Source organism: Hydra vulgaris, chromosome 06, assembly GCF_038396675.1.
Source record: "Hydra vulgaris chromosome 06, alternate assembly HydraT2T_AEP".
Lineage (NCBI taxonomy): Eukaryota > Metazoa > Cnidaria > Hydrozoa > Anthoathecata > Hydridae > Hydra > Hydra vulgaris.
In genome coordinates, this window is record NC_088925.1 from 34,795,199 (window position 1) to 34,867,287 (window position 72,089).

The following is a 72,089-nucleotide window of genomic DNA, read 5'->3' on the forward strand; positions in this document are numbered from 1 at the left end:
TTTTATTTATTTATGCAACATGTACTGTGATATAACAAAAAACATTATGTGATATATAATTATACAAGTATTACAAAATTAACAGTATCAAAGCGTCTAGTACAACAATATACATAACTGTCTGTGTCTATAGGCCTACTGTGTTTAGTACATGGGTCACATGATGCTCACGTCTCATAAAGAGTCTAGCGCTTATTACTTAGAATGAATCGAAGTTGCAGTTTGTCTTTCTTTCTGCAGGAATCATACAGGTCTTGCATCACCTTGATTGCACGTTCAGCTATCTGATTACTTCGTGGTATGTCGATGACGGATGGCTCTTTCTTCCAGTGATTTTTGAATGACTGCAATGCCTTTTTGTAAGGCTTCAATACATCAGATAAATTCTTGAAGTCATTGTCATTGTACTTTTGACTACTAAACCAATGTTCTGCCCACTCATATGAAATGAACCTGCAAACCTTCTCCAAATTCTTTCTCGCTTCAGGCATAAGAATGAACGCCAGAATGGCGAGAATGGCTCTTGAGTTCCATCTGGCATTGCTCATATTAGGAATGTTCTGAAAGTGAATCAGAGGGAAGTTTCTTTGTTCTTCATAGAACCTAAACACTCTTGTTAAATGGTACAAAAACTTCATATCGTCTCTCCACCCTGATTTATCAAGAATTTCTACAGTTCCATTCACAAACTTATCCTTCAGTTCATCATACTTATTCAACAGTTCAGACACAAATGGGTATTCAATGTTTGGAGATTTGGTATCACCCCCAAGTTCTTCGTCCATCACCAGACGGAGAATCCTGTCTAGTACGTGATGCTGACAACCGATAAATTGTGGTATTGTGACACCCTTTAATTTAAACATACGTTGCAACTTCACAACAACTCCATTTCTCTTCCCAGTATTGACGTTTGTTGTATCAGTAATGATCATCTTAATTGAATTCCACAAATTGTATTCATCAATAAGTTTGGCAATTTTTTCAGCAACAGTTTCAGCTTTGCCATCTTTTAAACGCAGTGCATCAAGTTTCACGTCAGTTCTTTCATTCTGAAGTACAACTACCTGATATTCCTTATCATCTATTCGTTTGCCGTCAAAGTGTAAGGACCACTGTTCCATTTTAAGTTGTTGTATCATTTCTTTTTTTAATTTACCTGCTTCTTTGAATATGGACTTGTAAATTGCTGATTGACTTGGAGTTGGAATATCAATACCTTGATGTGATAATACATTGCATATTTTAGCAGCTTTCTTTGTGGAAACTCCACTTGATGTAACCATACTTACAGCAAATTTACTTTTGTAGTGCTTTCTAGTTTTTTTCTGAGTGTCCTCATCATCGTCTTTATCACCGTCGTCGTCTTCATCATCTTCACTCTTACTTTTGCAGTTTTTAGATTCAGTACCACTGTCTGTGGTAGACAGGACTTGTGATGTGGAAGGTATTGCTGTTCCAGACTGGACTTTCCTTCTCTTGGAAGGGTGAATGGTTTCTTTACTTGCCACTTGTCCTGTTGAGTACCCCACCTGTCCTTTACTTTCTTTTTGTAGGTGGTATAGACGTTTATCTTCCGAGGATAACCACTGGCCATTCACTTTCGTGATGTCAAATAATGCATTGAGAACATCATATTTTCCACGCTTGACACATTCATCATAGACCTTCAGCACCTTCATAAGCTTTGCTCTTATCACTTGATCAGACACACGTGGAAAATTCAGTTTATTGTCCCACAATTTTGTAATTTCCTTAGAAATTTGGTCTATTCGTTCTTTTCTTCCTTTAACATATGCTCCGAGAAACTGGTATCTTCCTACGATCTGCAATTGAAGTGGTATTCTGGATTTTTCATCGAGTGAATGTTCTTCTACAGCCACGCTTCCTCTTCTTCTGTGTGACTCTTGAAATCTCACCAAATTTTTAGTCCAAGTCTTCTTGTTCTTTGTTACTGTGGTATGACTTTTCTTGTGAGACATCATATAATATTGTTACGACTTTACGGATAGCTGAGCGTAAATATCCGTTTAATAAAGTCGTTTAATTAATAAAATACTTTAACTGTATAGTAATCCAATTATAGTTCGATAATCCAGTCAATGTTGATAACAGTTCGATAATCCAGCCCGTATCCTAACGATAATGCTACAACTACTTATACTTCGTACACTTACAGCGTCTTTAGTTCGCTACAGTAGTTCCTTATTAGCTCAGTTACACGCAGAGTACTTCATAGAACTATTCACATTATCAACACTGAGCTCTGACAGCAGCTCGCTTATATAATTATTTAGAGCTTCCAGAATGATCTACTAAGTTCTATAATCTTCTACAGTCTGTTACAGTCGTCTATATCACCGTGGTAACACAATGACGTCATCACATAACAATTCCAAGTATTTGCCGGCACACGGCCGTTTCGTTGCCATGGTAACGTGTGGCGTTATATTTATAAATTCATAACAAAATAATGAAATAAATAGAATTAAGCTGAGAATTAAGCTTAAGATTAAAACATCGGTCAAAAATGAATGTATAAAAATGGTAAATCAAATTTTTATTTTGGGGTGACCTTTTTTTGTTGCAGAAAGCTATTTGGGCCTTTTTTCATGATTTTAGGTAAAAGTTCATCGATTTATGATACAGGAAACATTTTATTTGAAAAAAAATTAAAAAGTCATATCCCTAATATATATATATATATATATATATATATATATATATATATATATATATATATATATATAAATATATAATAGTATTATAGTCCTAGGATCCACTTAAGAAATTTGCGCTTTCTTATGATAGAAGTTTTTAAATCAATTATTTGTCTAAATCCACAGTTTATGAAGGATTTATTCAATACAAAAAAAACTTCCTTTTAAACTTCGTTGTAGCAAAAAAATGATTCTACCTTCAAATTGCTCCAAATATAAGGATACATGTTGTACTATATTTAGAGCCATCTCGTTATAGAACACTCTAGACAACAAGACCATGTCCTCTAAAAGTTCTGAGGTGTTCAAAAAACATATTAAAAATTGGTATGCAAAAAGTTGTTATTGTAAAATCTGTCGTTTTTAATTAATATTTTTATTTATCCTGACATTATAATACAATATATACTCATTTTTCTGTAATGAAACGGTTGTAATTTGAATTTGAATTTGAATATTTTTAATGTTATTTGTAATTTATATTATAATTTTGTAAATTGTAGTTTGTTTTTTGTTTTTAAATACTTTTTAAAAGATTAATCGAAAATTGCCTATATATATGTGGACATATATATAGTCAATTTATTTATTTGATTTTTTTTAGTTTATTTATTATTTATTGTTTTTAACGATTTTCATGTGAGTGTGTATTGTCTATAATTGTTAAATGTGTTGATTTTAATTAGTTTATTCTTGTTAAAACTATTGTAACCATCAACAAAAAATAAAGTTTTTAAATTAAATTAAATTATATATATATATATATATATATATATATATATATATATATATATATATATATATATATATATATATATATAAATATATATATATATATATATTTATACATATATATATATATTTATACATTTAAATATATATATATATATATATATATTTATACATATATATATATATATTTATACATATATATATATATATTTATACATTTAAATATATATATATATATATATATATATATATATATATATATATATATATATATATATATATATATATATATATATATATATACACACACACACATTTTGAGATAAAAAGTAGATATCATATTTATGAATACTAATAGTCACAAAAAGTCATAAAAGAAGATATTTAAATACAAATTTCCAATTAAATGTATAATATCATATTCAACATAATATTAAAAAGTACAAACAGTTAAAAAAGAAGATATAATGCTATATACCTTTTATAATTTTTAGCAACATGAACATTGGACTAGTCCAAATTTCCGAATGGTTTAGATTAAACAAACTATCATTAAATATAAAGATAAAAATATTAAAATATATATATATATATATATATATATGTATATATATATATATATATATATATATACATATATATATATATATATATATATATATATATATATATATATATATATATATATATATATAAGAAAAAGAAAAGATAAAATGGATGTATGCGTATCTGCCAATATATTTTGTAGGCTACGTTTGGAGATCCTTTGGTTTTTTTCGTCAGAAGCGTAAACGGCAATTTATTTATTTGGCAGTGGCTTGGCGTTTTTATTGTCAGAAGCGTAAACGGAAATTTAGTAATTTGGCATAACACGCAGCTATAAACATCGTTTGGCTATCTAGGTCCTCTTGCACAACCTTTTGAACAATCTGGAAATGTATTATATTCAGTCTGGAAATGAGGTTATATTTATAATATTCAGTGATATATAGTGAATAATATATAGCGATTAATAAGACTCAGTGATTATTTTCGACAAATTAGATTCAGTGTGCTCAAGAGATTTATCTAGAAAATTATGGACATTATAGTTCGCATGAGTCCGCTATTTGGAAGACACAGTAATTTGATTGATGTAAGCTGTAAACATCATAACAAAAGGAAAAAAACATTAAAAAAAAAAAGTTCTAATTTCTTCAATAGCGGTTTCTCTGTGACAAGACCTGATGGTCTTATTTGAGTATCCGCGTTCTTTATATTTAGTTTTATTCTTTATTTTTTAACGATATCTTCACTTGTTAACTTTTCTTTTTTTATATCATTTGTGTCTGTATCATAAATAATGTAATAAAGAACAACAAAAAAATGCTTAAAATTTTTTTTTTTTTGTAAATAAAAATTATAAATAATTATTTTTTCGAAAGATTTAAAACGTAAATTTTTGTTTGATACTAAATATATTTAATGATTTTGTCATATTTAAATCTGGCGGATTTATTCGCCGTGCAAATTTGTTTGGCAATGTAATTCGAAAGCAAATTATCAGTTGGCCTTACAATATTTTGATTTTGGAAATAATCCAACCGATAGAATTGCATATCCTTCTAGGAGTTGTCAACCATATATTGAAAATTCTTAAAACTGCTTGGATAGAAGATAGGATAGAAGAAGCGGTTAAGTGCTTGGATAGAAGTGGTTAGGTGGCTAACTTTCCTCCACATTTGATATCGTATCATGAAGAACCAGTTCTATAGAAACTAATGCCAGAAGCTTCTTAAAAATGTGGATATGCTCCAGCAATTTGCTGAAACAAACTCGGTTCCCAACATTTTTCACATAATTGAACCATTTAAAGTGCTATTTGATGGTAATGTAATGTAAAAATAGGGTTTATATAGTTATTTATTCACTTCATTTTGAAAGTATTTCTGATGACAATAAAGAAATTTTAAAAATTGAACTTATAACCAATAGTTCTTAAAACATACTTATAAGCTGCTGTTATCACCCACCATCTGCTCATATTGAAAGTTTTAATGCATTTTTGTGTAATGATATTTAAAAAAATAGTTTTTAAGGAAAAGAAACAAAATTATATAATCGGTGACGTAAATTTAATTTGTTTTGAATGTCACGTTAGTAACAACATTAAAATAATGATGACTTATTTACGATGACTTATTCGAACATGGAGCAATTCCAATAATTAACAAACGTACTAGAGTAACCTCAACTTCAGCTACCTTAATTGACAACATTATAACAACCGATATCTTTAATGAAACTCTTAAAAAAGGTGTAATAAAAAGTGAAGTTTCCGACCACTTCCGACCATTGACAACAAATTAATTCAACAACATAAAAAAGTCATTATCAAACGTTTTTTCACCGATGCAAATCTAGCATCGTTTAAGGATCAATTATCTTTAAGAAATTGGAATCATATAAACAGTTCATTTGAAGCTAATGAAGTATACGATACATTCTTTCAAACTTTCTATGAAATATATGGTGTAAATTTTCCCAAACGTGAGTTTATTATAACCAATGAAAGTTTAAAGTCACCATGGGTCAATAAAAATCTAAGGAAATCCTCAAAAATAAAGCAAAAACTGTATATCAAGTACTTAAAAAAACCAACATCAGAAAATAAAATTATTTATAAAAATTATGCTAAAATATTTCAAAGAAAAAAGTTTAAAAAAAGATATTGCAATGATTTGCAAGAAAAATATAAACATAATTCAAAATGCACATGGCAAATTATAAGTCAAATTACTGGAAATAGTAAATTAATATTATGCTCTGTGCCTAACACTATAAAAGTTGAAGGCGTATTTATATATGAACCCAAACAAATAGTAAGAGAATTAGATAAATATTTCGTGTCTGTTGGCCCTAATTTAGCTAAAAATATTCCAAATATGAATAATCCAATAAATGATTCCCAGTAGGCACAGGACGTAAAAAAGACGTCTTTTGAACGTCTTTTAAACGTTGCTGACATCTTTTGAACGTTCAAAAGACGTCTACTTTTAGTCCCGTGCCCAATGGGTTACGTGTTTCCATTAATCTCTAGTTTAGATAAATTTGAAGTATCTTCTTCAGAATTTGAAAGTGCTTTTAAAATGCTTAAAACTAATAAAGCAGTTGATCCTGATGATATAAATTGTAATATAGTCATAGGTTCACACGATACCATAAAATATATTCTTTTTAAAGTTTTTAAATGTTCAAAAATCAAGAAATTTTCCCCGATCAATTAAAAATAGCCAAAATAACGCCTATATTTAAAGGAGGTGAACCATCAAATGGCAGTAATTATCGACCAATATCTATCCTCTCTGTTTTTTCAAAAATTTTAAAAAGAATTTTGTTCAACCCAATATCTAATCATCTTGCTATTAATAACATACTTTACATAAATCAATACGGTTTTGAAAGAAATAACTCTACTGAACATGCAATAGTTTATCTTACTCGTAGTATAACTGATTCATTCGAAAAGTCAGAGTTTACTTTAGGCGTCTTTATAGACCTATCTAAGGCTTTCGACACAATTGCCCATAAAATACTGTTTAAAAAACTTGAACATTATGGTATCACCGGTAATGCTTTAAAACTACTAAAAAGCTATTTAAAACATCGCAAACAATTTGTCTATGTCGACGGATCTTCTTCACAAGATCATCAAAATATAGATTATCTAAATATAGCCTGTGGAGTTCCACAGGGATCTATACTAGGGCCCTTATTATTTCCAATTTATGTTAACGATCTCCATGAAGTCTCAAAATTAACAACTATAATGTTTGCTGATAATACAAACCTATTCCTATCTAATAATAACATCAATAAACTTTTTTATGATATGAACATTGAACTAACAAAAATATCTGACTGGTTTAAGTCAAATAAGCTTTCACTCAACATCGATAAAACTAAATGTATTTTATTTCATTTCAAAAAACATTTACTTCCAAGTAATATGCCTCTTCTTCATATTGATAATATTCAAATAAAAAGAGTAATTTTCACAAATTTTCTAGGTATCATTGTAGATGAAAATCTATCATGGAAGAATCGCATCGGATGCAACAAAATTGCAAAAAGCACTGGAGTTTTATATAAAGCAAGAGCGTTTTAAAACAAACATTCATTAACTCAACTATATTCCTCCTTTATACACTGTCATATTAAGTATGCTAATACTGCATGGGGTAGTACCCATAAAAGTAAATTAAAGCCACTTTATTGTCAGCAGAAGCATATTACACGTCTTATAAATTTCAAAAATCGTTTAACTCACTCAAGGCCACTTTATTTAACATTAATGTTATTAATATATATCAAGTAAATGTTTATAATGTTCTTTGTTTTGTGTTTAAATGTAAAACCAACTCATCTCCAGCTTCCTTTTTTGATTTATATTCTTTAAAAGAAAAAAATAAATATTTTTTAAGAAATGATAATTTTATTAAACAACCAAAATTTCAAACAAACTTTGGCAAATTTTGCATTTGTTTTCGTGGAGCTTTTTTATAGAACCAAATAATTTTAAAAAATTTTGATTTTTCTCATGAATGAATTTATTATATGTTCAAAAGAAAATTAAAAAAAGTAACTTTCTCAATTTAAAATATATTTATATACTTTTAATTATACCCAGTTTTGTCATCACTCATTTATATTTTACTTTTATATAATATTGATTTAAAGTTTATGTGAGAACTATATTTAAACACCATTATTTGAATTTTGTTAAAAGTTGCACTGACATTATTTGTACAGTAGTCATTTATTATTCACTTGTTTACTTTAATTTTTATTTTAATTCGTAATATTTTTAAATTATTTGTATTACGAACGGTATATACTTTTAATATTGAATTGAATTTTGTAATAAAAAAAATATATAAAAAGATAATAAATAAAAAAATAAAAAAATAATATAAAAAAAAAAATTGAGGTAGGGGAGAACGGGGTGAGATGGGACATGGGGTGAGATGGGACTTTGCAATATCTCGGTGAAAAATTTAATAAAGCAAAAGTTTTTTATATATGTTATAAGTTTGCAATAGCTTCTTCATACTATTGTGTTTTTTAAGTTTCAGAAGTTTTTTTTTTCGGAATATTTGCGAATATGTAAAAATCTAACAATTTTCCTGGATTTTGAAGACATCATTAGTATTAAATATTTATGTGTTGTTTGCATATATATTTTTATGTATATGGTTTTTAATTATTTACGATTGTTTTATCTAACTACTGAAGAAATATGATTAGCATATGGCTACGAGAACTATATAAAATAAAGGTTTTCTCACACCTACTAGTGATGGGGTGACTTGGGACAGGAGAATTGGGGTGAAATGGGACACTGTTCAATTTTATCATTTTTTTAATTTACTGTACTTTAACTTTTATAATTAATATTTTTGTAAAAAAACAAGTGAACAGAAAATTATGTTTATGTTTATGATAAGATTTCAATTTTTACTTTATAGTAAAGTGTTTTTTTTAATAATGGAGTAAGTAATATGAGTAATAATTTTTCAGATGCCAAGAAAGTACAAACGAGTGACAAGTCGGTTAAAGCCTGATGCTCATACAATAAAAGCTGCTGTGATGGCTGTCAAATCTAGCAGTTTATCACTACGAGCAGCTGCACAAGAGTATACTATTTCAAAATCAAGTTTACAGCGTAAAATAAAGGTTAATAAAGAAACTTCTTACAGTAACTTATACTTTGATGAACAACATAAATATATTTTTAATAAGACACAAGAAGATGAACTTTCAATATATCTTTGTCAAGCATCTAATATGCATTATGAACTTGATGTTAGAGAAACAAAGCAACTTGCATACCAATATGCAATTAAAAATGACGTTAAAATACCAGAAAACTGGAAAAAGAGTGAAACAGCTGGAACTGAATGGTTTTATTTATTCTTAAATCGTACAAAATTATCTACTCGTATGCCAGAAGCTACCAGCCTCAGTCGAACAACTAGTTTCAATCGCACAAATGTAGATACTTTCTTCAAAAACCTTGACAGTGTGCAGAAGCGCTATAACTTTTCTGCTGATTGCATTTACAATATTGATGAAACAGATCTGACAATTGTTCATAAGCCAGTGAAAGTGATAGCTGGTAAAGGAGTAAAGCAAGTAGGACAGGTAACTTCTGCTGAAAGGGGAACCCTAGTTACAATTGTGGTTTGCATTAATGCCCTTAGAAATTTTATTCCACCATTTTTGATATTTCCTCGTGTCCACTTTCGTAGCCATATGCTTAAAGGTGCACCAACAGGTACAAAAGGTGATGCTAATCCTAGTGGATGGACATTTTTTTGAAATGGTTTGATCATTTTGTGGAGTATGGACATCCTAGCAAGGATCATCCATTAATTTTAATAATGGACAACCACAAAACTCATATACTGATTGAACTGATGGATAAAGCTAAGGAAAGCAATGTTGTGCTCTTGACATTGCCACCCCATTGCAGCCACAAACTTCAACCACTTGACAGATCAGTATTTGGGCCATTAAAAATTTTTTACAATTCAGCATGTGATTCATGGTTAAAGGCACATCCAAATACTCCTATGACGATATATGACATTTCTGAAAATTTAGGAATAGCTTATACGAGAGTCTTTACTTCCCAAACATTCAAAATGGTTTTAAAGCAGCTGGCATTTTCCCGTACAATCCATATGTTTTCAGTGATGTTGACTTTTTATATTCTTATGTATCTGATCGACCGATTCCAGCAAATAACAATTCCGACGAACGAACAATCCCCACATCACTGTGTATTGTATCTGAAGTTATTAATGAAAAGAAACAGCAAATCACCATTAGAGGCAGAAGATATAAGACCATTTCCAAAAGCGGGTGAAAGGGTGGCAAAGAGAAAAAGTGCAAAAAGAAAATGTTCTAGGTTTCTGGTATTGACTGACACACCAACAAGAAATGAACTAGTTGAAAGTTTATCAAAATGTAAAAGAAAAAAAGAAGATAAAGATAAGAAAAAGAAAAAAAGTTACTCCCTCAGACATCAATGTAATTTTGACTCAATTTAAACATCAAGCAACCTGTTGAACAAAGTTACAAATGCATTTAGAATGGTATTTTATTTTTGTTAAACATAAATAAATTTTGTGTATTGTTATGTTTTATAAGGAGTAGAATAAACAATAAAATAAGACTTAAAATTATTTGTTTCTATTTTTGTCCTATTTCATCCCAACCATTGTCCCATTTCACCCCAACATGGGGTGACATGGGACAAACAGTGTCACTTTAAAAAACCAAGCCCTTGAACTTAATTTGATGGTTGAATAATGGGGTTTGCAATAATTTAAAATGATAATTCATTGGACTATAGTTTTAAACCGATTTGTATGGTTTTTGTGGAAAATTTAAAGCGCAGCACGCAAGCAAATTTTTTTTTCCAATCTCACCCCGTTCTCCCCTATGTGAATGGATGTATCTGCAATGGTATGTGAATGGATGTATCACCTAGTGCAATCATATTCTTATTATTTTCATTTATTTATTAATTAATTAACAATTAAGATTAGTGTAATTGTAAGATTCATTTGAGTAACAAGAATCAGTGATCGTATAGATGTAAGACATATTTGTTTATCAAAAATGATATTGTTTTCGCTTGAGTCATGCGGTTCAGAAGAATTGGTATTTTAATTCAAGCCATATAGACCATAACTAAAGAAAAGTTTAAAATTTGTATTTATTTATTTTTGTTTTTTCTAAAATCTAAATTAAATTCAAAGTTCTTCAACAGCGGTCCTCGGTTACAAGACCTGTATGGTCTTCTTTGAGTATCCGCGTTCTTTATCTTTATTCTTTACTTTTTTTTAACGATTTCTTTGCATGTCATTTTTCTTATTGATATATTTGTAAATATTGTATTAAATATTGTAATAAAGAATAAAAAAAAAAAAAAAGTCAATGTATATAAGAAAGTTACGAGGAACAAAAAAATTCTTTTAACAGAAACGTTTTTTTTTGTTTTATTACCTGATAGTCGTTTTGCCAGGTTTTGGAATCTTTTTAACACTTTTTTTGCATTTTGGTAGTAGTTTATAATTGGTGAAGTGTTGAAACATTTACGCTATAGATAAACCAATTTAGACCACGCTTCAAATAGCAAATCAATATTTTTGTTAAAAGAATGAAAATGTTTTATAATATAAAACATTTAAATAAAAACTGTTGATATTACATAGGAGAGCACTCATGTAACCATTATTTTGAAAATAGCGATGAATATCACAGTAATCAGTAACGTTTTGAGGTCTAAGTAGCAAAAAACTAACAAAATAATAACTATTAATATAAACTTAATCAGTAAACCAATCCGATAGATCTCGAGTTTGGTGCGGCCATATGCTAAATTTGCACCAATTTGTTATATTCCTAAAACCATACCAGCCTTTTGTGTTGATTGATTTATTTGGTTTTGTGTTGCTTGATTTATTTGGTTTGAGCTTGGTGTTTAAATGAAGTATCCGAGTATTCTTTTATTGTCATTGAGACACAATGATCTACCTTTAAACTTTAAAACTTTATACTTGTTGATGCTGAAATCACAGTCTAGACAACTCATTTAAAGAATCTATGTTAGTCTGGACATGGACGAAATCATGAACACTTTTTAATTTGGCAATTAGTTGAATATTTTCAGCAAACAATTTACAATAGTTTCATATATATATATATATATATATATATATATATATATATATATATATATATATATATATATATATATATATATATATATATATATAAATAAACACACACACACAAACACACACACACACACACACACACACACACACACACACACACATACACACACACACACACACATATATATATATATATATATATATATATATATATATGATTATATAAATATGTATGTATTTATGCGTAAGTGTGTATATATATATATACACGTAATAGGTGATTAGTGTCTGGCTATTACAAAAAGTGCAACGATTTGCGATTAAAATGAATCAATAGTGGAAAAAAAAATGTTTTTCTTATTTTTTATTAAATAAACAATCTTTCATTCCGAGAAAAGTGTTTTTTACTCATTGCTTACATCGATAAGTATAACGTAAAAAATAATGTCTATTTTTGCCAAATGTGAGTTCTTGAAATTACACAAGCAAAATGCTGTTTGTCTAACTAATCTAAAATAATCTGAAATAGAGACACTCATTATCTTATGTTTGATTTAGTAGAATTTTAATGTTAAACTTACGTCCCTAACCAATATTGAACTGTATTAATATGTTATTTTTCACCATTTAGTATCCACATAAGTTAGGTATTCTAGCTAGGTAACAGTAATAGTTACAATTAAAACTCTTAATGCTACAAAAATAAAAACAATATAAAAGAACAAATGATATTTTGCCTTATAACCGTCAATATTAAAAACCTGTTTAAAGCAATGACTTTATCGTTGTTGTCCTCAGCAACCACAACAGTATGCTCATGATATAGACTTCTCATTTATAAAAAACACAAACAAAAGTAGCACACCTAAAATTACTCAGGGGAAAAAATTTAAAGAACTAAAAATTTCTTAGACAAAAATAATTCTAGTCGTATTCAGCAAGTAATTATTAATTTATAAATTTCTTTCGCATTTTTTGTCATTTTTAATTTTTTCGAATTTATTAATAGTAAAATGTCTCAAGATTCGCATATAGCAATATTCAAGAGCTTTTTTTAAAAAATACGTATTGCATTATCAACTTTTTGGATTATTCACCAATTCAGTGGTAGCCATTATGTAAGAATATAAAAAAATCTAGGGTAAAGTAGTATAATACCGCCGGCGGCTTATACCACCATTTCTTATTTTAAAGTTGGTTTAAAGAATATTTAGTGGCGCAATTTAGGAAACATTGTAAGAACTTCTTAGATAAATCATTTTTTAGTTATAAAACATCATATTTTTTGAACTTTCGCCCATTTTATTGTGGTTTTGAGTCATTCGCAATTATTCTATACAGTGTAGAGAGCGTAATTTTAGACCATTTAATTTTAGACCATTCTTTTTTTATCATTGATCAAAAAGTATCGTTTCTATTTATATTTGCTCAAAACAATGTTTTAATGTTATTATTGTTTATTCGTGTGCCTAATACATTATTTAATTATTTGCTCAAAACAATGTTTTATTGTTATTATTGTTTATTCGTGTGCCTAATACATTATTTAATTTTTGAAAGTAAGCAATGTAAACAAAAAAAAGCTGTTTTAAATAAAACATTGATATCTGGCCAATATTGCTAGACTGGAATGGGCTAATAACGCCACATGTTTATTTTGATTTTCGATATTGAGATTTTGTGTATATGTTGTAATTGCACTTGAAGCTTGTAATTCAATGTTTTTGTTCTCAAATTTACTTTAAACTACTGTAATTTAATGTTTAAGTTTAAAAGAATTAAACAAAAAACGTAAATTTTAAAATTTTCAAAATATATTATTTTAAGCTGCTGCGCTAATTGCATCAGTTAACGCAAAAATGATTGTTTAGGGAATAACTTTTCCTTTTAAATGTAGTTTTGTTATTTTTATCTTTTCACAACCTCATTATTTTATTGTTTTTAACTTAAAGATGTTTATAAATGCTTTCTTTGTCACTTGACAAATGCAATGTTGATTTTTCGAATAATTTAAAAATTTTGTTAGAAAATTTGTCAAATATTATTTTTGTTCTTTTTAGAATGAATTAACCTAAAAAAATAACTATTAGGGCAAAATGGAAAATAGAGGATTTGAAAAAGGCACAATATTCTAATAGAGCTGGAAATCAATTTTTTTTTTTTTGTAGTTATTTTAGTTGCTTACAGAATTCCTTGCGGTCTTATCACAAAGCATCGCGGGAGAGCATTTAACAGGAAGTTCACGCCTCCTTCCGTACCGATTTCGCTTTTTGGGCTAGAGCTGGCGTTGAACCTAGGACCTCTGGATTCTGAGCCAGAACTCTAGCCACTGCGCCACGGCTGCTCAAATAGCGGCAGCATCGCGAGATTATAACATTCCTCAAAGAACTCTTAGAGGCTGGTTAACGAGAAAGGATAGATCACCAAAACGTAAACTAGGTCGAAAATGCATTATTCCCAAAACGATAGAATCAGAGTTGAAGCAAAGAGTATTTCATCTTGAAAAAATAGGATTTGGTATAACAAGAATACAACTTAGAAAATATGCATATGAAATATGTATTCAAAAAAATCTGCCACATCGTTTCAAGAATGAAATTGCTGGTACTTATTTTAAAAGTTTTTAATTTTTATTTTATATTCGAATTATAAAATATTAATCAAAATCAGTTTTGTCCATATATTTAAATAAAATATTAAAATAAAAATAACTATACTAATGAAATAAATAATTTCAGGCAAAGATTGGCTTGCAGGATTTCTCAGGCGCCATCCTGATGTTGCTCCTAGGAAATATGAAAGTTTGAATTATGGTAGGCTAATGCAATTCAATGCTGAAACTGTTCAAAACTTTTACAATCTTGTTGATAAAGTCTACGAAAAACTAAATTGGGCACACCATCTTGAATTGATTTTCAACGTCGATGAATCTGGATTGCAATTAACAATGACTGGCACTCATGTAGTAATGGCAAAAAAAGAAGCAAAGCGTGTACACACAGCTACTCATGCAGATAGAGCAGAAACTGTTACTGCAGTTGCATGTAAAAATGCTATTGAAACCAATTGGATTCAACCTATGATTTTGTATAAAAGAAAAATTCGAAACATGAGTACGGGGGTAATTTGCCACCTGGAAGTATTTTTCGCATGACTCCAAAAGGATATATTACTAAGGAAGAATTTTGTACTTTTTTGCGTCATTTTAACCAGCACCGTTTACCAGGAAAAGCTTTGTTTCGACCGTCATCGTAGTCATTTGGATATTGCTGTAATAGAGGAAGCCGAAAAGTTAAACATCCTTATGCTTTGTTTTCCAGCGCATTGCAGTCACGAACTTCAACCTCTGGACAAAAGCATTTTCAAACCATTAAAAACTTACTGGGATGTTTCCATTTATAGTTTCCAAAGAAACTTTCCTGGACGATCACTGACAAAACTGAAATTTCCACTATTATTTACTGAAGCATGGTTGCGTACGCGCGACACTGGCAAATGCCATATCAGGATTCAGATCAACAGGAATCTATCCTTTCATTTAGTACTTTGGGTCCTGGATCTTCAGACCCTGCATCTAGTATCCGTTCAATAATTCTATCACCACAAAATAACTAAAAAAGTAAAAACAAGATCATTAAATGATTTTGATTTGTAATAAAAAGTTAAACAAATATGATTTTATGAATAATCATTTATTTTTTATTCGTTTCTTTAACGTAATCTGCGTTATGAATAACGAAATATAAAAAAAGGTGTGGATGGCGATATTGGACGCATACGAGGCTTATATCGCCAATAGTACCATTAATATTTTTCTAAAATGATATTTCCTTGAAACTATTTTAGGTGTGAGCAATAAATCTATGATATTTCTAGAGCTGTATAATCATACTACCTAATCAAAGAGATTTTATCAAAAATTTAGAGTTGACATAATAATCTTGCTCTTTTTAATAATAATATTCAGGCTCGTTTTAATTTTAATTAAATAGCACGATTACTTTTCAAGCAACAGTTGTTACTCATAACTCATTTTTTGTGCACTTTTATACTGACTTGGTGAATTAAATAACTTTTGATTTTTTAAATTTTTATACTTATATAATGGTATAACTTGAAAAAAAATCAGGGATTTTAGTTTCTTTACCATTCACTACAACCGTTTCTTTTAAAACAACATAGAAAACCGGATTCACCACATAAAAAACATAGAAAACCGGATTCACCACAACCGTTTCTGTTAAAACAACATAGAAACTCCAAATTTTTGTTGAGATAGGAAATATAATTTTTAATCTAAAGATAAAAGTAATCAATAAAAGGCTAAGATATTCTTGTACTGACACAATAAAAATTTTTTATACTTTAAAATATATAAATAACAAATTTCTGAATAATTTGAACACGCTAAATTTACGTTTCACTTGAAGGTGTGAAGCTCTCAACCAGAAAAATATTTGCAATTACTTTACAGTGTTGTAATTGAAGCTATATTGAATGAAAATTGCAATCGATTCAGCACTAAAATACTAAAATTTAAATGCATTTGAATTTTCATTAGAAATTAAATTTTAAGTAAACATTTTTTTTGTCTGCTTCTGTTTTGAATCTGATCAAAATAATTTTGTAATACATGTTTAAATTTACATCATACATTCTTATTCATTCTTCTTATCTTATTCGTGTGTGTGTCTATATATATATATATATATATATATATATATATATATATATATATATATATATATATATATATATATATATATATATATATATATATATATATATATATATATATATGTATATATATATATATATATATATATATATATATATATATATTTGAACTATTATTATTAAATTGGAGCTAAGAAATCCAAACTCTATTTTAGATTATTATTTTTAACTGCAATCTTGACTAACACTTTAGAAAATGAGTAACATATATTTATATCTAAAAGCTAAAACAAACTACATTAGTTCATAAATAATAATATATATACAATTTTATTAAGTGGCATAACAATAACATAAATGTGATATAGGTTGCTCATTGATATAATCGCTGCACTTATGCTATATTTGACATTAACTGTTAGCAAACATATCAAAGAAATTTAGGGGCCCGGGATTAAAAGTTTGCGGGGAAGGAGAGAGGGTTTTTTTGTCAATAAGCTACTGACATATATGTATATACATATGTATATATATATATGCATATGTGTATATATATATATGCATATGTGTATATATATATGCATATGTGTGTATATATATATATATATATATATATATATATATATATATATATATATATATATATATATATATATATATATATATATATATATATATATATATATATATATATATATATATATATATATATATATATATATATATATGTATATATATGTATATATATATATATATATATATATATATATATATATATATATATATATATATATATATATATATATATGTATATATTTATTTCCGAAAGGTCTGGTGAGCACAAATGATATTATTATTTTTGTGAAATAAAAAACAGTTTTTAGTTTAAAATACGTGTTTCGAACTTACAAAGTTCATCATCGGTTTAAAATGACCAATCTAAAATTTTTCAATATATAGGTTACAAAGTAATTAAAAATTCATTAAAAATTGCTATTCAAAAAAAAAACTTTTTATAATACATAATTATAATAAAAAATATAATACAAAGGAAATAATAAAGATACGCTCAAATTTACAGTTAACATTTATTGCACAAAAGGTATTGTACAATAAAGTACAGGATGGTAATATAAATTAAATTAGAACAATTTAATAACTCTGTGCCTAACTTGTTTGTTTAACTCAGGGTTCTGCCATTTTATAATAAATGTATTTTAAACTAAAAAGTGTTTTTTATTTCAATAAAATAATATATATATATATATATATATATATATATATATATATATATATATATATATATATATATATATATATATATATATATATATATATATATATATATATATATAAATACATATACACATACATACATATATGCTTCCCAATGCAGACTAAATGCTTATAAAATGACATATTTTAACTCCATTATGTGTAATGGAGTTAAAATATGTCATATAATATAATTATATATATATATAAATATATATATATATATATATAAATATATATATATATATATAAATATATATATATATATATATATATATATATATATATATATATATATATACATACATACATATATACATATATGCTTCCCAATGCACACTAAACATTTATAAAATGACATATTTTAACTCCATTATGTGAAACAAAAGTCTATGTAATAAAATCTCTAATCTTTTTATTTTTTAATCTCATTGTTTTAGACTTCAATCCAATTATTATTATAAATAAAAATCTCTTCATACGGTATTAATTTCGTTTCTACCTTTGAATGTGTGTACATGTCATCAAGTTTTGCATTGTAGCAGAAGGTTAAATTCGTTAGGCAACGTTATTTCGTAAAACAAAATACTTTATTGCGGAAAGTGCTTCAATGCCGTTTCCACTTTTCCATATGATTTCAAAACATCAAACAAAATTTGCGTTGTGGCATTAGGATTCAACTCTTTCCATTCTAATAGCATAGCAAAAGCTTTTTCAGAAATGTCGTCGTAGTTATGATGATCTTTACTTATCGATTCAATTTTAGAGTTAGGTACTTTAAGTTTTCTACCAAAGTGTTTCCAATAAGTACATACATCTTTAGATAAATCTTCCAACATTTCTTCGGTAGGTCGTATTACTTGAACTTCTTCTAAACGAATTTTTTTTGGACTCATCGGGATATGTTGATTTAGAGCTAATAAAGAAAATTTTAAAAAAATAAAGTTGTATAAACTTAAGTTAGCAACAAATAAAAAAAAAATGTTAAAAAATAATATAAAGCAAATAAAATTGCAAAAAATAACAAGAATAAGTTTTTCATCTTTTTCAATAATTTGATCATTTCTGATAAGTCTGTAACGACTCATTAGTTATGAATGATCAAATTATTACAACTTCAATTTATACCAAAAATTAAATTACAGGAAGTCATAAATGTCTTACCTAGAGTAATATTTCACACATTGGTGGAATATGTTGACACTATTATAGAAAGTATTCTTTAGAACTGTTTACTTCAGCTTTATATATTTCGAAAGATTTTTTATTTAATAGACATTTCTGTTTTGCATGTGTAACTATTTCAAATTTTTCTTGTAGACATAATATGCATTTTTTTAAAAATATTAGCATATCCAGGTGCTGTTTTAATAATGGACCAATTAAATAGAAAATCATCAACTTTTTTTTTTTTTATATATGTACTTTGATAGCATAATGTCCATTGAATACTTTTTATTTTTAAACGATTTTCATCAAAGGAGCTTTGGTTTAGCCTATTATTAATTGGTATTAAGATTTGTTTTAGAATGTGGGGTGGATAATTTAAGAGTTAATATTAATATACAATAATTCATCATTTAGTCTTTGAAAAGTTTTTAATTGTGACATCAAGAAAATTCACAACTTTTAAATTTATGCTTATTTCAATAAAAAAAAATTATCCATTGTTACATCAAAGCAGTCATTTATGTTTTTCTTTTGGGGCAGTTGATTCAATTTTGCTTCCATGGTTTAATTTTTTAGGGATACTTTAAACTTTTAAATTATTATTTATCATAAGGACTAGTAATATTGTCGCATAAGAATTTTGTGTAGTTTTCTGTTGTGAGTTGGTAAATGTTATTTGCTTCATCAATGAAAACCAAAATATTAGTTTTTAACATCTAACATAAATTCTTTTTGAAATATATCAATTTTAATTATTATTTTATATAACTTTTTAAATTTAACCCTGAAAAAAAAAGCAATCCTAAATGAAAAAATTATAGAAAATTTAAAAAAAAACAAAAAAACAATTGTCCAATGTGTGGAAAATGTTTATCAAAAAACGTCAGATATAAATGTGTTGTTTCCTTTAAGAATGTACCTTATAAAAAATATATCGGCTTAACAGAGGGCGAATGGAAAAAAATGTTTTAAAATATTAAGTGTCTATACTTTAAAGATATCAAGCATTTATATTTTAAAAATATAAAGTATTCAAACGACACCATGCTGTCAAAGTGCATATTGGAATTAAAAAATGAAAAGTGATGATTTTATATTTATAAATGCAAATTCCAATTGGTAATAACTTGCAGTGTTAATTATGAAAAACATTCCAGAGCAATAAATCATAAGCAATTAAAAAGATGCTAAATTGAAATTTCATTTTTGAAAAAATTTAGTTACAAATTTACAGCATTTGTAATACCATTTAACAAGATTTTAAGAAAGGAACCATTTTATTGCAGTGATGAATTTACTCTAGAGGGTAAGAACTACTTAATTATTAAATTTTAATATTTTATAAATATTAATTTTTACATATTATTTTATACATAAGAAAAGCAATATATATTATAATATGGTTTGAAAACTGCGTAAAATCTTTTTTTGTTTTTAATTTTTCAACTTATACAACTTTTTGAATTCATATTTATCCAAGCTAACTTTTTTTTGTATCCAAGCTAACTTTTTTAACAGGGTATAGCTAAAGTGAAACGGTGTAAAATTTTTCACCACACCAATCCACAACTTTTTGTAATTTTTTCAGATTATGTGCGCTCTTTTTCAATATGGAGTTATTTAAAGATTGGTTGAAACATAACCAAGGAGAAAGAAATTCTTGTTTATTGGATTTTATTTTGCAAAGATTTTGCATTACTGATGCAACAAGAGATTCAGAAAAGTCTTTGAAATTAAAATTTTTATGTATGGCATCAAAATTCACAATAAAATGGTCTGCAGCACATATTGACGGACCATATTTCAAACAAAAATAAAAGATTAGAGGGAGCAGATGCAGAATTTGAAAAAAGTATATATCTGCAATGTCGTTTTTCATCATTTTGGAGGAATTCGAGGAAGACGAAAAAAAATATTTGAAGTCCTTTAAAACCTAAAAAAAAAAAGGTTACTTTTTACTAAATTCACAAAGTGCAACTTAGTTGACCACAGCTGCTGAAATAGTGCGTCTTTTGTTGGGGGGCACAGTTTTGGAAATTTGGAATCCTCAGAAAAATAAAATCAAAAGACTTCATTTATGGTAGAAGGCATTTGAACTGTGACAAGGCATAAGCTTGACTCTAAATGTACAAGCCATTCTTATAAACAGACATGAAAGTGGTCTTTAAAGGCAGGACATATAGTATTTCTATCTTATTATAGTCAAAAAAAGTTTTTTGTTATCGATAAGATGAACATATTTTTGTTTATGCTGAAAATAACCTACAAGCTATACTTGTATTTTGCAAAATACTATTTGGCAAAATCCGCAATTTTTATCGGTACTTTTTTGCAGATCAACTAAATTAGTTTTTTCATAAGAAACAAATCTTTTTACTACAACAGAAACTAAGCAAGTTTAAAAAAAAGTTTCAACTCATTCCAACATCTATAAGACTTATACAATTTTCAAATTGCTGTTAAACCCGACCTAATACTCTCAATGATAGATGGACAAGTTTGCTATGCCTTGACTGACACTGTGGTGCAACTCCTAAAATGATGAACAGTGAACTTAAAAACTTAGTTGTTAAATAAGAAAACTATGGTTATGGTCTGTCTACTTTGCAGGTGTGGATTTGTTTTTTTGAGTGCATGTTACACATTAGTTACTGGTTAGATAAAAAAAAAGTGGCAACTTAGAAGCAATGAAGATAAATCAAAAAATATTCAGAAGATGTATTGTATCTCTTTGCTCTTTCATAGTCCAGAATTCTTTAAGTATAAACAACGAATTTCCGAGGCAATTTTTTATTTTCAAACCCTTTTATTCTTCCCGATTTTATTCTTGTGATTGTGATTGATCAAACATTAACAAACAAAAACATAAACTTTAGCTAGTTTAGAAATTGTTCTAGATGATAATACACAAAATAAACAAAATTCTTTCACGATTACTTTGCTCTTTTGACATCATTTTTAATAACAATCTTTCAGGAAAACATTTATTTACTTTTTTTTTTTTGAAAAAGTAGTACTAAGCTTTGTTTATACTTAAAAACTTTACTTTTTCGTATCATTTATAGTTAATTTAAAGCTCTAAAAGTTCAGTCAATTTTTTTGTGGCTATACTTTAGTTAAGACAAAAGTTAATGACTTTCTATAATTTTTGTTATAAATTGAAGTTTTATTAAGATGAGCATTCTTTTCTGATGAGTCTCTATAGATAAAACACAGTAAAATGATAAAAACTTGATAAGTGATTTTTAACTTTGAATATATATATATATATACATATATATATATATATATATATATATATATATATATATATATATATATATATATATATATATATATATATATATATATATATATATATATATATATATGTAAATATAACCTTGTATGTACTCATTAATGATGTAATTTATTACTTCTTAGATTAGATGTATGAATATATAATATATAGATAAAAATGGTTCTGATTGATGTCAATAAAGCAAGAATTATTGAGAAGCCATTTATAATGACTCATATTGCAAACAAAATTGAATGTGGAAAAAGCAATATAACTAATTTTCTAAAGAAGTATAAGGACACAAGAGAAACATCTGATCAGGGGTCAGCAACTTATTTTAAGTGGAGAGCCATTTTTTCTTAAATATCTTTTAAAAAACTTACAGAGTCGCAAAAATACTAGTGTAAAAAAACTGAAGATTATCATCATTGTTATTTTATGATGTTCAATGATATTTAAATGTCTTATTTACTTATTTTTACATTGTAAAATAAAAATAAGTAATTAAACAAATTAAATAAACAAATAGAGTAATTTAATTAAATAAACAAATGAATATTTAAAGAAAAAAGAAAAAAAAAATGAACAAAAAAATTTGTGTGAATGAATTGATTCACAGATTTGATAAATGAATTGATTCATTTTCATATCAGGTTCAAAAATGGTGGTCTTTAGTTTTAAACAACTTTTAAGGCTAATATCATTGAGAGAGTTCAATATCAAGTTACTTTTAACGATGTTCATGTAGCTAAATATTTGCTCACAATAATATTAATAAACTGTCATTAGTCCAAATGCCATCAGCTCATCATCATCAGCTCAAGTTGGTTGAAACTCTAGAGAAGATTGTTCCATGTTATAAATATAATTTGATTTTTTAAGAATTTGAAAGTTCATTCCATTTATGATCTACTGCAAATTTTTCTTTTTACTTATCAACTTTTCTAGTTTTATTTGCAGTGTTTTTCTTATTTCAAATATATTAACTGAAGTTCAAATTGAGCTCTATTGACCTTTTGGAACAGTTTAATATATATTTCGTTGGTATTTACAGTAATAATGTGTCAAAAATGACAAAACAATTATTTTCTTGAACTCTGTAAAATTTCTTTGAACTTGGTAAAACGATTGGGCAAATTAAAATGAATCTTTCATTTTATCAATAGCAGCAAAAATTACTAATTAATTTTAATAACACTTGCTGTATCTCCTTTTTCAAATGGAAGAAATGAATTAAATTTTGATTACTAATATCTTTGAGTAAACACAGATTTTTGAAAAAATACAGAGATTTGACTTTTTTTTGTTGTTGTTAATTTACCTTCCTCAACTGTAGTGGCCATGAAGGCCACTACAGTCGAGAAAACTATTTTTTAATTGTGGTTACAACCCTCCTTTAACTTTATAACTACAAAACTTGAACCAACGAGGCTGCTGCACGGAGAAACAAGGTAAAGGCTTGAAGACTGAATTCAGCCATGTTAAAGAGCCACATAATTTGGATAAGAGAGCTACATTTTTTTGCATACATTCTACAGATGAGATATAGGTTTTTTTTGATGATGAAATATAAGGTTTTTTTTAGCCCTGATTGAATAATGAGTTCCTACTTTTATCTCATCTGTAGAAATGTAACAATATTTAGGGAAGCTTGAACAATGCATTTAACTTTTCTTTTGAATATGAAATTGTCAAGAAAATAAGAATAAAACAAACTTAGATTCAGTATGAAACTTATTTTTAATATAAACAATATCATAAAGGAAACTAAAATAACTAATAAATATTCAAAAAGCAGACATATAGGTTTAAATTCAGTGAAACTCTTTTAAAACCCATTAAAAGTAAAATTTCTAAAAAAAAAGTTTGGCAGGTTTTTTTGGCCCAAACTGTATTTTTTCGGTGTTACATGACTCTTATGTATATGCCAAAAAAAACAAGTTAATATAATCTGCAGTCGTGACGAACATTATACTTTTTTAAATTTGATTCAACAAAGACAAGATGATTGATTAAACAACATGATGAGGAAGAGAATTCTATATCTTAATAATTTTTTCACAGAAAAAAAGTTCTAATAATTTTGTATTTCATTATAAGATCAAACTTTATTCTATGGCACTCGAGAGGTTCAAGAATAAAGGTGTTGACACTAAAAAATTAAATGGGTCCTAAGACAGTCCCTTGAGGTATTCCACTTTTTAGACAAACACATTGAGAACCATTTGTAATCCAGTTTAGCAATTTGTACTTAATACCGTAGAAATGCAGTTTGAAGAGTAACTTAGAGTGAGTCACAGAATCAAAGGCTTTCTCTTTCTAAAGTCTACACATAAATATCAAAAATCTTTTTGTTATTGACAGCAGTGGCCTACTTGTTCGAGGTTGTCAACATCTGTGATCAGGTGGATCAACATTTTAAAAAGCCGCATTGATGAACAGAAATAAATTTAATATTTAGTAAGTAATTTGTAAGGCTTTCTGCAATGATTGACTCCATAATTTTAATCATAGAAATAGGTCTATAGTTTAAAGATCTAAAGATGGGTTTCTTTTCTTAAAGATGGGGCATATTAGCCATTTTTCAGATAGCAGGTATGACATTTTTTGAAATTGACAATTCAAACAGAATGAAATAAGGAATAGTAATGGCATTTGTGATTGTGGTTTTAAAAATATTGCTGGATATTCATCAATTGATTTGGAAAACTTTATTGGAAGCTTTTGGAGAGTTGACATAATGGAATTCTAAAAAAACATATTATTTAAAGAATTTGGGTGTGTCTGCAAATCTAAGACAGATGCAATGCTATTGTAATGTCTGTAACAAAAACAGAACCAAAGAAACTATTCAGAAGGTGTGATTTTTCACAATCATCTATATTAGGAGAAGCATCAGGTTAGAGTACCAGTATAACAGAACTCCAGCATTTGGATTTTACCTTTACGAAAATACAAAACTAAGCATTATTGGTTTTATCAACTAAATCTTTTTCTCTTTTAAATGTTTGTTTATTTCTCCATCATATAAACAAGAAAAATATTCAAGACTATATAAATATACACATATAACAAATTTTTTGAATGAACATAACTTTTTACTTCATGAATTGAATTTTGATTTAATTTGATTAAGTTTAAAAAAATCATAAATATTTTTTATTAATATAAGCTCAATGCAGTGCTGAAGATATTTGTGTCATGATTGCCAAACAACGAGCTCAGCAGATTTTTAAAACGTTCAAAAAATTTTATCAAAATTAAAAGTAATCAAACGAACTACTTTTTAACTGTTTTCTTTTATTAAGTAACAATTTTTCAAGATATGGTCCCCAAACCTATTTCTTTGCCTGTTTCAAGCCTTCCCAGAGACACAAAATAGGAAATTAAAATAAATTAAAAAAAAAAAAGTGACTTAAATAACTTGTGTTCTGTTTTTATTTTTGTTTCTTTAGGGTGGTTGTTATTAAATTTAGTATTTCAAAAGATTTATTGCAATACATATAATTGTTACATTAACATTTATTATTAATGTGGAACACATACAGCCGTAAGAGAAGAAGGAGAAAAGATTATATTAAAGTAAGAGTTAGACAGACGTCAAGTAAAAAATCACAAAATTTAAGCAAAGATTTATTATTAATAATTGTTTAAGTATATTTCACCAATAACATAGTGAGAGGGTGGGTAGAATTAGGCGCACAGAGCAGACTGTTAAAAAGCAACAGATATCCAAAATTACAAAGCGCTAAAATATTAACGATAAATAGAAAGTTGATATAAAAAAATTAAGACTATGTGAAAAATGTGTAGAAGGCATGGCATAATTGATGCATGTATGTATGTATGTGCATGCGCCTTACTTAGAAATTACACAGAGAGACTTAAATGGTATAAAAAATCTGAATGTGAAGAGATGTGTATCATTTAAAAACATACAACAGAAAGATTTTTATATAGAAAAAAGAAAAGATAAATAGTTACAAAACAGTGAGATTTAAAAGCAAAACAATGAATTGTGGTGAGAAGTAAATGCCTTATCTAAATAAGATAAACACGCGAATACTGATGATAAATATAATTATATAACTGAAAAAGTGATGTAAAAAATAATAAGTGATATAAAAAGTAAAAAGTGAGGTAAAAAGTAAAGTCTTTGAGGTATATATGTATATATGTATACATGAACAACCAACATATGAGGGTATAAACATATACGCTTGCATTACATAGACATATTCATATAAGGACAATATATACTTGTTACATTAAAATTATACAAATATATTTTACAAACAGATAGCATTTTGTATTTTTGCTTTCTTCTTTAAAAAAAAACAAATAAAATATAGGAAAATCAGTCTTTTTAATGTCGACTTTGACATTGAGCAATTAAACAATGCAATTTGAGTATATAACATACTTAATTTTAATATAAATCTAGGTATCTTTAAATCTTTTTTTATTTTATTGCATTAAAAAACTATAATAAATCAAATTTTTTTTATTTTGTCTGCCTAGGCAGTTTTAGTTGAAATTTTGTTAGTTTTTTGCTACTTATACCTCAAAAGTTATAAGCTACTGTAAAAATGCATAAAAATACTATAAAATTTTTGCCTTTTTTATTTGAGCTATTTTAATAAGCATTTATGTAAAACGCTCGTTTTGCTATTTTATTTATATCATTTTATTTAATATTAAAAACCTATTTTTTTTTTTTTTGCCATTTTTATTTTTATTTTTTTGTTTAGAATTTAAATAAAGGCAGGTGTTTTGCATTTTTTTAAATTATTTTATTTATAATTAAGAACTTTTTTTTGCTACTTTAATTTTTATCTTTTCATTTAGAAATTAAAGTTTTTATTTTTACTTTTTTGTTTAGAATTTAAATAAAAATGTATTATTTCATTTTTTGTTTAATCATTGCTATTTTTTTTGTCTTTTTTTTAAATTTAAACAGCAAATAAAAATGCATTTTTTTAAATCGCACATGCCAGCCTTATACTGACTATTCAACCAGCGGTTTTATGTGCGGTGGCAGCATTAAGTTTCCAACGAAGAAGACTAAACACTTATATATCAGTTGATGTATGAACACTAATTAATAAACATTAAATATTTTTTAACTAAAACAAATATAAAATTAAAAAAATTACACCTAAGGAGAGCAAACCTTGCCTCATGTTATGCATGTAATGCATTCATTCATCATCAGTCATATGATACATGAGAATTATCTCCAGCACTTTATCTAGTCTTTAGCACTTTAGCTAATGAGTAGAAATGTACATGTAATATAATAAACAAACTTACTTAATATATGAGCCAGAAGTACACGCTTGTTTTTTAATCAAATATCAAAACTAATTATTACTAAAGTAAAATTCACATTTTTTGTTTAACTTATATTCTTGTTTAACTTATTATACATAACAATAAAATTTCAAAACTTATACAATTTATATGTCTCAACAATATATAATTATTTATGACAATTATAATTACTCAAAATTATTGCTTTTTTTCTTGTCTTCAAATTAATTCCTTAATTTCTTACATTTAAATGTTTTCAATGCAATCAAAAACTATATGCAAAATATTTAATGCCACATTAAAAATCTGTATTCTGGAGAACAATAACAAATCATAAAATTTTCAAGTTAAAGGATTTAAACTAATTGTCTTTAAACATAAAATGAAAATATAAAGACCTCAATGGCAGCAATAGTTTTCAGACATTGTTAAAATGAATTATTAGCATATTTTAAAGTACTTGATTGTAATCAATTTTAATTTCAAACAATATTTAAAAACATTTAAACAATAAAATCTTAATTCATTATTTAAAAAAGATTATGTTTCTTTATTATTTATTTTTGAAAACAATCTTACACATAATACAATCTTTTGTTTGCTTCATTACAACTTAGTTTTTGTTTTTTTGTTTTAATCTGAGAAGGCAGATACTCTGTCAATTTTTTATCAAATATTTAATGAACTATTTTCGATAACAATTATTAGCAATATATAGACAGTTACTACCAGTTGCCAATAATTACCATAAGATATTCCTAAACATAGTTTCTTCACAATTACCATTGAATGTAAAATGTCATTAAAAGTAACTTACTTGATGAAAATGTTAAAACAACATTTTCTTTAAATCAGGGAATTTTTAGTAAAAATTAATATATTTAAGAATCACTATTAAATAGTGGTTGTTAAATATATTTCAGTTGATTATTTATATCTTTATTTTTATCAATATATTTATTTTTATTTATATCTTTATTTATATTCATATATAGGAAAACAAATAATTGTAGTTATTTATCACATACAAATTTCATTTTTTCTTCTTCCATTAGCTGATTCAGTTAATGATTTCGGATTAGTATCTGAAAAAAAAAGTACATCAGTAATAAAATTTCAAGCGTCATCACTATCATAATTTCAAGCACCACCATTATTTAAAAATAACTTACAAATTCCATGGTTTAGATGATTCAATATTTCACTGCACAATGTCCCTTTATTGTATTGCAGAGCATCACTACCTTTAGAGTGAATGGCAATTAGTTTGAGTTTTCGTAAGACAACACTACCTGATGAACCAATATCTGTGTCTGCATTGTAGTAGATAAATGGTGGGTCAACATTGATTACTTTTTCATAACTAAATTTCTTAGCCTCACCTTTAGGGTGTTGGAATATGAATATATCATCACCAATTTTAACAGTTTCTTCAGCAACAAAATCAATTGGATCAACACAAAAGCAGTTTTCAATTGTGTCATGATCACAACCAATTATTGTGTAATCTAGAACCTAACATTTAAAAATAATTTTAAAATATTGAAAAAAAAAATCTTCAAAGCATTTTATTATCTTTTATTTTGTTTTACTTCTAGTTGCTTTTGAAAGCCTTTTGTTTCTTGCTGCAACTGCATGAAATTTATTGCATTTATCATCAATTTTGTGCAATTATCTAATTTTAAATTTTTTTGCTGTTCTTTTAATGTACATGGTTAAACTGTCGAAATCATATTGTGATAAAACCTATTAATCATTACCATTAACAAATTAGCAGTAGAAAATCAAAATCCATATTGATGATCAGAAAAGAAAGTTATTAAATGCTCATAAAAAGCTTTTTATTTTTTATATCTTTTTATATTTGTTACATAATTCTTTCGTCAAAAAATGTTTAAATTAGTATCACACTCATGAAACTACTTCAACGAAGTAGATTTTTATACTTCCAAACTTCTTGTATATTGTCAGATCGCGATTTTATTTTTATTACTATTTATGTTATTAAACTATTTTTTATTAATTTACTATTTATGTTATTAAAAAATAATATCAAACAAAAACTTATTGATTGATTTCTTATTGATTTAGTATTAAAGTAAAATTTAGTGACAGTTTTGCTTCGTTGTTTTGATATATGTATTTTAAAATGTTACACTGTAAACTTAATTAACAGTTAATCGTTTGTATCTATATTATAGCTATATTCTACCAACTTTCCATTTAATAAATGTTGACATTACTTTGTTTTCTTTTCGAATGTCCTTGATGGCGAACATTCTAAACAACAGAATCATTTTAAATTTGAGTTAAAATAAATAATAGTTAATAAAAAACCTATACTATGAACAAAAACTAATTTTAAAAACTACTCTATTATTAATATTTATTTTTATTATAAACGATGTGTGGAATATTACAAACAATAAATCAAATAAATCTTACTTGATATTTTCACAAGATTAAAAATACTCATGCTCACAAGATTAAAAATACTCACATGCTTCACAAGATTAAAAATACTCATACATCACAAGATTTAAAATACTCAGTAGTTTCTATTTTCTTATAATGGCTTTCTAATTTTCCATTCTTATTTTATTTGCGCATTTTTGTATTCACATTGTGTTTCCACGTGCACATTCCGTTATTGAAATTAGTGACTATTAACGACTTCAAACTGCTCATTCATTATGTAAGTGCAAAAAAGAACGACGTAGTGCTTTTTATATTTTATGTCAGTGCTTTGATAATAGAATATCTTTAATAAAAAATATTTTTTAAATATTTTATGAAAATAAAAAAATAATCCAGAACTATTGGACGAGCGTTATTTTATACGCTCGTTATAAGCTGAACGAGCGTTGTTTATCGCGCCTAGAACGTTTGAAAATACCGTAAGACAAAACCTTTTTATAATAGTTTGGAGCAATAGTAAACAGATGTCTGTTTTCTGAAGAATTGTTTTGGCAATAGATATGGAAGTAATGGTTACGATTAGAAATTGCAGCAACACAATGAGAGGAAACCATGAAGAAGAATGAGGCTTGACTTAAAATTGTTGAGAGGGAATGAAAGATTCCATGCCAACCTGAGACCAAGAAGTTACACATAAAGCACATTTGTCAGCAGGAAGACAAAAGATTTCTACCCAATGGCCATCACGAAGAAAATAACACAGAGTCCCAGTCAGCTTTATGGTAATTGTAAGAGGTACGATGATAAGGGGATTCTGATGATGAAAAAAAATGAGATAATAGTTTTAGAGAAATCAAACCATGATCAGAAGCACCTAAAGGTGAATGTGGAGAAACTTAGCACTAACTAGGATCAGAAACAAGACATAAGCCTAGTAGAGAAAGTAATGATTTGGATTGTCTGGAAAGCAAGTTGGAAAGTTGACTATTTGTGTTAGAGATTGAGAAAGGCAAAAGTTGTAGGCCCTAACACCTGCAGAGTCACTGACACTTGAGCCTAGCCATTCAGTGGGATGAGCATTAAATGCACCAACAACAGTATTGGCTGTAGGATAAAGAGAAAAGGCATGGTCAATTTGATCAGAAACATTAAAACATTAAAAAGAGAACATTAAAAAGAGTGCAGTCTTGAGATGAAGGAAAATGATGCAGAACAAAGGGAAAGGTGATAGAGTGAAGTGGTGCTAAACGATAGCACATAAACGAATAGTTTGTGGATTCAAACCTAGTTTCCCAATAAATAAGGGAATTCTTATGAATGTAAATGCCCAGGCCAAGCATGTGACTATTGGAGTCTTTATGAACCAAAGGAAGATAACCATCAACACTAAGATTACAAATTGAGACAACTGAACTTAAATAAGTCTCAAAAAGAGCAAGTAGGTCTGGTGAAATTTGCAAGAGATAAGACTCAACCGAAGAAAAGTTATATTAAAGGCCACGAATATTAGTGAATGATAGATTTAGTGAACTTGGTGATGATGATGGTTTTTTGTGTTTTATAGTTTTTGAAACTTCATTTTTAAATTTGTTAAAGAACTCAACTCAAAGCACAGATAGCACTCAGTACACTATTTAATAGCCCAAGCAATTGCCTCATTACTATTATTATACCCTAAACTATAAAAAGGGCTCCAAATGTGGCCTAGACAATGCACACCAAAAGTACAAACAGGGACACCATCCATGCAATTTTATATTTGAAAATTATGCTTTCAAATATAAAATTGTACACAAGAATTGAAATGTAAGATATTTTGAAAATACCCACTAAAAACCCTCTTTTTGTTGAAAAAAAGAAATGCTTTGAATGTTTATTTATGAAAAACTTAAGTTGTAGAATTTATTACCATGTTATTGGATAGTTTATTTTTTAGGTTGGTTGAAATTTAAGAGTCCCACAAGCGGGGTAAAATTTTCCTAAAAACAGGGAAAAAATTGACCCTTTTGCCTTCTGTGGGAACCTTTCTGATGTTTAAAAAAATTTTTGTAAAAAACTTTAAGTACTAATTTGGGGTCAGGGCAGATCATAAGCTAGAGCTCTTTTCAAGTTTTTGACATGACCTATTTTTGAATAACCCTAATATATATATATATAGAGAGAGAGAGACACACACATACATATGCACTCACATACACATACACATACACACACACACACACAAACACACACACACACATATATACTAACTTAATATAAATAAATATATAAAAAAATATATAAAAGATATCTATCCAGATTTACATACACATGTATAAAAAGAGAAAAAAAAATCCACAATATAAATATTAAAAAAAAAAAATCCACGATATAAATATAAAAATAAATAAATAAACTAAGGGTAAAGCAGAAAGATAATAAAAATCACAGTGTTATAAGATATAATAAAAATTAAGTACTGGATTAATCTAGGTGAAAATTCATTCTCAGGGCCACAATATATTCACTAAGCCTGATAAAAAATGGCTACCATCTATCCTCAGGGATAAATTCTTGCTATCCTTATCATCACCTGTAGCCTACATCATATCAGTCAATATTGCAATAAAACAAACCTCACTACAGAAAAGCCAAACACCCACACCCCTCCAAAATTTAAGTATCGACAATAATTTTTTAAAAAAAATGTGGATATAGAGACAATTATACACTAAAAACATACAGAATAAATATAATAAATTTAAACAATGATATATATCATAAACATATACACATTAAGATGTACAGATCATGGAATACAATATTATTTACTATATAATAAAATAAAGAAAATGAAGAGATAGATAAATATTAGGGTGATTCTAAAAACAACTTCTTTTGAAATTGTCTGCTGCCACCCCTTAAATGTGTTCTATATAATAAATTAATACTAAATTTAAAAAATTTTTGAATAAAAAAAAATTTTAGGGATCGCTCAAGACCTTTAAACACCAGATGGGTCCCTATAATTTTGAAAAAAAAGAAAAGAAAAACAGTAAAAAAAACTTAATGTTAATAATATATCAAGCTTTTTATCACACAACAGATTAATATTAAAAGAAAATCATTAATCATTTGGTATTTATTCATTTTCATTCAGCCTCGCACCCCATCTTCATCTATTAGGCTGGCGCAGATGTATTTTTAATACATTGTTTCCAGTTTAGGATGTTGAATGCTGGATCTTCTTGACTCAATGCATGGGTTTGCTTGTGTCACTGTTTTTATGACCAGGCAACTCATTCTATTATCTCCTTATGAGGGTACAGCTCTAAAACCCAGTTTTATGGTTCTGAGGCCGGCTGGTAGTCAGGTTTCCCGAACTCTGTGGTAGCTCTCAGAGAGGCTGATTCCATCAACAGCTGAAAAATATCAAAGTATTAACAGTGCCATGTTGCGCATGGATGGTGTCCCTGTTTGTACTTTTGGTGTGCATTGCGGAGGCCACATTTGGAGCCCTTTGTTACGGCTTAGGGTTTATTAGTAGTAATGAGGCAATTGCTTGGGCTATTAAACGGTGTTCTGAGTACTATCTATGCTTTGAGTCAAGTTCTTCAATCTAATTTAAAAATGAATAAAGTACCAAAAACTATAAAACACAAAAAACCATCATCATCAACAATTTCTCTAAACCTATCATTCACTAATATTCGTGGTCTTCGAAGTAACTTTTCTTCTGTTGAGTCTTATCTCTTGCAAAGTTCACCAGACCTACTTGCTCTTTGTGAGACTAATTTGAGTTCGGCTGTCTCATCTTGTGATCTTAGTGTTGATGGTTATCTTCCTCTGATTCATAAAGACTCCAATAGTCACATGCTTAGCCTGGGCATTTACATTCGTAAGAATTCACCTGTTTGTCGTGAAACTAGGTTTGAATCCACAGACTATTCTTTCATGTGCTTTCGTTTAGCACCACTTCACTCTATTGCCTTTCTCTTTTTCTCAGTTTCTCCACATTCACCCTTAGGTGCTTCTGATCACAGTTTGATCTCTTTAAAACTAATATCTCATTCTTCTTCATCACCTGAATACCCCTATTATCGAACCTCTTACAACTACAGTAAAGCTGACTGGGATTCTTTCCGTGATTTTCTTCGTGATGGCCCTTGGGTAGAAATCTTTCAACTTCATGTCGACAAATGTGCTTCTTACATAACTTCGTGGATTCAGGCTGGCATGGAATCTTTTATTCCCTCTCGACGATTCCAGGTCAAGCCTCACTCTCCTCCATGGTTTTCCTCACACTGTGCTGCTGCGATTGCCAATCGAAACCGTTACTTCCATATTTATCAGCAAAACAATTCTCCAGAAAACAGACGTCTGTTTATTACTGCTAGAAACAACTGTAAAAAGGTTTTGTCTAACGCCAAAACCCATTATTCTCAGGTCATGAAATCTCGTATCTCATCTCAAAAATTAGGCTCTCGTGACTTCTGAAGAATCTTTAATAATATCAATAATAAGGGCAAATCTATAATTCCACCTCTCTTGTATGGTTCAGACTTTGTCACCTCACCTAAAGACAAAGCCGAACTGTTTGCTAAAAACTTTTCATCAATATCATCTCTTGATTCCACTAATTGCATTCTACCTGATATTGCCAACAAACAGGTTGATCCATTGCTTGACATTCATATCACTCCAGCATCTGTATCTAAAGTGATTTCCTGCCTAGACTCTTCTACAGCTTGTGGCCCAGACAACATACCTGCTATTGTCTTGCAGAAGTGTTCTCCGGAGCTATCGTCTATACTCTCAAAACTATTCAACAAGTGCTTATCAGAGTCTTGTTTTCCAGCCTGCTGGAAAGCCGCATCTGTTATCCCTATCTTCAAAAATTCTGGGGAGCGATCTGATTCATCTAACTACCGTCCCATAAGTCTTCTTCCTATCATAAGCAAGGTTTTTGAATCTTTAATTAACAAACACTTAATTTCTCATCTTGAATCTAATAACTTACTTTCTGACCATCAATATGGATTTCGATCTTATCGTTCTACAGCTGATTTGCTAACAGTAATAACAGATAGGTTTTATCGTGCATTAGATAAAGGTGGAGAGGTTAAGGCCATCGCTCTTGACATTTCAAAAGCTTTTGATAAAGTTTGGCATGCTGGTCTTCTCCATAAGCTTTCTTCTTATGGTGTATCCGGCAACATCTTTAAGATCATTGAATCCTTCCTTTCCAATCGTAGCATAAAAGTTGTCCTCGATGGACAACACTCTTCTTCTTATTCTGTAACTTCAGGGGTTCCTCAAGGTTCTATCCTTGGCCCTATACTCTTTTTAATTTACATTAACGATCTTCCAGATATTCTCACATCTAGGGTGGCATTGTTTGCTGATGATACATTTATTCTTGTCATGATAAGAAACCAACACCCTCTGATTGCTTGGAGGGGGCATTTGAGCTTGAAAAGGATCTCACTTTTGCTACAGCATGGGGCTCACAGTGGCTGGTGAACTTTAATTCAGATAAAACTTAATTTTTTTCAGCTAATCGTTATCGCAATAATTTAGATCTTCCTATATTTATGAACGGTGATGTACTCGATGAGTCATCTACTCTTCATCTTCTAGGATTAACTCTTACTTCCAATCTTTCTTGGAAACCATATATCAAATCGGTTGCAAAATTAGCATCTGCTAACTTTCTTACTCTGGATTCTATTCTCTATATCTATAAATCTCAAATCCGGCCTTGTATGGAATACTGTTGCCATATCTGGGGTGGATCTTCTAATGATGCCCTTTCTCTTTTAGACAAGGTGCAAAAACGCATTGTAAACATAGTTGGACCTGCTCTTGCAGCCAACCTTCAACCATTATCACATCGTCGTAATGTTGCTTCTCTTTCTCTTTTCTACAAATACTATAATGGGCACTGCTCTAAAGAGCTAGCGTCTCTTGTGCCATCTACTAAAATTCATTCTCGTGTTACTCGTCATTCAATTAAGTGTCATCCTTTTTCTGTGACTGTTCCTAAGTGCTCCAAAAATGCTTATTCGTCTAGTTTTTTTCCTAGAACTTCAACTCTTTGGAATTCGCTTCCTTCATCTTGCTTTCCTGATTCATATAATTTGCAATCTTTTAAATCGTCCGTCAATCATTATCTTGCTCTACAATCTTCATCTTTTCTCTTCCAGTAACTTCCAACTTCAATTAGTGGCTGCTTGCAGCCTTGTTGGAAGCGAAGATGTTTAAAAAAAAAAAAAAATTTATTCTTATTTAATACTATTATTACAAACATACTACTAAATTTTATTATTTACTTATTTTTATTTAATTCTATTATTACAAACATACTACTAAATTTTTGAATGAAATGTTAATTTTTAAAGTAATTTGAGGTCGCTTATCAAAACCTTATTTATTAAAGCTGGATCTTGAAATATGTTTTATCATGTGCAGGCTGCAGTGTTTCTAAATGACAAAATTATTCTAACTAATTTATACTGAGTTTTAGCCATTATGAAAACCCTAGAAACTTTTTTCTATAAAAATCCTGGAAAATTATTTTTATAAAAAATCTAGAAAACTTCACAATCAACAAATTAACAAAGGTATATAGGTAAATTCTGGAACATTGGTAAAGGGATAAATAAAGGGATAAACTAAAAACTACTGAATAGTTATGTTTCTTTAAAATTCCTTAAAACTAAATGTAATATCTCAGTTTTACACAATCTGTAAAGCGTAACGACAACGGTATAATAATGGTGTTTAATAATGATATATATATCATTTAAATACTTATTTATATTTACAGTAAAAAAAAATTTAAATTTTTTTTAGCATTCTCTCTGTAAATTTGTGACCTTGAGATGCTGGGTTGATTGCAGAGAGGCGTTTCAATAAAGGGTTGTTAAAATGAAATTTATTAAGTAAACTGATGATTCAAGGTAAGTTTTTAGGAAGGTTTTAATGAACAATGACTTGAAGTCAGAATTTCGAATAATTATTTTTAACAAATATTTTTCAGCCTTACTTCCAAGGCATATAAAAATTTTAGGTTTAAAAATTTCAACTTTGTTACTGTTATATTTTTTATCATCTTTGCTTAATAAAATAAGTTAAAATTGTTTTTACCAGTTCAATTTGCTCATCATAAATTTGATAGACTAACAGTTCTTTTGTTCAAAAGTTAAAATAAATGATTTAAAAATAGGAAGAACTTCAATGTACAAATTAAGATAAAGTACAATATAAAGTTTCATTACGCCGGAAAAATAAACTTTTAACAATTCTAGCTTTTCTTTCTGCACAGTTTTTTTCTTTGTCAGTTTTTTCTGCTGAATTTGACATTTTATTTTTTTGATTAGTTTTGATAAGTAAGTAGAATAAATTAAGGTAAAAGCAGACATCATCTCAAGCATTGCAGAGGAGTGCAATCTAAAACAGACAACCCCCAATGAGAGACCCTTTGCTTTGGAGTGTTGTATGTGAAACCTGTAACTTGACAAAAAAATTTCAGAAATGTATGAAGATCTGGGCTAAAATTAAAATCAATGTAAATATCATCCAGTAAATTTTCAAATACCTTGCCAAAAAAAGAATTGAATTTTTTGACAACATTGTGTACATGATGACAAATATCACTATTAACATCAAGTGAAAAACTGCTTTTCTTAATCATGTCGCAAACCCACTGAATTTTCCCCTCATTTATAGAATCTGATAAATCAGAAAGTAGATTACTTAATGGAATTATCTTAATTAAATAAATAAATAACAGCATTAAAAAAACTTTCAGTGTTTAACATAATAAGGGATAATAATGCATAGTGTTTTAATACAACTTTATTAACTTTGTTGCAAAAATATGCAACAAGTATACTAAGAACCTTCTCATTTTTAGCAGAGAAGCACAAATCTATGTTAAAGGAAAACATTTTTATTTTCATATTAAAAACAAGCTCAGCATGAAAAGCTTCATCTAATCCTTTTTGATTCCAATCATATGGGGTGTTAAAGATATTGGAGGATTGTGATCACAAATAAATGCGAGCGCCATTTGCTTCTGCATTTGATGTCCGGTCTCTAAAACTTACAACAGGTTTAATGGTAGACTTCACTCCATATGTGCAAGTATTGCCATTATGCACGTTATCTAGAGTGCCATATGGCAATATGCATGTTTTTTAAATATTTGTAAAAAAACGACAATGGTATAGCTTTGTTTGACTTAATCATTGCGCAATTTTGACAATGTATTTCAGACTTAATAAAACATCAAATCAAATAATATATAATTATGATGAAAGTAATTTGTTTCCTAACTGAACTAACTGTTAGGAATCTAACTGAACATATTTAAATGTTCAGCTAGGTAACAAACTTACTAATCTATCTTTCTTATATAGGCTGAATACTCTTCATTATTATCTTTCTCTTGAAGCCAATTCCAGCAAACTTGTTTTTAAAATTTCTGTCTCATAAATGTCAGATAAACTCTAACTTCTATTTTATAATTTTTTTTTTCTTGATCGTAATTATTAACAACAAAAACTTTTGTAAACTTTTAATAAAAACGAATTTTTGGAATTCCGGGAATTCCTGGGAAAACTCATCCATGTGTAACATTTATATTTTCAATTGCAGAGCAATAATAAATTTGTTGCGTATTGTTATTATTACTACTACAAACATTTAAAAAAATTATTTATTAATTTGTAAATTCAAAATTATTAACTAATAATACAAATTTATTAGTATATAAATAGCTTGTTTATACTGTTTACTTAAATAATTTAGACAATCTTTTAAATATTCATTTAAAAATATAATTATCATAAACAATAACTAAAATTAATGCTAATAATTATAGAAATTAAAATATTTACCGCATCAGTAAAAAAGAGTTTTTCTGGATTTAGCTTAACATCAGCTCCCGGAAGATCTCCTTCAAAATGAAAGCGGGCAACAGCACAAGCAGCATCTTCTTTGCAATTGATAACATGGTTATTTGTGACTATTACTTTTTTTTTAATGTTGTTTATTAAAATATGTGCAAAAAAACCAGTACCTCTTCTAAAGAAATAAATAACATGTTTTTTAACATTTCTAGCACAAAAAGTTTCTAAAAATACTAAAATGATGTTTTTTTTGTTGCAGTAACAATAATGAAATAATTTTGATCAAAAAAGTTGATCAAAATTATTTCATTATTGTTACTGCAACAAAAAAAGTTTATTTAAAGTTACTGCAAAATTTTATTTTTAAATAAAGTGAAGTATTTAAAAATATATATCTAAGAAGTATCAAAAGTATATTTATAAATATAAAAACATAAATATATTTCATTAAAGAGAAATATTTAAACAAAAAAATTTAATGTTTCAAAAAAGCTTCACCAAAGTTACCGTAGAAAAATAAATTGTTTTGTAAATTTCATTTTTTTGTACTTTCCATAAAAATACATTTATGGTACTTTTTGGTAGCTGTTTCTCTAAATGTATCAAGAACATAGATCAAATCATAATATATTGAAAAAATCAGCCTGGAGAAATGTGGTAAAATATAACAAAAGGTCATTGAGCGTGAACATAGAATATGTGATTTTACATACTTTGTTTAATAACAACCATCACTTTAAATTTCAGACTTAAATTCATTGTAAATAATACATTTTTAAAACCTTATTTTTATAAAACCATTTCATTGTCAAAAATACTATATATTTTTGACTATAAATACTATATATTTTTAAAATACAATATATTTTTATGAAATATATTTTTATGAAATAATTTTTTCTACCTTTCGATAATACTCATAATAAAAAGGTGGAAAAAATGAAAAAACAAAAAAACCTCGTAAATTTATATTCAATACCTTAAAAAAATTTTCAATAAATTTAAAATATGAAATCTAATTTGAAGATGCACTTTATCTGTTTTTGTCTGATTTGCAGGCATTATCAACATTGTTTTTTCTTAGTGGTGTTTTCTTCATAACACAATAACATTTCCATAGTTACAGGTTTAAAGGTTTGCTTTTTTTTTGGAAGCTTTGGCTCTTATACTTCTCAGATATGGATCTGATGTTGGCATAAGTCTGTTGATAACAGGTAGGATTGCATGCACTATTACTCAAGGCCCATGCCTAAGTATTTTATGCACAGTGGGCGACATAGTATACCACGGATAAAAAGCTCAACATAAAGATGTAGTATCTAAACAATAAATACAAATTTTATATATGACAATTTCATGCCCACTTGATAAAACTACATTTATATTTTATTATTATCATGATGTTCAAAAGACCTTTGTTATATTTCATCACATTTCTCTGTGCTGATTTTTTTAATGTTTTATGGTTTGATCTATATTCTTGATACACTTAAAAAAACAGCAGTCGAAAAACTTATATGAATTGTACACAAACAGTGAATTTACAAAATTTTTTTTTTGCTGTAACTTTGATGAAGCTTTTTTGAAACATTATAAAAAATTTTTTTTGAAATATTTCACTTTAATCAACTATATATAACTTAATCAACTATATATAATTTAATCAACTATTTATTTATATATATATATATATATATATATATATATATATATATATATATAAATATAAATATATATATATATATATATATATATATATATATATATATATATATATATATATATATATATATATATAAAAAATCAACTATATACAACTTAATCAACTATATATATATATATATTTAATCAACTATATATACAACTGGTCCGGTCAGGTTATCCTGCTACTAGTAACATGTAACCCAGTACAACCTGCTTCATATCCTGCTGCCTTGTAGGATACAGTTTTCTAGGCAAAGGCTAGGAGAAGCCAACTCTGACTTGAAAAACCCCCTGTCTTAGGGCTCTTGGTTGAGTAAAGGCTAGAGATGGTGTCTCAATAAAAATACTCATCTTGGGCAGATGTTAAACGCATCCAACTACTGTTTTGTAGAAGATCTCCTAGGCAAAGACTGGGTAAACAGATTCTATCTGTTGACCAGACTGGCACCCCTTCTTTATCTATTAGGCTGGCGCAGATGTATTTATAATACATTGTTCCCAGTTTAGGATGTTGAATGCTGGATCTTCTTGACTCAATGCATGGGTTTTGCTTGTATCTCTGTTTTGATTACTAGGCAACTCATTCTCTTATCTCCTAATGAGGGTACTCTAAAACTCAGTTTTATAGTTCTAAGGCCGGCTGGTAGTCAGGTTTCCGAACTCTGTGGTAGCTCTCAGAGAGGCTGATTCCATCAACAGCTGAAAAATATCAGAGTACTAGCAGTACCATGTTGCGCATGTATGGTGTCCCTGTTTGTACTTTTGGTGTGTATTCTCTAGGCCACATTTGGAGCTCTTTGTTACGGTTTAGGATTTATTAATAGTAATAAGACGATTGCTTGGACTATTAAATAGTGTACTGAATACTATCTGTGCTTTGAGTAAAGTTCTTTAACAAATTTAAAAATGAATTAAGTACCAAAAGCTATAAAACACAAAAAACCATCGTCATCACCAAGTTCTCTAAACCTATCATTCACTAATATTCGTGGTCTTCGAAGTAATTTTTCTTCAGTTGAGTCTTATCTCTTGAAAGTTCACCGGACCTACTTGCTCTTTGTGAGACTAATTTGAGTTTGGCTGTCTTATCTTGTGATCTTAGTGTTGATGGTTATCTTCTTTTAATTCATAAAGACTCCAATAGTCACATGCTTGGCCTGGGCATTTACATTCATAAGAATTCACCCATTTGTCAAGAAACTAAGCTTAAATCTATTTTTTTATGTACTTTTGTTTAGCACCACTTCAGAAGGATCTCACTTCTGCTACAGCATGAGGCTCAGTGGCTGGTGAACCTTAAATCAGATAAAAACCAATTTTTTTTAGCCAATCATTATTGCAATAATTTAGATCTTCCTATATTTATGAACAGTAATGTACTCGATGAGTCATCTACCCTTAATCTTCTAGGATTAAGCCTTACTTCCGATCATTCTTAAAAACCATATATCAAATCCATTGCAAAATTAGCATCTGCTAAGGTTGCATCTCTTTATTGTGCTTAACACCTTCTTACTCCAGTGTCTCAAATCTGTCTTTGTATGGAATACTGTTGCCATATCTGGGGCAGATCTTCTAATGATGTCATTTTCCTTTTAGACAAAGTGCAGAAACGCATTGCAGGCCTTGTTTTTTAAAAAAAGTGCTTAATGCATTAGCTTAACGCGATATTTGACGTCATAAAACTATCTTTAATTTTTTTATAGACGTTAAGTGTTTTAACTACTGCAATAAATAAATAACTGCAGACAAGTTTAATTTAACAATTAACTCAAGTAACTAAAACAATGTATAAACGTTGTAAATATAAATATGTTATAAAAAGTTTTTTATGTTTTCAATTGTTATTTTAATATTAATTTTAGTTCAATATTATTTAGTAAATATATATATATATATATATTCATTATTTTTGAAATTTGTAATTGCATTATTGAATAAAAAAAATAATGATTTTTTATTTTAAAAAATTTCGGGAGTAAACAAAGATTATTAACACATTGATAAACAAAAACCCTTGTCAATTACTTGAACAACAATTTTTTTTTGACTAGCAAAGAATAATTTAGGCTTTTAAGCATATTTTTAAATATATGTTGCTTAGCATTATATAAAAACATAAAAAAGTTTAAGGTCTGTTTTGAGAATATTTTTGATACATAGTTAAAATGCCAGGAATTTAATGAATAAATATTTTATGTTATTGTATACTTGTGATTTGTTTAGATATTTAATATTTAAACAAATCACAAAGAAACACAGAGCTATAGAGAAGAATCCTTTTTAACAATTAAATTTTATTTAACAAAAAAAAATTAAATTAAATATGTCTTAATTCTGCAAACTCTTTTGTTAATTATTCTCAAAACAAAAAACTTCTCACATACTTATACGCAATATTAAGTTCCTTAACTTATAAACAAACTCAAAAGTATTTTCATTCTCTGTATAATTACAAACTCTTTTTTTTCATTTGCAAGCAATTTAATTTAAAGTAATAAAAAAAAAAAGGAGAATAAATATGAGGTAATCTTTGTTAAGAAAAATTTAATTTATTTATTGAACGATATTTAATTTTATATACCAACTTAAGTAAAATATACTAACATGTTAAAATATTTTTAACATGTTAGTATATTTTTAAACATTTATATCATTTATAAACTGTAGGGCAGGTACCCTTACCATTGGTTTTGGATAAAATTTTATTTTGATGAAGATCACACAAACTACATATGATTTTAATAACATAAATCTTCTCGTTTTCTGTGATAGTTTTAATTAGAAAAGCATCGGCAAAGTTCCAGGATTTAAAAGTTTTCAAAGTAATTCTTTTGTCCTTCAAAATACAAGTTTTTATATACTAGTTTGTCTTATTTTATATAGAAAAATACATAGTCATTAGTAAAGAATAAAGACTGTCATTAAAATAAAAATGTATCTTAGCAGGGACGAACCCAGACCTGTTTTAGTACCACGGAGCAGTATCAGCGCCCCAAAATTATTATTATATAAACAATTTTCAGTTTATTTTAGATCCTTCTTTTTTTTTTTGGTCAATAAAATGAATTAAAAAGAAATAGCTTTTTTACGTAATTACGTGACGTAACTTCAGTTACTAAATGAACGTTAGTTTTATAAAAATGAAAGTCGTTACAAAACTTAATTTTAAAAACTTGTTGCAAAATTTTATAACAATGGAATTTATAAAAAATGTACTTTTTTGAAAGATAAAACGATTTTAAAATATCCATTCAAAGTAAAGTTAACTTATGTTATTTGGCAATTAAGAGTAAACTGCATTTGATAATAAATGAACTTAAGTAAAAAATTTCTGTCTTAATACCCAAAGTAAAGTTAACTTATGTTATTTGGCAATTAAGAGTAAACTGCATTTGATAATAAATGAACAAAAGTAAAAAATTTCTGTCTTAATAACTATTGCGCAAATTTAATTTTTAAATAAATAAACTTTTGATCTTTAGCTTGCTATTTTAGTTTACGTGAGGAAAACAAAAAAACGAAACATAAACTTTTTCAGAAAATTTTGTTTCTTTTCTTTTTGACTTTTAAAATTATAAAAATAATGAATACAATAACTTAATAAAAGTTTTACTAAGATCTGTTTAAAATAACCCATAGTAAATGTATTTATTAAACATAACTTTTTAAATTATACATAATGAATAAAAAATATTATATAATTTTAAAATTTAATGTCTTTTAAAATATTATATGTTTTTTAATCAAAAAAATATATCATTTTGTAAATTATGTTTACTGTAATATCTCTTCTTTAATTATCTTTAATTTAAAAGGCGCCTTAAAATCACTTTAAAAATTAACCTTTATTAAAACTTAAATAAACAGATTTGCTAATATTGTAAATCAAAATTTTAAAATTAAAATAATAGTAAATACGTTTATCAAATGCTTATGTTTTTTGTTCAAATAGTTATTTGTATATAAGAACATAAAACTATTTTGTTAATTTTACAAATATTATGTGATTTAATATATGTAAATATATTATGTAATGTAAATATTAATATAAAGTTGTTTAATAATTTACTAATTATTTAAAATATTAATAACTACTAAAATAAAATTTACTAAATATAGTTAAAAAATGTTTAAAATACTTTAAACAATTTTTAATAATTATTTAGTAATAGCCAGGATTTAAAAGTTTTCAAAGTAATTCTTTTGTCCTTCAAAATACAAGTTTTTATATACTAGTTTGTCTTATTTTATATAGAAAAATACATAGTCATTAGTAAAGAATAAAGACTGTCATTAAAATAAAAATGTATCTTAGCAGGGACGAACCCAGACCTGTTTTAGTACCACGGAGCAGTATCAGTCGCTTTCCAGCAAGCTGGAAAACAAGACTCTGATAAGCACTTGTTAAAAAATTTTGAAAGTATAGATGACAGCTTCAGAGAACACTTCTGCAAGACTATAACAGGTATATTGTTCAGACTGAAATCTGTAAAAAGTCTACAGCTTGTTGTCCGGAAAGCAAGAAATCACTTTAGATACAGAAGCTGGAGTGATAAGAATGTCAAACACTAGATCAACCTGTTTGTTGGCTAATCAGGATGTGATTAGTGAAATCAAGAGATGAGATTGATGGAAAGTTCTTAGCAAACAATTCAGCTTTGTCTGTAAGAGTAACAAAATCTGAACCATACAAGAGGTGGAATAATAGATTTGCCCTAATTATAGACACTGTTAAGGATTCTCCAAAAGTCTCTGGAGCCTAATTTTTGAGATAAAATACAAGATTTTGTGACCTGAGAATAACAGGCTTTGGTGTTAGACAAAACCTTTTACAATGGTTTCTAGAAATAGTAAATAGATGTCTGTTTTCTGGAGAATTGTTTTGACAACAGATATATAAGTAATGTTTACATTGGAAATTGCAGCAGCACAATGAGAAGAAAACCATGGAGAAGAGTGAGGATTGACTTGGAATCATTGAGAGGGAATAAAAGATTCCATGCTAACCTGAATCCAAGAAGTTACAAATAAAGCACATTTTTCAGCAGGAAGACAAACAATTTCTACCCAAGGGCCATCACAAAGAAAGTCATGGTAAGAGTCCCAGCCAGCTTTAAAGTAGTTGTAAGAGGTAAGATGATAGGCGGATTCTGATGATGAAAAAAAAAGAGATTTATAGAGAAATGAAACTGTGATCAGAAGCACCTAAAGGTGAATATGGAGAAACTGAGCACTGACTAGGATTAGAAACAAGACATAAGTTGAGTAGAGAAAGATAAATGAATAGAATTGTCTCGAAAGCAAGTTGGAAAGTTGACTATTTGTTTTAGAGATTGAGAGAGGCAAAGGTTATGGGCCTTAACACCTGCAGAGCCAATCAATTCAGTGTGGTGAGCAATAAAGTCACCAACAACAATAATATTGGCTGAAGGATGAAGTAGGAAAAAATCAGTAGGAATATTAGATATTTTCTAAATTTTGATTGTAAATTGACTCTAGAAGATGTTTGTGTTAAACCTATTTGATTGAAAACAACTAATTCTAATTGATTTATTTTGAAGATTTTTTATATTCTTCATATACTTCAACACATAAATACAACACGCAAATGACCCAAGTTTCACTAGATATTTTAAATCTGTGTAGAAGTTATTTAGCTTTTTAAAATATTTTGTCACATTTACAAAAAATTAAAATAAGCAACTCTGTTGCTATATAAAAGTCTCCAATTTTCAATGCATTAGAATTGTAAAAAAGTTTATTTAAAGTAATAGATATAGAAAAAAATTTTAGTCTAACACCCCTAATTTTTATTATTACTTATGAATTGTTACTTAGGGTGTTTCATATCATATCATAATTGTCATTAAAAAACAACTATTATTACATTGAAATAATGCAAATAACTGAGGTATGTTAAAAATTGTACTAACTACCTCGATAATATCGAGGTAAATTTAAATATATCGACGATATATTTAAATTTAATAGATACGAGGTATGTTAATAAAATACCTTATGCTGTCTTCTGAGTTGCAGTAAATAAAACACACAGCATTTTTACATTTTGTCAATTTTCCAGCATCTAGTAAGCCATCTCCTTGATTTAGTATGACTTCTTTTTTTTCTTTTTCATCATATACAAAAGTCGGTTGTGTTAAAATTGTTGAACTTTCTCCGTTCTTTATAGATAAATGATTGATATTATTCAAATAAACCATTTTAAGTTATATTATACCATAAAATTTACCTTTAAATATCACTTGCTACTCGCATTCTTTTGCGGGTTATTTACTATGCTGAAGAAAATCAATGAAAGCATGCATTCGTGTTTTTGTTTTGTTGCTTTTTTCTTTCGTGTTTGATTCTGTTTATAACATTTTCAGCGGACCTTGTTGCGGCTCTTTAAGCTTCATAACATGAGGTAACTTTGTCCTAGGCAAACTAGGCAGCCGTCTAGGGCCTCCGATTCGTGTGGGCCTCTCAGTTGCACAAAATTTTTTTGATATATTTTTAAAGTTTGTTTACGAAAAGAAAGTTATTTTCATCGCAATCCTATACGGGTTTCCCAAAATCATAGCAATTCCTACAGGGGTTTCCTTTTTCCCCCTAAAATTCCTACCTCCCCTCCCCCTAATTAGTGGGTGAGGGGGAGCCTAGCCAGGGCTATGCTTCAAATATTGATTGAATTCTATGAACATTCTATGAACAAAAGTTTTATTACAAAAAGATAGTTACTTTTCATCGCAATTCTCAAAATTCTCAATATTCGGGATTTTATAGTTATTCTTTAAATCGCAATTCTCAATATTAAGGATTTTATAGTTATTCTTTGAACTTTACCAGATAAGTTGTAATCAAATGAAAGTTTGTTTACAAAAAGAAAGTTGTTTTTAATCGCAATTCCCAAAGAGGTTTTATAGTTAAATAAATTCTTCATCGCAATTCCAAAAAGGGTTTAATAGTTATATAAAATCTTTAAACGTTGATAGATAAATATCTACAATTTATTAAACGAATTCGTTGTTAAACGAATTAAAAAGTAATATAAGTTATGGAAGAAATATATTCGAATTCAAGTTCAAGTACTCAGAATGAAGAAGGAACATAACTTTTCCAATCGCCAGCATCTGGTCAAAGTAGTTTTTAAATATCATTAGAAGAAGTGGCCAATGAAGTGGTCAATGAAGTGGTCAATGAAGTGGTCAATGAAGTGGTCAATGAAGTGGTCAATTAAGTGGTCAACAAAGTGGTCAATTAAGTGGCCAAAGACTAATTTACAAAAAGAAATCACGGAAGATACAGGTTCAAACAATGCAAATGATGGCTGTAAACCCTTACCTTTCCAAAATATCAACTTATTTTGGAAAGGTAAGGGTTTACAGCCATCTTCCATTAGTGATAAAGAACGTATTCACTTAGTTAAAAAAGTACCTTTTTATGATTCATCAACAAAGTATCCGCAAGATGAGATTTTTGAAAAGCGGCGTTTCTCAGAGGGATTCATCAAGTTACGTAATGGTGAGTGCTTAAAAATGAATGGTAAACATATTCTTGCTTTTGTTGTTTGGCTTGAGCTAGAAAATTGGTAGTAGGAACGAGTGATAATTGATAAGGAAACACAAAAACTAGTCCAAAAAGAGACATTGCATTTGTGCAGGTTTTTGTAGAAGGAAAATTAGCACTTTTTTGGCATTGTGCATTGAGTGCTTTAATCAAAAATTAAAATTTTTTGGGTTTTTGATTGAATTGTTAGGAAAGTACGATTTATGGCTAGAAGACCGTAAGCTATTTATTTATTAAAACTAATACATTGTTAGAGTGCAGAACAATAATAAACTATTATTAAACCACTATATCAAATAAATTGGTAATAAATTGGTTCACACGGAACGGGCATATTCCGTTAAACATTATGACATTACAATTATATCTGATTATCGCAGCTTTGTAGCTATTGACACACACACACACACACACACACACACACACACACACACACACACACACACACACACACACACACACATATATATTGTATTTGCAAGGCCGTCCCGAAGAGATTGGGGGTGACGTATTTGCTTTTGCCGACTAGTAACTAAAAAAACTAAGTAACTAAAAAAAACTTGAACCTTGTTTATTACTATTTGCCGAGTACCTATTAAAGTTCCAATTTTGCTTACTGCAAGTCCAAATTTGCTGACTTTTTTAAATAAATATATATATATACATATATATATATAAAGTATAGTCGGCAAATTGTTGCCAAAATATAGTGGTTTTTGTAAACCTTTCGCCGGGCCAGTAAGGGAAGGGGGGGGTTAAGGTAGCAAAAAAATATCGCCGACTATATTTTGGCGATTCATCATCAAAGCGGCATTTGTACTTTATTATTACTTATTTGGCATTGTTCTCAATTACCCATAAAAAATAAAACTAATAAAAATGATCTGTTTATAAATTAGACATTTTTTACTAGTTTAACTTATTTAACGAAGTGCACTAACGAGAAGGTAGGCCATAGGACTTTACACTCCATCTGTAAACTATCATGTGGATTGTTTCCTTTTCTTGATAAGCTGTTATTGTAAATTATTTGTATTACTGCCTTAGCTTAGCCCTCCATTTCTGGATTCTTACTTTTTCTTGATAGGCAGTTAATGTAAAGTACTAATATTGTTGCCTTAGGTTACCCATCCATTTCTGTATTCTTTCTTTTTTTTGATAGGCAGTTTCTGTAAAGTATTAATATTGTTGCCTTAGGTTAGCCCTCCATTTCTGGATTCTTTCCTTTTCTTGATAGTTATGCTAAATTTTTTTATATAGTTTTTTTTTTAATTTTTTATGTTTGTTTTTCTAATTTTCACTGAATATATAATATAAGATAAACTTAAATATAAAATAAAATAAAATACACGAGTTTAGTCAATAAGCAGAAAAGAAAATAATGAATTAATATTAAATAAAATCAACTCTAAGAATCGTTCCCCTAAAACAGAAAAAAATTTAAAACTCTTTCTACATCAGGCATTATTTCTTGATGATATTTATTTCTCAGGCATTATTTCTTTGATAAACATCAAAGCTAAAGAATTAAACCTTGACTCTGTCACGCGGCTTTGCATATAGGTTTTTAGCCTGCGTATAACAGAAATGCTCCTCTCACATTCACATTAAGTAATTGGAATTGTTCCCATTATTAAAAACTTTCCCTAATGTTTGGGAAAACCCTCATATCAATAGACTTTAAAGTAATAGTGTAATAGTGGAAGTAATAGTGGAAGAGGATCACATATTGGTTGTTCCAAAATGTTTTCCACAAATCTAATTCAGCATGAATTGATGTAGGATAAGGCATATCCGATATATAAAAATGCAAAAATTTCATCTCACCTTCATCAAATCTACGTTCTAATTCATAAATTAATTGATCTAGAGAGAAGATGTGATGGATTGTTTTAAATAATCTGAAACTGTGTCAGAATGATAATTATCTCTATAAAATTGTCTGCCACAGAGCCTTGGTTTAACTTCTGAAATATCAAGAGTCTCAGCTAGATTAAGAGCAATTAGGTACCATTCGTTATGATAGACATCAATATATTTTTTTTAATCTAAAATTTGAGTTTTTAAACAATTTATTTGATTGTACTGTTGTGATACATCACTTTATTTGGAGAACAACAGTGATGGCATTGAAATAGTCCATTATTTGTTTTTGTTAAAACTAAACTTACAATAAAAGAAAAATTATTTATAAGGTTTAAAAAACATGAAGCTTTTGAAGAAGTATCAATATTATAACTTTTACCTTCATTATATGCCATTTCTTCCATTGAATGAAAAACGGATATGTAGTATCAAAAAAAAACATCCCGACATCTAAGTTTCTGAACACATCTAGTTCGACAAGTATCAATTAATTTTGCTTGACTAGGAAAAATGAATTTATTAAGAAAGCTGGCACGTTTAGGTAATAAGTTAAAAAAAAAAGATAAATCTTTGATTTGATCAAGAACATTTCTAACACTTTGAACATTGCATAATTTACTAACAACTAAATTAAGTTTATGGCATGCACAGTGAACAAAAATTGCCTTTGAATTGATAAATTTAATTCTAGATGAAATACCTTTTAATTTACCAGACATTGCCCTAGCACCATCATATCCTTGACCTCTACATTTGTGGATATCAAGACCAAGATCATCAATTGCAGAAATTATGTTTTGCGCAAGACTAAGACCAGTTGTACCAGATTTACATTTAATAAACCGTAGAAAGTCTTCACAAATAATATTATCACAGTCAATGTATCTTATAACTAGAGATAGCTGTTCAACATTAGAACAATTAGAGGCTCCATCACACAAGATAAAAAAATAACCTGGGTTTTTAATTTCCTTAAATAGAACTTCTTCGATTATTTTCCACAGCATTTAATAAATTCGTTTTGTGCGGCTTTAGATATATAGTTTGCATTTTTAGGAGCAGAACGAATATGGTGCTCAAGAACTTTATCACCTGCTTCAATACAAAAATTTAAAAGCTCTACAAAGTTACCTATACCAATGTTGTCTTTACATGTTTCTCCGATCTCTGGATGATACTTCTGTCATCATGATGACCTCGAAAAGCAATATCGTTGCGGCCAAGAAATATAATTGTATTTATAATTGAAATTAATTTATTTCGATTACTTATAATAAGTTTTTTTCTAAGATTATCGATGTCAACTTCAATTAGATTTCGCTAACTTAGCACTTATGCTAGTTTTCACTTATGTAAATTCGCGCTTATTCAGCCTCCGATTGTTAATAGTAAGGCCCCGGCTAAAAATGAGACTTTTTTCAAACCCGGCCTTGGCTCCTAAACTATAAGATTTAGCAGGGATTGATAGCCGGTGCTAGAAAAAAATTTATAATGCTTTATATATTATGATTTTATGCTTACATTTATTATTTATTAAATACTGGCTTATATTTATATATTTTCAAACTCTAATTTACTTCCAACAAGATTGCAAACAACCATTAGTAAGTTATGAGTTGCTTTAAAATAGAAAATAAGTAAAAATAGTAGGAAATGGTTAAGTGAAGACTTGAGAAGTTGTAGGTTGTATATAAAAAAAAACAACATGAAGATGGCTAATCGTTATAAGGTTAACAAGCAAGAATGAGGTTTTGTTTTGTCGTAATAGAGATGAATGGGTCGGAATGGGTTTTTTATACTGATTTCGATGATAAGACTCCGACGGGAGTTTTTAGAATTTGGTGAATTAAACATTCGAAACGTCATAATACCAGGGTAAAGACCCCCTCAAAAGGGTCAATACCATAACCATTTCCTGATGAGAATCTGGTATTTACACTACCTAATTCGTTTGCTTTTTTCTCAAACATTAATGTATTTTTTATGCGTATCTTTTTTAGTTTTTTACGCGCGAATGTTCTAATATATTTTTTGTAAGAATAATTCAATGGTTCAATTGTCCTGGCCCTTGGGTTTTATATGTTGCTTTTGTACTGTGCTTTTGATTAACTATGTTTTTGCCTATACATTGTCTCCGCATTTATACTGTTTTTATATGTGAACCCATTATGTTGTGTTGTTTGCTTGCATTAATGTTTTGTTTATGTCCAATAAATTTTCTAATAACTAAATCCTTATAAAATTGATGATTAAAAATTATTACATGTAGATAATAATTTAATTTTTAAGTAGATATAACAATTCATCTGATTATTAAATTTTATTATTAATAAGGTAATTTTCTAAGTAAGACATCTCACGCTTATATTTCTCATGCCCGCACGCACGCGCAATCCCTATCACAGCCTCGGAAAAAATTTTTTTTTTTTTTTTTGATTTTGATTTTTCAGTGTATAGTAAGATTTAACTCTCATAAAGCGCTTTGATACGTTTTCATACTGAGGCAAAGCAGAAGGCTTTCTCTAAAATCTTTAAAATTAATTTTTTGGACTGCTTGCCCTCACCAAAAACCCTTTGCACTTGCGAGTTAGCTCCACTGCGCCTGTCCTTATTTTAGTCAGTCTATGCAGAAACACTCCGTTGCGCCTATCCCTATTTTAGTCAGTCGATGTATGCGCACTCCACTGCGCCAATCCCGATTTTAAGTCAGTCGTTGTACGCGCACTCCAATGCGCCTACCCGTATTTTTTAAATTAATTTTAGCATGTATTATTCACAGCGCCTGCACCTATTTTTAAGCAGTAGATACATGTACGCGCCATGACACATGCCTCTTTTCCTTAAGAAATTTGTCATATTAGCATTCCACAGCGGATGTCCATACCTATTTTTTTATTTTTTGTTTACACATACATATTAAGAACAATTTAAGGCTCTAATTACCATTCATATGCCTGGTCTATGGAATACTTTTTCGCATAAGTATGTATTTCTACAAAATATAACATCTAACTTCTAGAATGATCATCTACAAGGTATGATATGAACATTTAGCTCATTTGGTTAAGACAATACATAGGGCCGCGGAGACCCGGGTCCGCATCCCGCGTTGGCAGAGCATATTTTTCTCTTTTCACCTTTTTTCTATTTAATATATGTAATTTTATACTTAATTTTAATATAAACTCTTACATAGCATAATTAATTAAATAAATATAGAATTAAACTACAATAGATAGGATATACTTATTAATATTTCTAAATAAGATAGGATAACATTACAGTCTAATAATTAAAAAATCTTGGTTTGGCCGCGAGTAGATCTACCGACTGAGCGATATACATAAGTCCATCTAACTTTATTTGTACGCGCTCCGCTATTTTTTGGGCCTCTTCTATAATGCTGGTGAAATGTACGTAAACAATTAATAGCATAAGTTATTTTGCTTTAATTTTGTGCTCTGATACTGGACATCTGTCCAACATCGTCTAATTTTGTTTCTTATGCTTACTCTGATATAATCTGTTTTCTTTCTTCCCTTAAGCTTTCTACGGCCTCCTGTGTTCCAGAAAGTTAATCGGTTTTCGAGTCCGGTTGCGAAATATAAACATTTTTGTAAAAATGATTGTTTCGTTTTTTTAGTAGAAGCTGGAAAAACAAAAGACAAGTTAGAAATAAATATTTTATTAACTAGATCTAATAACATTGAATCATCTTTGCCAGCAGATTGATGTCTACCGCGCATATAGTAAGTAGAAACATCATAAAAAGGAAGGCTTGAAGACTGATCTGATGTGAAAGGAATACAATTATTTAAGATTGAATTAGGAGTAATAACAATATTTACATATACATTTTTTATTTCATTATCTATGCAAAACTTTATGTGAGATTGAACTAATAACTTTTTTTTATGGAAATTGATTTTTAGGAGGTTGACAAGATAAATTATGAACCTTAGTGGTAACAGAAAAATGCGATAAAACACTTGTCAAAACTGAACACAATCATCTTTTTAAATCACTTTTGACAATTTTCTTTGAGCATAAAATTTCTTATTTCACAATAGGAACAAAATGATTTGGTGACCACCTTGGAAATAGAGCTACAATCTGTGTTACACCATAAAATACTCAGAATTTCTTTATTTGTTTTATGATCACCACGTGGGTATATACTTACATTAAATGAATTTTATGTTTTTCAAGTCCAAATTCAGAATAAATAGACTGAATTTGTTTATTTAACACTGTAGATAATGCAATTAAAATGCAAAGAAAATAAGCAAATTTATTGTTTCTGCAATCGTTATAGACTTATTTTTTTATAAGTTCAGAAACATTTATACCATTTAATTCTGTAAAAGAATCAGAAGACTCAAATGAAACACATGCCATGAAAGCACTAGAGAGTGAAGAAAAACTTTTAGATTCCACTTGGTTTAAGATTATTGGGTATCTTGAATAAAAGGTTGCTTTCTCAAACAACTCAACAGAAATTATTAGTCGAAGAATTTCATGAGTTTTATCTGATGAGTTTATCAATAAACCAGCAGAGTATTAAAAACAGTAACCATTTTCCATTGACCTGTAAAGTCATAACATTTATAAACTAAATATAACTAAAAAAATCATATTTAACTAAAGGTTATTTGTTAAAAATTATTGTTTTATAAACAAAATAAAATCTTCATTTTCTTTTTGCATGGGAATAAAAGCTTCCATTTCAGAGTTTCTTAAAGAAAGAAGAACTTTGAATTTAATTTTTTGATGTTATTACGAAGCTTTGCTTTCTTAGTCGTAATATTATTTGTAAGTCGTAATATTATTTGTAAGTCGTAATATTATTTGTAAGTCGTAATATTATTTGTAAGTCGTAATATTATTTGTAAGTCGTAATATTATTTGTAAGTCGTAATATTACGCAAATGCTTGGCTTTAATGGCTTTCGGATAGAAACAAATCCATAATTACAAACAAGAATATAATTTGTATTAAAAATTACTTTAAGCTAATTTTTGATAAACTTTAATTTGTTCGAATACTTAAGGTTTATTCGAATAATTAAGGCGTTATTAGAATAATTAAGGACTCATATATAACCGGAACCGAGAGAACCCTTTTGAACAAACGTTCCTGCAACTTTTTGTTGTTGTCTACCGGAAATTTGGGTCAAATAAATCCTGAAACAATAGGGACTTTTTTGGCCTGACCAAAATAAATACTTTGCAATAACGAGTGATTAAAAGGGTTCTTCCGGTTCCGTTTACTTTTAAAAAAGAATCCTGAATAATAGCGGCGTTTTGAAACATGACGGAGGAGAACTAAGTCTTCAAAACATTGTTATAGTCGTGTATGTTTTTCTATAAAGGCAATATTTATTCTAAAAGATGGTGAATGACGTTAAGTGTTCGAACAGTCAGTGCTTGTAAATTAACAAGTGGATGAAGAAGTTTAAAAAAATTATAATTTATAAAACTTAGCACAACTATATCATTAAAAAGTTTAAGCAAATTTTTATTTTTTACTTATTCTCAAAAAATTCTGTGAAAGCATAAATTTTAATCTTACCTATGAATAAAGTCATGTAAAAACACGTATTTTAGACGTCGAAATGAGGACGGCTAAGCTAGGTTATTTAAAAACGTCATTTGGCGATTCCATTTAGCACTAATTCTGAACGTCCTAAATTCACATTTTAGACGTCTGAAAAACACGTCTTTATTCCGTCTTTTAAAGACGTTTTAATTACATCTTTTGACGTTATTCGGCGTTGCCATTTAGAACCAGTTCTGAACGTCTTAATAAAGTCGCAAAAAGACGTCTTATTTACGTCTTAAAAAGACGTCCTTATTAAGTCCTATAAAGACGTCATCTGACGTTGCCATTTAGAACTGGTCCTGAACGTCCTAAAAAGACATCTTTTCGACGTCATATGGACGTCGGCGTGTCTACTGGGTATCTCTCTCTCATACCCCCTCCTGGATCCGTCACTGCTGTTTAAATACGGGACAATTTAAACAGCAGTGACGAATCCAGGAGGGGGGTATGGGAGGTATGCATCCCACCCTCACCAGAATATGAAAGTACTAAAATATCTTGGAAATGGAGGACCTTTTTTTATTTACTAGACCAATGTGATGCAAAATACAAAAGTATTTTAACATTATCCACATCCTCTCCCCCCCCCCCCCCTACCACAACCACAACCAAAAATTCCTGAATCCGTCACTGTCAAACAGTTCACAAAAATGCATGACAATATAAACAATTACGAAAATAATTTAAGGAACTAATTAATTAAAAAAATTGTTCTTTTTCGTTATTTTTTCGCTGTAAAAACTTTATTTGACGTTCGCTGTAAAAACTTTATTTGACGTTCGCTGTAAAAACTTTATTTGACGTTCGCTGTAAAAACTTTATTTGACGTTCGCTGTAAAAACTTTATTTGACGTTCGCTGTAAAAACTTTACTTGACGTTCGCTGTAAAAACTTTATTTGACGTTCGCTGTCAAAACTTTATTTGACGTTCGCTGTCAAAACTTTATTTGACGTTCGCTGTAAAAACTTTATTATTTAACAATACTATTTTATTTTTGTTTTCCATTTTCGAACTTCTTTTTTTAACTTTTAGCTTTGTATTGTGTTTCTAGTAGTTTTTTTTTTTCTTTTTTCTTACAGTTATTTTATTTATTTAAACTGTTTGGTCTTGTTTTTACTATGTTTATTAGTTTGTTTTTTTCTTCTATTTTAAAAATAATTTTTTGATATACTTTTTCTATATATATCTTTTTCTTTTTTTTTTTTTCAATTCTTTTTCATCGTTAATAAGAAACTCTAATAAGAAAGCTAAGAAACTTGATCCTTATGATATTAAAGCAAAATTGATATTATTAATATTAAAATGATATTAAAACTGCTCTTTCCAAAGACTTTTTCAAGGAGTCATTTTCTAATCAGCAATAATTAAGATCCTGATTATTATGGAGAAATGTCAAATTCTGAGCAAAATCGAGCAAAGTTACGAATGCTTGCTGAAGTGTGTAACAGGTAGTTTATCTGTTTGTTTGTTTTTGTTTTAGTTTTGTTTTTGAATTTTTCTCGTTTTTATTTTTGTCATTAAAAGTTACAAAAAAACAAACAAACAAAAAAACAATCTTTCATATCAATGCTTTATTAAGCATTAAAATATATTCATACTAAATTCCTATTGAAAGCTATTTTTTATAGATATTACTAAAAATCTTTTTTTCAAGTATCAAATAAGTGATAGAGCTGGTTCAGTTATTGCTTCTGCTATATTTTAGATTTTGGAGTTATCACCAAAGACAAAATACAGCATGCTGTTGACAAGTAAGTATTTCTATCATATAAATTACTACTAAATACCTGTCAACAATCATTTCGTTTTAATTGTTATAATTATAATTGCTTTAATAACAACAATATCTTTCAGAAATAATTTAGGGAGATAAAAATTGGGAGCAGAAGCGCAAAAAGAAGGAAAAGTTCAAAAAGGTCATAGACATTGACTTTGATGGCAGGAAATTTACAGCCCTTGTGAATTGCGAAATATCACATTTTAACACTGCTGGAGAAGCATTATGTCATCACTGGTTAGCCAGGTAAGTAATACTAAGTATCAAGCATCTAAAAATCATGACAACTAAACCAACAATATTTACAGTGGCAGTTTAACCCATGGACACACTGGACACTGGATTATCATCTTTGATTTCCTCTTATGTCCCAGTTCATCTTTGCAATAACAGTGACTACGACATATCGCTAACTTTGGTTTTTTTTAACGACTTGAAAGAACTTTTCGTTCTAGTCGAGTTCTAACATAATGGTGAAAAAAGAAACAAGTTTAATACATCAAGCACTTACAAAAACAACAAGTAGTTTTAAAAAACAAATTATTAAAAAAGAGAATAACAAAGAGAAAAGCGTAACAAAATTAAAAGACAATAGAATAAAAATTAAAAATAAATTAAACACATTACAATAACGTTATAAAGGGTGGCGCATATGCAGTGGCGGACGCAGGTTTTTAATTTACTCTGTCAAAAAAATAAAAAGCGCCTTACGCCATGTTGTAAGTGACGCAACTACGCCCACCAGGCAAATAAAATAAAAAAAAAGGAAGGGAGCTGGAGCAAGGGCGGATTCGGACTATGAAGTGAAGGTGGAAAGGGGGCAATTTTTTAATTCCGACAATCCAGACCATTGATTTACAGGTTTTATGATTTTTTAAGCTGGCAAGCGCAAAAAATAGAATTTCCACTACACGGATTTGATGTAACCTTGAAATAGCCTCCTAAATTTACTTACGCTTTTAAACAATATGTACGATATCTCAAAAAAACACACAAAAAAAAAATCTAAGGAAGGAAGGGGGGGGGGTCAGGGACAATTACTTTAATAGCCTCCCACTATGTATCCCTTCAAATCTTCCTGCCATTGGGCTGGAAGATTAAAAGGGATTTTTTTTCTATTGCAGTGAGAAGCTCATTTCTTAGTTTTACTTAGAAACTTTTTTTAACAAAAAGTGTTTTTTATCAAAAAAAGTATAGAGCTGTATATTCTTTTCTACCATTTTGGTATAACATATTACAATAATAAATATATAAACCAACAAAAGATTGTTTCGCCCAATATTAGGGATCATCAGCATGTCTAGGAACATATTTCATTCCAGACATGGACAATCGGAAAAAGAAAAATTAATAACAGAAAAGAGAAAAACACAAATACAAATAGATTTATATACAAAGTCAAATAAAAGGTTATATATATTTTTATATTACAAGATTTAAAAAAAAAGTTAAACCATGTTAAATCTCAGCAACAAGAAAGAAGATTATTTTTGTTCAAATGATAAGAAAGGTAACAGTTTTTTAAAACAATTACAGAAAAAACTTGTTTAAATAGGCACAAAAACTTAAGAAAATTATTAGGTTGATTGAAAGAAAATTTATATAGCAGCATAAACACTAATCATTAAAATGAAGCCGTCAATTCTTTATAGAAAATCTGTTAATAACATTATCAATGCAAGAAACAATTTCTTGATGGATATACATAAATGCAAAACCGTTAAGTCAATCTTCTGACATTTTTGTTCTTGTATAGTTGTATAGCCTTTTAACAGACACATAACAGAAAATCTCCTCTCACATTAAGTATCCTTAAGCTATATTAATTTTATCAAATCCAGGAAATAATATTGATTTAAGAGTTAGGGATATATTGTCAGGAATAGTCCCAGAGAAACTTTCCCAATAATTTCCCCAAAAAATTAGTTTCCCATTCCACTGTTTAAACCATCAATACATTCAATCCATGTATTCCTACAAACATCCTTTAATTTTTCTTGTGCGTTTGAGGTTCAAGCTTTAAAATAATAGCTTCTAAAAACTTTGTCTATTTTTTGAAAAATTAATTTTGAATAATTAGAAAAAACCTCTGAGACTTATTGGATATTACACGATTCACAAACAAATAAGTTCAGTTGATGGCTATGACAATGTGAATACAGGCCCTTTGAATTTATAATTAGAACCTTAGCAGAGAGACCATTTATATACTCAGAGACAGAACTGGCTTCATCATATCCTTACCCTTTACAGTTTTTTATATCTAGATTCAAGTTGCTTACACAATTAACACAGATTAACTTATTGTATTAAAATATAATAAGATAATTTTTTTTGAAGAAAAAGTAAAGTGACTTACCTCAGAGCAAAACAATGCTTTTTATTGTTTTTTAAGTAAGACGGGATACAAACTTCTGCACATATATTTCTTCTTATTGTGCTCTAAACAAAACGAAAAGATATTTATTAGTAACCATTTTTCGTGATAGTAATTTATCCAAAAAAGTTTCATAAAACATATTTACAAGTTCATCAATTTACAAAATCCTCAAACAGGATTCTCGGTTTTTAATCTTTTTAGAACATCTTCAATTAAGTTATAGGCCATGCTTCGACATAAAATTCAAAAGCTCGATTCAAGGAAATACTTTGTTGATAGAAGTATATTTGCAACCAATCAAAAAACTGCTGTAAATACTGCAAGGTGTAGTACTACGATTTTTAAAAAAGTTGTATTTTTAAATGAATCAGATTGCTACTTTTAATAACGTAAATCATTTACCTTATTCGATTTTCTCACTTGCAGCAGTTGATGTTGTTTAAATCTGCCTCTGCAGTAGAGAACTCTTTTTATTGATAGAAATGATTTTGGCTATATTAAAAACATTAGGAAAAAGATCTTTATTAAAAGAATTACTAAATATGGTAAAGAGAAGCTTGAGACTCCTCATTTTCAGTCACTGGATTAAGAAAGAAAGAATTAGAATATTTTAAATAGTCAGAAAAGATTTTAGAAGAAATCATTTTACTTTTGGGTGAGCGTTGTACTGTTTCATAGTAGTTGTTGAAAATTTAGCAACAAAATATATATATTAATATATATATATATATATATAAATATATTTATATATGTATATATATATATATATATATATATATATATATATATATATATATATGTATATATATATATATATATATATATATATATATATATATATATATATATATATATATATATATTTACATAGTGCCGTCTTAACGCAAAGGCAAGGTCCCCCGATTTTTAGGGGTACCCAAAATATTTTGTTAAAAAATAAAAATGCTCAAGTTTTTGCTCACGCAGTCAGGTGGTCGATAACAACATTATAATAAAATATTTTTTGATTGATTGTTTATTATTACAGTAGTCAAAATTTCTTTATCGCCATCAGAATCACTTAAATCATTTCTGACATAATAAACAATATTTTCTTTCACATATATAAGTTGATAAATATATAAGTTGATAATTACGAAACAGGCAATACAATGACATTCGATTTGAATGAATACGTTCATCTGTAACGGATTATTATAATCGAAAAATTGAAAGTTAAAAAGAGACTTTGAAAAAAAATTTAATTTGTAGAGTTCATTTTTAGACTTTAATAATATTTTGTTATATACATATATTACTATAGATAAAATACGGTATATTTTTGGTATATTTCGGTATATTTTTACTTTCACTAAGAAAATGAATGTATTAGAATGATAATGGTGGATTTAATAAAATTTATAACTATTTATCTAACTTATATATTCTGAAATTGGATAATAAAATTATATATTATACTCGTACGGCCGTATAATTGTATTTACTAATCATTAAATTCATTACATGGAGTTGTATAATCAATTGCAGCTCGTTATGATTGAACATTGCTTTTTTTCTTAACTATTTTATAAACTTGCAGCTTTAAAGATATGGCAAAGTTGTCAAAAATAAGTGGGAGGACTGATCCTGGTTGAAAGTATTGTGTTCTACTTTTTCCAATTAGATCGCAAGAAGGCAAAACTTATATATATGTTGAGTGCAACTTTTATCAGAAAAAGATCACTTGTGGAATTAAAAGGCTCAAGAGCATCTTGAAAAGACTCATAAGAATGTTGCAGGTTGCCCACGAGTTCCCATTGAGGTTTAAGAAGAAATGAAGTCGTTTATACTGAAAAAGAATGAGGGTAAAAGAAGAGCATTCAAAGAAATGGAGGAGGTTTGTCCGGTGAGAATGCAAAAAGCAATTTGCTACTGAAGGCGATCCACAATTACAAAAAGCACCAATAGACTCAAGTGCAGTCAAGTTAAACAAACAAGTTTATTGACCATTGACAAGCAAATATTGGTAGCAGCAGTGCTGAATGTTCCACGGGTTATCAAATGTACTAAGTTACCTTGAAAGTTGGAAGAGAAACGAAAGAAGACGGATTTGCAGGTCTATTGGACGTTTCTTCTATGAGAATTCAATACCGTTCAATGTAGCAACAAGCCCTTCATATTGGACAATGATGAATGATGTATATGGATTTGGAAGGGGATTTAAACACCCAACTATGCATGAGTTGCGAACATGGATTCTAAAAGAAGAGAAAAATGCAATATCTAATATATGTAGTATTATGTCTGACGGTTGGACTGACACAAAGGGGCGTAGATTGATAAATTTTTTAGTTAAAAACCCGAAATGTTCTTACTTTTTAAAGTCCATTGATACATCGGATCAACTAAAAGATGCAAAGTTTCTTTTTAGATTGCTTGATGAACTCGTTGAGGAAGTGGGAGAAAAGAATGTTATCCAAGTGATAACAGACAATGCCTCGGCTTATAAAGCAGTGGGTTAAATGTTGATGGCGAAAATAAAAAATTTGTATCGGACACCTTGTGCAGCACATTGCATTGACTTAATGTTGGAGGACATTCTCAAGCTACCCCTCCATGCTTCTATGTTCATCAAGGCCAAAAAAATAATCCACGGTCATGCATGGGTTTTAGCGATGGTTAGAAAATTTACTGGTGGAGATTTTTATATGAAAAATCTCCACCAGTAAATTGATGAAAAATCTCCACCAGTAAATTGATCTCCTATGAAGATCTTGATGCAAATATAGCTCTTGATGACCCTCTTGAAGTCAAAGAAGATGAAGTATATACAAAGAAGAGAAAGTACATACAAAGAAGAAAAAGAAGAAAAACAAAGGTATAGGATATTAATTTGAATAAGTTTTTTTATTTTTTTATTTCTACTTTACTGAAACATATATATTTCCTTTAGGTAAAAAAAAATTCCAATTGAAGATGATGAGGAGGATGTCCACATGCCGAGGAGGAAAGCGAAGAAGAAGAGGTTGAATTGAATTTCATGGATGATTCCCTCGAGGATCCTAATAGTAGCACTAGTTCTAGTGACAATGACGATGATTTATGGGTAATGACTTATGAGATTAGACCATGTTTATTTCGAATCTGTGAAAGTTTGGAACATTTATGATTTATTTTTTGGAACTTCTAATGAAAGAATGATTTTTACTTCAGTGTTACTTTCATTTTTTTTAATCTTTTTCTAAAAAAAAAGAGTTTTTCTAAAACAAATTGAGGATTTCGCCCCAAGCGCATTGAGGCTTATGCCTTGCGTAACGTATAGGGAAACCGCCTCAATACGCCTCACGTTTTTTTAAACCTTGAAGTTTACCAAAATTGTTACTAAGGGTGGGATGCAAGAAGCGAACTTGAGTCAAGTTTGACTTAAATTTTACATTGTAACCAATAGCGGCAGAGTACGGGTTTTCCCCTCAAAAAATACTCTGCCGCTATTGGTTACAATGTAAAATTTAAGTCGAACTTGACTCAAGTTCGCTTCTTGCATCCCACCCTTAGTAACAAGCGAACTTGAATCGAACTTGACTCAAGTTCGCTTCTTGCATTTTACCCTAAGACTTCGAATGTTCACGTTCAGAATTCTAATTTTATATTGAAATTTTGTCATGAACATTTTTAAAAAGAAACACTTTCTAATTCGCTTGGATAGCAATACAAGCAATCCGTAAGCGCATCGTAACACATGCACTAAATTATAATAATCATTTTGAATTTGAACTTGCTGTGATCAAGTAAAATATCTAAAAGTAAAGCCTTTAAAATGTCCAACCATACTTACCAAAGTGGTAAGTGAACCATACTTACCAAAGTGGTGCTGCGAAAAGGAAAAAAGCCTCTAAAGCAAAAGTACACTTGTCTAAATTTCTTATTCTGAAGTCATTTTTTTGATACGTGGTATAAGTCAAATCCTGTAGTGCCGATGGACATTTTTCTTTGTCCATATACATGCTTCGTCAGCTCGGGCAAAAATAACGATAGTGCCTCATTGCCAAATAAAATCCCAGTTATTCAACTAGATTAAGACTCAAACCCAGAAGCAGGACAGGAGCCAGAGCCAAAACCAGAACAGGAGCCTGAACCAGAACCAGAACAGGAATCAGAATCAAATCAAACTAGTTCCAACACTGTAACAAAAACAAAGGTAAATCAAGAAACTGATCCAGTTTTTTGGCTTAAGTTATCCCAAGAAGCTCAAGGATTTGGGATGTCTAATGGCCCATCCATGTCCCAGAACAATGATGGGAGCTTTAAGAATATATTCACCATCTACAGGATCCGTTTTTTGCTTTGCCTGCACATCATTTTCAAGCACACATTCTAGTTTTTTCCACTACTGGATTATATGACTGGAAAAATGCCTTAAAATGTATATTTGGACATAATGGGCTCTGAACATCAAAAAAATATGCTCACATACTCCAGTATGTGATTAATCATAAAAGAATTATAAAAAAAGGTACAAGAATTAATTTCGTACAAAAAATTGCAGAATTAAATTTAGAACATTGTTTATTATAATAAACCTTTTTTTCTAAAAACTATAATTATGAAGTTGCCAAAAACTTAAATTTTTTATTCTTTTATTCAGTTGAAATAGTGGCATTTATTACAAAAATATGACAACGGATACTTTCAATATATAACATCTATGTTGATATTAACTATCAAGATACAAAAACCTTACATTTGTAGTATTATTTATATATAAAACACTATAAAATATATATAAAAAATTATACACAAGTTAAAAAAAAAAACGTTCGAATTCCATTCTGAATTATCAAAAAATCTGAAACGAATTCCATTCTGAATTAACAAATTCGCCAACGTTATGATTTATTTTATCGATAACTTTTTTATCTCTGATTATATTTAACGTTAGAATTTATATAAATTTAGATTACAGTTTGGAAATATAATAAAGTTCACATTATGTTTTGAAGATAATATCTTTCAAATGGCGTCCGTTGCTTTCTTCGACCTGACGTGCTCGTTCCTGAGCATTTTCCATAACTTATCTTAAGGTCCCAGCGCCCTCACTTCTACTCGAATTTTAGCCTTAAACTGTTGGATGAATCTTTGCTTATTGGCATGCACTTTACCTTTTAGATAGCCCAAAAGAAAAAAATCAGGAGCCGTTAAAACGGCAAATGCGGTGGCCAGTTAAAATAAGAAAAACGCGATATTATTCGATCGCGAAAAACTTTACGCAGATGAGCCATAGTTGGACGAACTGTGTGAGGTGTGGCTCCATCTTATTGGAACCACAATTCTGGATTTTTTCTAACTCTGGCCTTAAAAAATTTTCAATCATTGCCCGATATTAAATGCCATTCACATTAACCGCAACTTGTTTGTCGTTTTCGAAAGAATATGGTCCAATAATCCTTTCTGAGGTTATTCCACACCATACTGTGCACTGGATGCATTTGATGTTCAATAATTATTCTTGAATTTTGGATGCCCCATATTCAGCAACTATGTTTGTTGACGTTGCCATTAAGGTGAAAATGGGTTTCACCGCTCATTATGAGTTTGTGAATAAGCTCGTAGTTTTCTAGGCACAATTCTTGAAAAAGTCGACTATATTGAATGCATATTTGTGCCTCATTTAGTTTTAACTCGTGAACCAATTGAATTTTATATGGGAACTTTAGCAAAATTTTTTGCAAAGACCGCCTAAACATCGCCAACCGCTGAAAACGTTTCCTGGTACCGATACTTGCTTGCATCCGAGATTTGCAACTTCAAACTGCACGAGGTCTTCTAGCACGCTGAAGATCACTGACAATATTATATTACTTTTATTTTAAATCAGAAGAAATATATCATAGTTTCACATTCTTTTAAAGACAGTTTGAGCATTTTGCAAAATTTATATGTATTTTAAAACTGATTATGTCTATATTTGCTTTTATATAAACACAGTACATATGTAAACGGGGCCCGGTTATAAGACAGTTTATGTCTTCTTCTTACTCCTGCCTAAATTTATATATGTAGTATGTACTTATTGTAAATTTATCAAACGGCAAACTTTCAGACAGGCAATTTATCAAATGGCAAAAAAAAAAGAAGATTATTTGCATAATTTTAAGCAAAAAATTTAAGACAAAATAGAAGCGTTTTTTTTCTGTAAGATACTTTTTAAGATTTTTAGAACTTAATAACATAAAATGAAATTAAAGTTTAGATTAAGTTGAATGGAAATTTCACAATTTCCATTTTTTCTGCGTGGAAGGACTGATTGCAATGGCTCCAATTTAAATGTTATTAAAATTTGAATTACATAACACTTATCCGAACAAAGGGCCTGTTTTAAAACATTATCAATGTTTTGTTACATAAATCAGTTGTTACTCTCATTCCAACACTTTCCAAATATTTTTTCCCAATACATTCATTCCAATTAATTTAATATTGTGAAATAATATTTTAATATTGTGAAATAATATTTTAATATTGTGAAATAATATTTTAATATTGTGAAATAATATTTTAATATTGTGAAATAATATTTTAATATTGTGAAATAATATTTTAATATTGTGAAATAATATTTTAATATTGTGAAATAATATTTTAATATTGTGAAATAATATTTTAATATTGTGAAATAATATTTTAATATTGTGAAATAATATTTTAATATTGTGAAATAATATTTTAATATTGTGAAATAATATTTTAATATTGTGAAATAATATTTTAATATTGTGAAATAATATTTTAATATTGTGAAATAATATTTTAATATTGTGAAATTGCATTTACTTCTTTTTACTCTTTACTTACTCTTTAATTCTAAATTAATTCTAATAAATTGTGGTATTTTTGTAATATCTGCAGATATTAAAAAAATACCACAATTTTCAAATGCTTTTTTTAATTTAGGATCAGAGGCGATTTAACTGGATGATCAAGCAGTTAGAAAAAACCCCGCTTTATGAAAGAGGGTTTTATCCAAACAAAAAAGTTCCTGCCTCTGTCTTTTTAAAAAACTTCTCTGCGAAATCTTTTGTTTTTTTTCCCTGCTTTATTTTCGGACAAAAGCATAATTTTGGCTCTGGATTTCAGTCTTTCCTCTTGATGTGGAATGACGGAATAAAAGATAATTGACGAAAAGAAGGAGAAAAGATTAAAACCCACTAGTATAATGTTCAACGCAGAAATTACTACATCGTCTGGAAATCAGCCTTTGAAGCCTTGAAAAATCAGATCGGGATCAATTCAGAACTTAAAAATTCAATAAGAAATGAGGCATCTAAGTGGTATGAAATTTAACGCTGCGTCATGGACGTCACTCTCCATTTAGCTTAGAAAATTCTAAGTTTTCGAGGTGTGTTAGCAGTTTATGTTCATAAAATATGTTTAATTTTGCTTGGAATATTAATCTAGATGTAATATTTATTTCAATATTATGTTCATATTTGTGTAGGTTTAACAAACATGTTGGACGAATATGATAATGGTAATTTTTTAGCCACCCTTTTTTAGCTGTCGGGGAAACACAGTAAAACACATCAGTTCTATCTAGAAGAAGTTTCTTTACACCCAAAACAACGAGCAAGAATGATAGCGCACTATTTGAGCTGTAGAACTCAAAATAAGTTTATTATGACATGTGGTAAAACTGTTTTCGCTGCTATTATCAAAAAGTTCCACACAGCGTTGGAAAATTTTGACTGAAGCAACTGGGCAGTCCCTTCACCAAACCCCCCAAACAAGATGTCCGGCCATTGTCGAAACGACCATAAGAAATACTTTTTGAGTGCTTTAACTAACTGGCTTTAGTTAAAGCACTCAAAAAGTGGACTCAATCATTTGAATTTTTTGTCTTGACTTCTTTCTGGTTTAAGGCTCTTTTATGTGTCAACAATGTCTGCCTCCTTCTTCAATCAAAAAGCATTTCTTTGGATGACAAGACAAAGTTTTTAAAGACTTTAATTGATGATCTTGTCCGACTACGTTCTTGTTGGCCCCAAATCCTCCAAGAAGCAAAACTGGTTGTATTTGGGTTAGCTTCATTTGGGTTTCAAAATGATTTTGTTAACAAGGGGACAAGGAAAAGGAAAACACTTCATGGCGAGTCGATGAACACAGCCTATTTTCACGAAGACGAATTAAAGTTTTGAGGTGAACTTATTTAATGTTGCTCTTGACACGCTGCTCCAGCAGATTAGATACAGAATGGATACAGCTCGACGGTTATGCTTTCGTTAATGTGGTGTTCTCCATCTTCTTCTAGTGATAAAGAAAAACTTAGTCTGAAAGAAAAATGCAAAGCTTGGGCAAATCTCTACGCAAATGATGTAAAAGAAAAGGAGTTGATTGAAGAAATCCGTCATCCAGATGTTCTGAAGCAATTAAACACATTTTTACAAATGGAATCTCTTTCTTCTATAAATTTGCTCAACAAAATCTACCAGAAAGGTCTTCAGTCAATATTACCATTGATCTGCATTTTGATACGCATTTTTAATACAATTTCGGTTTCAGTGGCTGAAGGAGAGCGCTCCTTCAGTAAACTTGCTCTCATCAAATTTATATAATGATTTCATTTGAAAACGACCTTGCCAAGACTTTATCGTACGAAAATGTTATCTCTAGTTTCGCAAAGAAGAAAGCCTGCAAAGTGAAATTAGTGTAATCTGACTAGTCTTTATAATTAACATTTTATTGATGAAATATATAATAGCATTCATTTTAAATTGTATTCGTATTTTCGTTTTATCATATATAACCAAGTTCAAATATAGAGTGCTTATGTTTTTTTATTATTTTTGTTTTGTTTTTTTATCCATTTATTTAACCATAAAATTGAAATAATTACAAAGTGATTTATAATTTCACAAAATTAGGTTCGGTTTCACTCATATAGTTAAATACTAGTCATTGGAGTGACACCTTAATAAAATAAACAAATAAAGCAAAAAAAAGTAATATACTAACCAAAATGAAATTAAACAAAATAAAAAAATAAAAAAAATATTTAAAAAAGCAAGACAAATAACACAAAAAAGGGCAAAAGTAAATAAACTGACATGATAGAGAACGAATGAGATAACACAACGTTTGACGATCAGATAGATGATAAAAATAATGAAGAAAATAAAAAAAAGGATGTTTTTAAATATTATGATGAGACAAAAAATAACTTGAATAATAGCAACAATAAAAATAATTTGCAACAAAAAAAAATACACGTCGATATAAACAATTAAAATTTTAATTTATTTTCGAATTTATCACGAACATTTTTATTCTTTTATCTTTGCGTTCTTCTGTTTATTTAATGTTTTTCTTCAATTTTTAATCTTTATTCTTTTAATTGTTTTCACTTTATTTCTTTTATTTTATTTTTCATATTCTATTTTTCTATTCTAAACAATTTTTTATTTGTTTTTCTTTTGCTCTATTATCTATTGTTCATCTTTTCATTGTTAAGATAATACTTCCTCCATTTGCGATGTCATTGCAAAGTAACGATTATGTGCAACGATAGTTAATACAAAAATAATTGTTGTCATTTAATTGTAATGTGATAGTAGACATACGGACAATAAACAGTGAAATTCATGCTTAATTCAATATACCCAGGAATCCAAATTTTGGGGCACCGAACAAAAATTGAACCTGGGCACCGCAAAGTCTCTGTGTGGGCCTGTTTGCAATAGGTATTGCCTCTTTATTTTGTCCTTTGTAATTATTAAAATTCTGTGATGAGCTTGACTGCTCTCTCAGTCAATAACAACTCTCCTGTTGTGAACAAACACGGCAGCTTTATTATATGCTGCGTCATATGCCCATTTCGTTGGTGGCAAGTTCATCCAACTATTGTCAACGTGTAAGAGCTTGAACAGCCTCAAAAACTTTGCACCAATCGAAGATGACAGCTGTGTTGGTGAAGAAGTTGACAGCTATGGAAATAATGGCACTTCCTTACGAAGACAACTAGTGGCATTGTCTTTATGCATCAAAAGTTGCTGAATGACTTGCTTAATTTTTGGAGTCTGAAAATTATTGTGGAGAAAACGCAATCGGTGCTATCTTTTTAATGAGATACCACAGATGTCATTTCAGTGATGTCAGTTACTTGTGTCACGGCTAGATCAAAACTTTTAGAGATCAAATGAGATCATTCCACAACTGCAGATCATCTTCAGTCGAACGTCTGCACATGCATCAGCCATTTCCGCAAAAAGTCTTGACATGTTCAAAAAACATATCACGAGTTGGTATGGTAATAACTGCGTTCGCAAAATTTGTCATTTTTAAAGTTTTGTTTTATTTCGTTCTGACTTTAATGTGATTAAAGTGTTAAATAAATCTTTAGCAAGGATTGTATTATTATTATAATACTTTTTAATTGTAATTTTTCATGGCATAGAAAACTTTTCATGGCTGAATGTTTTTACTTATAAACGGGCATTGAACAAGCAAATGCAACGCAACATGTCTATTTTACATTGGTCATAATTCAGCTGCTCACTGAATGTATACATCTTTGCACTGTATAGAATGGTCGCTAGCCATCTAGCCTTACTATATGGTGCAAGCTCAAACCAGTGTACACCATGAGGTGGTTCTTTTCCCAGATGTATCAGCATCAGCTCGGTACTTTCCCAATAGTCGTCGGAATTGCACCTTCTGATGCATCATCAGATTCAGGCACAAGTAGCAGTTCACTAAAATTGGCAACTTCTTGGTGAAGTTTTAGTCTTCGGTCTCAAATTTCAAGCGTTTTGTATGTCAATCGCTAAGCGAGAGAGTCCCATTCTGCTGAAAATTCTTAAATTCTGGTGTATCTGGGCTGGATGTTGCACCAAATAATTTCTGCTAAACTGACCACAAAGTTCTTTCTAATACGTGGTATTGAAAGGCAAATTAGAATTCCTTTTTGCCCAGTATTGTCTCCAAATTGACACAGGCTCCATTCTTCCTACCGGAATTAGAAGCAGTTGTGTCAAAAACTAAAACTACAATGGCGTTTTTAACACTTCACTCCTTTATTACAGCATGAGTAACAGTTGCCTGGGTTGTCCCAGAGTCATCCGCTATGACAAGAACACCAATTAGTTTTCCTTCTCTGTGACCTAACAGTCCTTCTATAAGAACGGCAAATCTCTTATTGTTTTCAGGTACAATTTTTCCGTCTTGGTGAAGCGTGGCGTACTTCGGTGCAGTAAATGATGCTTTTATATAAAGAGTTTTTATATGAAGAGAATTTCCTTTCATGCTCTTCTGGTACTTAACTTTGAAAGCGTCACACTTTTCAAATAACCCTCTGATATAACTGCCACCTTCTGATACAAATGCAGCCATCAATGGTGTTCTTTGTCCAGCAGACAAAATCAACTTATTAACCATTCTAGATACTTTTTGCACTCTTTAACGGATTTTTTGGAAGCTGAAGTGTTACCATGTCTTTTTTCTTTTCTGCACTTATTAAACTCTTCTCTTTTACATGACATTCAAACTCCTTGTCTTCTGGTAAATCAACAGAACTGCTATCAGTACTTTTATGAGGATTCACCAATCCTGACCTTAGGGTTTACCAACCGTTGAAAACAGGTTTTGCTTGCTTTGCTTTGATCTATTCGCTTCCTCAAGAAGAACCTAGTTTTCTTTATTTTAGGCTCTACTCTTTTCGAGTAAATCTTGTCTTCTGCACCCTTTTATTGAGCTTAAAAAGCACTCAGGAATTCAAGATCTTCGTCATTCATTTTTTTGGTACAAAATCTGTCGGTTTCTATTTTTGTCTGGGCATGTTGGTGTGCTATGAAAAAAGTGCTGTTTTAACTCTTCACTATGAACATTTTATTTTTTCTTTGTTTGATATGTACCATTTCTTCTTCGTCAGTGTCCTATATTTATCATACAGATTAAGAATCTTTGCTTTTACCTTGTGTTTACGTTGTATATATGCATGTATGTATACGTTGTA

At 28.7% G+C, this 72,089-nt stretch overlaps 1 protein-coding gene across 1 annotated transcript; it reads right to left on the minus strand.

Annotated features, from left to right (window-relative positions):
- Nucleotides 1–18,528: 18,528 nt before the first annotated feature.
- On the minus strand, nucleotides 18,529–47,306 carry LOC100200066 (uncharacterized). The gene is made up of 5 exons (XM_065799942.1): nucleotides 46,931–47,306; nucleotides 39,197–39,383; nucleotides 29,069–29,411; nucleotides 28,925–28,981; nucleotides 18,529–19,049 (listed from the first exon to the last, which is right to left on the minus strand). The coding sequence occupies exons 1-5, from the start codon at nucleotides 47,134–47,136 to the stop codon at nucleotides 18,724–18,726; spliced, it is 1,119 nt and encodes a 372-aa protein (XP_065656014.1). The 5' UTR covers nucleotides 47,137–47,306; the 3' UTR covers nucleotides 18,529–18,723.
- Between the last annotated feature and the right edge of the window lie 24,783 nt (nucleotides 47,307–72,089).

Excerpts from the sequence above, each read along its gene's own strand:
- LOC100200066 (XM_065799942.1), bottom strand. The coding sequence starts at position 47,136 with ATGGTTTATTTGAATAATATCAATCATTTATCTATAAAGAACGGAGAA. Across the intron at positions 39,384-46,930 it reads AACTCAGAAGACAGCATAAG|AAGAGGTACTGGTTTTTTTG; the intron begins GTATTTTATTAA and ends TTATTTCTTTAG. Across the intron at positions 28,982-29,068 it reads TCATCTAAACCATGGAATTT|ATACTAATCCGAAATCATTA; the intron begins GTAAGTTATTTT and ends TTTTTTTTTCAG.